General features: G+C 33.5%; 9 protein-coding genes and 1 pseudogene across 11 annotated transcripts; 5 read left to right on the top strand and 5 right to left on the bottom strand.

Moving 5' to 3' along the window:
- Positions 1 to 2,468: 2,468 nt before the first annotated feature.
- LOC102628715 (DEAD-box ATP-dependent RNA helicase 13) lies at positions 2,469 to 12,911 on the bottom strand. 2 transcript variants are annotated; one of them, XM_052433699.1, is made up of 16 exons: positions 12,208 to 12,911; positions 11,625 to 11,897; positions 10,982 to 11,166; positions 10,703 to 10,897; positions 9,883 to 10,059; positions 9,407 to 9,792; positions 8,488 to 8,668; positions 5,807 to 5,929; positions 5,609 to 5,725; positions 5,217 to 5,321; positions 4,557 to 4,697; positions 4,344 to 4,409; positions 3,435 to 3,593; positions 2,921 to 3,002; positions 2,747 to 2,799; positions 2,469 to 2,662 (listed from the first exon to the last, which is right to left on the bottom strand). In XM_052433699.1, the coding sequence occupies exons 1-15, from the start codon at positions 12,389 to 12,391 to the stop codon at positions 2,747 to 2,749; spliced, it is 2,427 nt and encodes an 808-aa protein (XP_052289659.1). In that variant the 5' UTR covers positions 12,392 to 12,911; the 3' UTR covers positions 2,469 to 2,662. The 2 variants fall into 2 exon arrangements, with proteins under 2 accessions (XP_052289659.1, XP_052289658.1); XM_052433698.1 differs by having other exon boundaries at positions 2,469 to 2,667.
- Positions 12,912 to 19,854: 6,943 nt separating this feature from the next.
- Positions 19,855 to 20,191, bottom strand: LOC102609276 (dehydrin HIRD11-like; annotated as a pseudogene).
- A 636-nt stretch (positions 20,192 to 20,827) lies between these two features.
- On the bottom strand, positions 20,828 to 21,154 carry LOC127899940 (uncharacterized). Its single transcript, XM_052434090.1, has one exon. The coding sequence runs from the start codon at positions 21,152 to 21,154 to the stop codon at positions 20,828 to 20,830; it is 327 nt and encodes a 108-aa protein (XP_052290050.1).
- Positions 21,155 to 22,921: 1,767 nt separating this feature from the next.
- Positions 22,922 to 24,935, top strand: LOC102608593 (putative disease resistance RPP13-like protein 1). The gene has a single exon (XM_006493954.4). The coding sequence runs from the start codon at positions 22,945 to 22,947 to the stop codon at positions 23,773 to 23,775; it is 831 nt and encodes a 276-aa protein (XP_006494017.2). The 5' UTR covers positions 22,922 to 22,944; the 3' UTR covers positions 23,776 to 24,935.
- A 7,579-nt stretch (positions 24,936 to 32,514) lies between these two features.
- On the top strand, positions 32,515 to 37,110 carry LOC102609589 (phytosulfokine receptor 2). Its single transcript, XM_006464720.4, has 3 exons — positions 32,515 to 33,337; positions 33,495 to 33,589; positions 33,724 to 37,110. Exons 2-3 carry the CDS (start codon positions 33,580 to 33,582, stop codon positions 36,870 to 36,872), a joined length of 3,159 nt encoding a protein of 1,052 aa, XP_006464783.2. The 5' UTR covers positions 32,515 to 33,337; positions 33,495 to 33,579; the 3' UTR covers positions 36,873 to 37,110.
- Positions 37,111 to 42,717: 5,607 nt separating this feature from the next.
- On the top strand, positions 42,718 to 44,871 carry LOC102629704 (uncharacterized). Its single transcript, XM_025102813.2, has 2 exons — positions 42,718 to 42,903; positions 43,416 to 44,871. Exons 1-2 carry the CDS (start codon positions 42,763 to 42,765, stop codon positions 43,839 to 43,841), a joined length of 567 nt encoding a protein of 188 aa, XP_024958581.2. The 5' UTR covers positions 42,718 to 42,762; the 3' UTR covers positions 43,842 to 44,871.
- A 5,182-nt stretch (positions 44,872 to 50,053) lies between these two features.
- On the top strand, positions 50,054 to 51,519 carry LOC102609891 (squamosa promoter-binding-like protein 13). The gene is made up of 2 exons (XM_006464721.4): positions 50,054 to 50,643; positions 50,954 to 51,519. Exons 1-2 carry the CDS (start codon positions 50,390 to 50,392, stop codon positions 51,090 to 51,092), a joined length of 393 nt encoding a protein of 130 aa, XP_006464784.1. The 5' UTR covers positions 50,054 to 50,389; the 3' UTR covers positions 51,093 to 51,519.
- A 146-nt stretch (positions 51,520 to 51,665) lies between these two features.
- LOC102610197 (probable protein phosphatase 2C 39) lies at positions 51,666 to 54,444 on the bottom strand. Of its 2 annotated transcripts, none has more exons than XM_006464723.4 (4): positions 54,232 to 54,444; positions 53,164 to 53,406; positions 52,470 to 52,746; positions 51,666 to 52,228 (listed from the first exon to the last, which is right to left on the bottom strand). In XM_006464723.4, exons 2-4 carry the CDS (start codon positions 53,356 to 53,358, stop codon positions 51,936 to 51,938), a joined length of 765 nt encoding a protein of 254 aa, XP_006464786.1. In that variant the 5' UTR covers positions 53,359 to 53,406; positions 54,232 to 54,444; the 3' UTR covers positions 51,666 to 51,935. The 2 variants fall into 2 exon arrangements, with proteins under 2 accessions (XP_006464786.1, XP_006464785.1); XM_006464722.4 differs by having other exon boundaries at positions 54,203 to 54,443.
- Positions 54,445 to 60,275: 5,831 nt separating this feature from the next.
- Positions 60,276 to 61,620, top strand: LOC102610719 (hypothetical protein). Its single transcript, XM_006464724.4, has one exon. The coding sequence runs from the start codon at positions 60,327 to 60,329 to the stop codon at positions 61,029 to 61,031; it is 705 nt and encodes a 234-aa protein (XP_006464787.1). The 5' UTR covers positions 60,276 to 60,326; the 3' UTR covers positions 61,032 to 61,620.
- Positions 61,621 to 62,955: 1,335 nt separating this feature from the next.
- On the bottom strand, positions 62,956 to 64,378 carry LOC102611022 (protein RICE SALT SENSITIVE 3-like). Its single transcript, XM_052433065.1, has 3 exons — positions 64,136 to 64,378; positions 63,963 to 64,019; positions 62,956 to 63,873 (listed from the first exon to the last, which is right to left on the bottom strand). Exon 3 carries the CDS (start codon positions 63,841 to 63,843, stop codon positions 63,169 to 63,171), a length of 675 nt encoding a protein of 224 aa, XP_052289025.1. The 5' UTR covers positions 63,844 to 63,873; positions 63,963 to 64,019; positions 64,136 to 64,378; the 3' UTR covers positions 62,956 to 63,168.
- Between the last annotated feature and the right edge of the window lie 6,745 nt (positions 64,379 to 71,123).

The following is a 71,123-nucleotide window of genomic DNA, read 5'->3' on the forward strand; positions in this document are numbered from 1 at the left end:
TTCTTAAATGCATTAAAAATTTTAATTCTAGTGGACTAATATCGAGTAAAGTAATAAATAAGCTAATAGCATACGGCATTAGGTAATCAAGAGCCAGTAGTATTAGTGAAATCCAACAAGCTAAACTAAAATAAAAGAAACTCCATTGTCAAATTAAAGAAATTTTATTACATTCATTCATGATTCATTCTTGTTAGCCTTAATCCGCATTTAAATTAAGCCATGATTTAGAAATAATCATTAAATTAATAACCCTAATTTAATTTTACATAATTAATTCATTGACCTCAAAAGTCCAAACTCTGACCGCATTATTAAATTAACAATTTTATCTCATCAATCATAAGAAAAAAAATCCAAAAAAATTCATTATGTAAAAAGAATCCTGCAACATGTCTGAAGTCAAAAGAATTTTGTTACCTGCACAATCAAAGGTTTAGCAAATAATTTTTTTTTTTATAATTGTACATTATTTTATCATTTCTTAGTTGGCATAGTCATTAGAAAGATCAAAACTTCGTGTCACTTCCTAAGAAAGAAAAAGTTTATTATATTTTCAAATTGACTAATAATTGAGGGTTCCATCATTATTATTTAAAAACATTTTTTTTTTCTTTTATAGAAAAATGAACCGTGTAATAAATGAAAATTTTATAGTATTAAGTATTAACCAAACAATTATTGTATGTATGGGATGGAATGATGATAATATATAATATCAATAATGGGGCGAAGTCAAAAGAACAACTTTACATTGTCAAGCAACCCACAGCATTACATTTCAACCTGAGCAAACATTATTAAAAAGAAAAAAAGGGGGACAAAAATATTGTAAGAAAATGGAAAGAAATGAATAAAAAGACTCTACTATTAAATATTCTAAAAATTTAAATAAATAACAAGTCAATGGATTAAAAATTGATTTAAGTAATTAAGAAAATAAGGTGCAGTCCCTGCATGCATGCAGGAGGCTAACCAGTGGGTTGTCTAATAAATTTTATGAAGTTGGTGCAGGAGTATAAGAAAAATGATATTCAGCCACCAACAAAACATTACCCCCATTTTCTGTCCTGGTGGTGTCTTGTTGGTGTTTGAATATCGGTGTTCAAAGTATAATAGTCAAATTAATTTTCTGTTCACATAACTTTTAACACTCTAATATGATCAAGGGATTTAATGACAAAAAGAAAATTAAGAAGATTTAATTGATTGGTTGCATATACTAATATATTAATGAAAAGACTGTAAAATATAATAAGATTATAAAAATTAATAGGTAATTAAAATGCTAACTATACCTTGTTATAAATGTAGATGTGATAGAAGATTATTAAAAGATAAAACATCTAAAAAAATCCAAATTCGTCGATTAAATATTTGAGCCCCAAACTAAATATTAAATATGATTTATCTTCCCTTTTTCACATGTGTGGAAAATGAGTGAATCAAATTAGTCCCTAAAAAATTGTACATAAAATGTTGGACAAATTATTCTTAATTATCATATATGATTAAGTTTTTTTTTTTTTAAAAAAAAATTATGTATCAAAAACAAATATTCTTGGCGAATTAAATTCAATAAAATATGATTGTGTATGATTTTCAATTCAATCTAATTAGAAAAATTTAGAAAATTTTAATAAATAATCTATAACATATTCCTGAAAAACTTGTAAAATCATGATAAATAACAACAGTTGTCAGATAATATTATCGACATCTTTTAAATAAAATTGTTCCATTATTGATTTGCATGTGCAAAGAAGAACACTACCCATCACACTTGCTTTATTTTCTTATATACGTTTTGAAATTATTCAAAAATTAAAATTTTTCTAAACAAAATTTCATTTCAATTCCAAGTTATTAAAACTCATAAATAAGTCAATCTGACTTTATTGGCATTGGTTTACTTGTAGGATTTTCTCAATAAATTTAATTTTATTAAATCTAAAGTCAAAACGACCATGCTCTTCGATAGTCGTAATCTCCTTGCTTTATCTACCTACATTCCAATTTCAAAGCTTTAAATTTTTTAACGTCCCAACAATTAAAAAAAGAAAAAAAGCAAATTTATAATTTTTTTTAACAATTCATGAAAAATCTTTGAATCGTTTTTTAAATAAATCACTAGATCTTTGCGTAGAATTTTCCATTTTCTATAATTTTATTATTGTTTAACAAAGATATTCATTGTGAAACTTCTCTTAAGTTTGCTAGAAGATTTCGTTAAATTCCTCTTCTTCTTAAAATTCAATAAAATTTGTCAGAAACCTCTCAAAGTCTCACGCAGACCAAAACTAAACTAATCGAATTCATTTAAATACGACATCAACATCAATAGAATTACAAAATGGTCCTTCAAATATGTAGTTGGTTTTTATTTTATTCATTTAATTTTTCTTAACTTAATATGTGCTTTGTCAACAAATGAGAAGAAGCAAATAAGAATTCCAAAACCTCAAAACTCTAGAAGAAAGGTGTAACAGAATCAAAATTAAATGGGTAATGAATGATTACGAAATTCATTACATCCTCTAATTTCAACTAATTTAATTTAAGAAGTTGATTTCACACGATCAATGAGGCTTTTAAAAAAAAAAATAGTGACTCGTATGCAAACATTATCAACATTATTCTACAGTTCTACAGTCCATTCGATCTATTCTGCAGTGTATGAAAATTTTGTATTAATTAATAAAATCCAACCATCCAAATGGAACTTCAGCCATAAATCGAACCATACCTATTCAGTTCCTTTCATTTTCTTCCTCTGCTTTCTACGCTGATCACGAAGACCTGGAAGTGAGAATGGGACAGTTACAAACGTGTTAACTCGTTCTGAGGGGGTAATAAGAGTGGGAAATTTGACCACAGAAATTCCCAGATATAAAACAAATAGAAAATGGTTAAAGATTACATTTTTTCTCTTCTTTTCTTTTTCTCCGCAAACTGTCCAGATTTCTTCGTTTTTCTGCCATCTCCTTCCCATCCATGTGCACCTGAGCATGTGACCAAACAAACAGTTAAAGATAGAACTTTAATTTTGAGAAATTGGATTACAAACTTACATAGATTCTTATTTTTCTTCATTCAGAAATACATATTTCAGCCGAGAGAAACAAAGGAGAAAATAATATTAAAGACATAACATATGGAGATGAATCTCGTAAAGTTATCCATCGCGCACAATCCTAGTAATCTTTTTGGGATTTCCAGTGTGTTATCGCTGGGCCATAGCTGAATTCTTACTAAATGACCCAGAGTGTGGACGCACACACTTAAACATGTAGTGAAAAAGAAATGAATCTACATATTAAGGTGGACTTCTAATTAACCAATAATGGATTGTGCAGGGTAAAGATGCCTAATCTGGCTCCCCTCACCCCCAAGAAGAGGGATGAAAGATACAGAAAAAGGGATAAATTTTGTACCTCATGACCAGCATTTCGGAGTGCCTGGAGTGGTTCCACACAATCTTGACCAATAACCACCAATTTCCTTCTTTTATTTTCTATTGCACTCTTGCTGTCAGGCAGCTTTTCTTTAGCTATTTCTTCCAACTGACGCTGCAGGAGAGGTGATACACCAGCCTGAAGAATGAAAATTGATATGGAATATTAAACATTTAAACTCACTGCATTCCCAAATCTTAGACCCGAATAAGAGGAAGAGACAAGTAATTTAAAACACTAAGGTAATCACAAATCTCCTGCATTCAATATCATGAGAAACGAGATATGAGAGCCTACTACATACAGGTGGTCCTACAGCTACATGATCAATTTTTCAAGAGCTCTGAGAAGCTAACTTGAAGAGGACAAGTAACCTTTTTATATTTTCAGTTTTTGTTTTTGCTTTCCTATTACCCACAAATCCCTCGGGCCTCAACCTTCTGGTCAAATCAAATCAATTTCATCGATTAATCAATGCCAAGATGAATAATACTTAACAAATGTAACGTGCTATCTGAGTAGCTTCTGTATGTGAATATTTGTAAGTGCAGCCGGCAGGATGGTCTCCGTTACATGATTCAGATTACTTGATCAGTCATTTTGAACTCATGATCTCACCTTTCAACTTAAAAATTTTAGGCTCTTATTTCATAATTAGAAATTTAGAATACTCATATTGAAACAGATACAATCAAAGCCACAAGCATTTTCTGAATGCTCTCAGGCATCCACTCATCAGACATCAGTCTTGCTCTTACTCTACAGCCAGATCAGTCAAAAGACAGAAATCAGTATCCTATTTAAAGCATTAAAATTGTTTAATAGGAAGAATCACACTTTTTTTAAAGGAAGAGTATCAAAGTTAAGTTAAGAAAAGAAAGTAGTTACCCCTGCCAAATAATGACGTGAAAATGTTTTTGGCTGCAATGGACGTGAAAGCATTGCATTGAGCTCCTGCGGAAATAAATTTCAGACAGGAAATCAAGAAAGATTATTTAACAAAATGAACTGACAGAACATTCACTCGACAGTCTACATAAGCATGTCCACAGTGAAAAGCAATTAGGGCTCGTAGCAAGTTAATGCGTAGCAAGAGATAACCTGTTGTAATTTCTTCAATTGCATGGAGGTTGCTTTCTTTTGCTTACGATTTTTTACTACTTCCTCCTCACTGTCATAGTTGTCCACAACTAATTCTACTGCTTCTGCATTTCGTTCAAACCAGGTTTTCTTTGCTTTTTCCTATAAGAGCAATTACAAATTCAGGAAAGAAGCAAATGCATCATGTCAAGAAATCAATCTACAATTTTCTGCAATGATTGTAAATGAAAAAATGGGTAGACAAATACAAATTTAATACAGAACTACAGGACATCCACATACTTGCATTGGAAAATGACAGTAAGAATTTATTAATGCAAAAAAGGAAAAAAATGTAAACAGACAATGAAAATTCTGAAAAGAAAAGGACATTGTGAAAAGCATGAAGAGAAAAACACAGTGAACTGTTAATAATTGACCACGAAAATTTGGAATTCAATGCCATACAGCATGTTGTGAACTTAAAAAGCATACAACCAAAGATAGAAATTCTCAAATGGAAATTCTAAAAAGAAAAGGACCTTATGAAAAGCATGAAGAGAAAAACACAATGAATGGTTAATAATTATTAGAAGACCATAAAAATTTGGAGTTCCACGGCCACACAACATCTTATGCAAAGATAGAAACTACATCTTCAGGCATGTTAAAGGGATGCACCTGAGAATCTTTTCGCATTATTTTATCAATTTGACGTGCAAGAGACATTCGTTTCATGACCTCTGGCATGTATGAGTTCTCAAGGGGAAATCGCTGGAAACTTTCCTGTACATTAAGCAGAAGCAGAAATAATGTGCATGAGTTAATAAGTTAAGGCCAAATAGATGTAAGAATTACAGATTAAGATAAAGGGAAAAAAAAAAAGGAAAAAGATATAAAAATTAAGGACATGCAGTTTATAGTTTTACTGTTAATTTGATTAAGACTTTAGAATTTAGTTCCCCGATAAATCAGCATTCTTACTCTCGATATAATAAAATTAATAGAGCAGACAATATGTCAACCGTACGATTGATTTCAGAGCACCAAAGACTTCCTTCTGAGAGCAGTACCTTAGAAAATGATTTGCACAAAGTGACAAATTTGGATGTATCATTTGGTGATATTATAGCAATACTGCACCCATCAGCAGAAGCTCTAGCAGTTCGTCCACTTCTATGAACATACACCTAGCCAATACAATATATATGACATGGTTAAATATAAAAAGATTATAACAAAATATTGATGGAAAGAATCACAAGTTCTACTTCTGCTGAATGTGGAAGCTGATAGTGAACAACAGTTCGAACACCAGGAATATCAAGGCCTCTTGCTGCAACATCAGTAGCAACAAGTATACCATGTTCATTCGCACGGAAACGATCAATTGCCTGCAGTAAATAGAGAAAGACATTAAAGAAGAAAAAGGAAACTACAGAACACCAATAAGAAATCACAATATGATCAAGCAGTAAAGCGATAATGACATTTATGTTCAGCTTCATTCCCTAAAATATGATTTGAAAAATGAAAACTATAAAAGATTCATGATCATAACAAAAAGCTAAAAATGTTGAATATTTTAGTGTTAAGGATACTGGGAAGCATACACAAAAATTCGTAGCGATTTCTTCAAAAAAAAGCACCAGCACATAACAAGAATCATCTAATCTTCATTCATTGTATGTGCGCGACCAAAATGTAACACTTTGTGTTGCTATGAAGCTTTCATATGAATCAAATATTGTAGAAAAGGATCAATCTAATAAAAATTTGTCTGGTTTCCTCTTTCTCATTTTCTTGATAGGCGGCTGCCTATGTCACTTCCTTTAATGTGAAGCACACTGCATTTGGTATTGATTTTGATGTTGTTTTTGAATATATAAATGATTAGTTTTTTGTGAAAATGAAAACATTTTTGGTAGCTTGTCTTGAAGTTAAAATCTGAAAATGAAAAACAGTAAAACATGTATGGTAGTTTGTCTTGAAAATTGAAAACAACAAAAATGTGTCCGGTATAATATCTTTGAAAATTGTTTTTCAACAGTTATATTACATGTACAATGTTTTATAATTGTCTTTTATTATTTTAGATTTTTTAACAAAATTAAATAAGCAGAATACCATAAATAGTAAATATTAATATAATTACAACTTTTATTTAATAGATGCTTAATATTTTGCATTTTATACAATGATAAATTTTTATTTAAATAAAATAAAACCCTTTAATCTATTAAATATCTATAATTGTCTTCAATATTTGAAAAAAATAAATGAAAAAACATAAACGTATTTATAGTGTACAATTTATATGCATACCAACTGCTAATATGTTTATAGTAATATGTACATTATCAGTTACTGTCTGTATTTTGTGGGATCACTGATTTTTTTATTTGCAAACGATGACATTTGCAGACACAAGTAACGAAACATGCGCCTCGTACATTAAATGTATTTAGGGACAGAAAACAAAGTGGAGAATGCATAAACGTATTTGCATTCTCCACTTTCTTAACTTTTGGTCAAGGAAAGTTGATGAAATGGGAATAATTGATTCTCTATGGATTTTTATTATTGTTAAGAAATGGCTCAACCAAATGCATTTTCCTTTTTTAATTTTTGTAAAATGTAATGGTACATTTAGTACCATTTTTGGTTGAGCACTTCACATTTTACAAAAATAAAAAAAAGGAAGAAAAATGTGTTTGACAGGGCAATATTCTAGCAATAGTGGGAGTCTGTGGATTTTCATTCTCCAGCTTTTCATAAGAAAAGTGGAGAAAACAAACATTAGAATCAATGGATTCCCATTCCCCAACTTTTCATAACAAAACTACAGAAAGCAAATATTGAGTTCTCCACTTTTGTTTACCGCCCTTGCATGCATTTAATGCATAAGGACCACATATTTATAACTTTTGTCAGCAAATGTCAACATTTTCTATTCAAAAGTCTGTGGGGCAGCAAAATGTATAATACAAACAGTATATGATTTATGTTAATATAAACAAGTTAACAACCAATGCATATAAATACTATTATGCTTATGCATTAATCTTATAAAATTAAAAAAATTGAAAATAATTATAGATATTTAATAAATTATAATATTTATCTTACTTAAATAAAATTTTGTAAAATATAAAGGCAGGAAGGACTACTCATAGTGGTGTGGTATCTGGGAACTCCTCCTTTGAAAAGGGAACCCTAGTCTTTGGGAGTCATTTTACGGGTAAGCTGGATGGCCCAACGCCACTGACGATGGTGTGGTTGTTATGGAAAAGGAAACTCTCCTTGGTTCGTTTTTTCAACTCACGAATAAGGCTGTTGCATATTTCAGTACATAGAATTTAATCTTTTCCTCTATCCCCTTTTGGTCTTTTCCTTATCCATGTTATCATCTGGCTAAACAACTATCAAATAAAAGTCGTACCTATATTTATATTTATTATTACATTTTGCTATTTTTATAGTATTTTACTTGTTTATTTAATTTTATATAAAGCATCTTAAATAATAAAAGTTAATTTTTATAAGTTGCACATGCAATATAACTACTGAAAATTATACCAAATGCATATTCAATGTTTTCCCTTCTCCAAACAAATTACCAAATATGCTTTCCTATTTTCATTTTTAGAAATTAGTTTCAAGACAAACCACCAAACATGTTTCCATTTACATTAAAACTAATCATATCTATATTTTAAAACAAAATAAAAAACACTGTTTCCAAAACAATACCAAATACGCCTTACTAACTTTTGTCATTATGTAACAGGATCATGTCTCAAAGAAATAGAGATATTAATTCCATGTTATAGACGCCTCAGAAATGTCAAACCAATAGGTAGAAAAATACTGAGGAAAACTAAAACTTTTGAACCTCAGTACACAAAAGCATCCAACAGTGTAAAGAACAAGACATTAGCACATTAAATACCTTCAAACGAGCTCGCTGTTGCATCTGAGCATGAAGTGTCCAAACATCTATGCCAAGAATTTTCAGGAGGGAAGAAATATGGCGCAAAGCTGCAATGGACGTACAGAAAACAATTGTACGGCCTTGTCCATGAACACTCAAAATGTAATACAAGTAGGCATCTTTATCTTCTTCCTTGCATCTGCAGCCATTCATAGAGTAAGGGCCATTAAAGTTGAGGAGGCATTACACAATTGCATACAAAGAGGAAAGAGATAATGAAGAAATTTGAAATGACTGTCTATTTACTTTTAACGATGAAGCTTATAGACCTTGTTAACTGTCATCCATTCATTAAAATGAAGAACCAAAAGGGCATACATTTGATATGAAGGAAAATGACAAAGGCACACAACCATGAGCTACGGCTTATTTTAGTTCTTAAGAATATAACCCAAAAATTTAATATGAGGTCATAACTCAAGCAACCAAAGGTGAATTGTTCCTAATTGCAACACTTTTCTCCATGTATAAAGGCCATATTAATCAAGATGGCATAATGATAAAGTAGTCATCTTTTCATTTGGTTTGATTGTACAGGTGTTAGACATATAATCACGGTTGAGCCTGTGGTTTGCAAACCTTAAAATGATGTACCCTAATCGATGCAGGACCCAGAAAAGTGATGTAGCCACTGTTTAGCACACTGACAAACTTTTTCATTGTATGTGATACTGCTAGTCTTAAATGGAATCAGTGTTTTATGAGGCTATGATAGGAGTTCTCTAGGTAAAAGCAGCTTCCATGAAAGACAAATGAAAATAACATATTTGGTAGAGTTCTCTCTCGCCTATATTTTTACTGTGTCCAATTGGGAAGGCAAACATGCATTTTGTAAGAAAAGAGTTTCCAAAGCCAAGCACTAGCTAAAAATACTTACTCAATAAATGACTCCTCCAGCTTATTTGCCAAGACACACATATTCGTCAAATCAACAATAGCGACGTTAGCTCTCATCCCTGCTCGCTCAGAAAGAGTTTCTATAGAATTTAATCCATTAACCGATTGCTTCGATTTTAGCGAACCATGCTTTAGCTTCTTACGAAAATCAGCTGATAAGGCTATAGTTGCAGAAAATACAAGTGTTTGTCTTTTCTTTCTCTGCAAGCTGGAAACTGTTACACAATTTTGTGTTTGTTCAGACTGCCCCTTATTAGAGCCATTGGTCATAGGAAGCATGTCAATTATTGACTGCAACTCTCGAAAATGTCCATTTTCAATCATTCGATCAGCCTCATCCAGCACAAAGAACGACAGTGTATGTAACTGAAAAAGAAAACAAAACAAATTGGTCGAGGAACAGAGAGGTGACACGTGACAGGATGTAGTTTATCTACAATACTTATCCACACTAACCTCAACAAGATGTTTTTCTCCTCCTGACATAAGTTCCCACAACCTCCCGGGAGTTCCAACAACCACCTCAGGCCTTGCTTTTAAAAGTCTTTCCTGCTTCTCTGTTGACATTCCACCAACAATAGGAACCACCCTAACATTGATACCCTTAGCAACTCCCTTTAAGTGATCAGTGACCTAGAAGATAAAACACCAACGTATGGAGAAATGAATTAACAATTCTAAAGAGGTATCACTTACATCAAGATTTCAAATTCATAGATAGGACCTGCCAATTTTGTTCAAATTAACCAGCACATGTAAACTGAACAGTGTTATTTAGCGACTAGAACTTCCAAACTTTTCCAGTCATTTCTCTCTTCCTACTCACTGCTGAAAAAAAGAGACTTAGAAGCTTCTGTTAAGATTTTAGATCAGCCGGCCTCACTTCGATAAAAATGTTACCTGGTAAATGTAGAAACTCAAGCCTAAATTTCCTTATTACCTGTGCCTTTTAAGTTTTAACTCTCAAGTTGTTTTAAAATAAATACTCCTACTCTTTCACCACTACCAGCGGACCTAAACACTTGCCAACAGCCAACAACGATAAGTTGATAATCATTGACAACCATGTTGGCCTCTAAGCATTGTGCTTAGTGATCACCCAGCACACCACCACTGGCGATTGGTAAACTATGTGCAAAGAATGCAGCAAACACTGCTGAAAACCGTCCATGTTCCAAGCAAACATCAGCAAAATTTGCTTACTGCCAATGGTTGCCAAGCCTTCACCAGACATAGCTATATGAATAGAAAAGTTTTTACGCGCAACTATCAGTACCTGAAGTGCAAGTTCCCTCGTAGGGGTAATGATAAGAGCTCTCAAATGCCCTTTTGGAGCATATTTTTCTGCTTCCTCCCCTTTGTCTTCCAGCATCTTTGCAGCTTTTTCTCGTTCTTCTAATAGACGTTGCATAATGGGCAAACCAAAAGCAAGCGTTTTACCAGACCCTGTCTCAGCCGCACCAATTACATCCTGTAATGTAACAAAATAGTATGATTGTCAAACCACCCCATCGATCAATCAAACATAGTTACTTATAAAGGAACTTCTAACAACCTTCCCTTGATGAGCTGCAGCAGGAATACATGCTTTCTGAATTGGGGTTGGTTCCTTGAACTGAAGCCTGTAAATTGATTTCATAAGCAGAGGATGAAGCCTTAATTCATTCCATGCATCAAATTCTGTTGAAATTTCAGCTTCATTGACTAACTCTTCTTCAGCATCATCTGGACCATTGCTAACTACAACCACAGTCCCACAATTTGTATGAAACATCTTTTAGTCTCACATAAATTTTCAGATGCACATTGACAAGTTCAAATAACATACAGTACCCACTTACTGAGATAACTGAAATGATGAAGTGGAAGAAGTAGAGGACAAACAATTCATTCAACTATAAAGGAATAAAAGAAGAGCGGTTGACCCTACAACTGGCAAACTTGAACCTTTCAAAAATTATATGCTCTCTCTCCAATGAATTGAGAAATTCACATAGTGTACAAATATGTTACAATAATACATTCAGGAATAAATATATAACTGAGTTGAAGATTTACTACACACAAAAAATTAGACAGAAAATCTGCAACAAGCTCAATAATAAAAATCCATCAAAATGCTCTTAACACCAAGCCAGAATAAAAACATATTAGCTTAAAACAATAACAAATAAATCTAAGATACACAAACCACTAACCAGCAACAGATTCCTCAACTGTCTTAATTTTCTTTCCCTTCTTTTTCTTCTTCTTTTTCTTTCCTGTCTCATTCTTCAAATTCTTCTCTTCCTGCTTTTGCACTCCACTTCCATCTTCATCCCCATCCCCATCCCCATCACCAGAATCCTCCTCATTGGCACTACTACGTTTCCTTTTCTTCGAATTCAGCTTCTTCCCAGGCTTTCCCTTCTCGGGTTTTGGAATTTGCAAATTATAACTGGCTTCATCAATCTCTTCAAGTGAAAGAAAACCTGCATTCAAGATAATAAACAAAAACCATAAACTATGAGCAAAGCTTAAACCCCATAAACCCCCATGCTACAATTGACTGCCAATAAAAAGCTCAGAGAAAAACACAACTTTGAACACAATATTTGTGCTCAAATTAACTAAAAATTGACCTCATTTCATTGATACTACTACATTAATTATTTCTCTAAACTTTGAAACACATACACCATGGGGGAAAAAAACTAAACCTTAAATTTAAACGCGTGGGCAACAACTAAACTAAAGAACAATGATAAATTAAGAAAAAAGAAGGGGAAAGTGTTAATTGACCTCCGTCGAGTTCATTGGAGCCAACGAGGAAGGCAAAAGGGTCGTTGTCTTCGGCTGAGAAAGAGTGGTTCCATTTGAGAGAGTCGAGCTTTTCGGCTTCTCCGCCCTTTCGGGTTCGTTTTCTCCTGTTGGGCTTTGTCTTCTTCGAATGTTCGGAGGTTAGCAGCGGTGAACTGGCGGCCATGGCCAAAGCAAGTGAGTTGGTTGTCAGTGAAGGTGCTGCTAATTCGCACAAAGTATATTATTTTCTAGGACCTGTCTACGCTACAAACTCTGCTAGTAACAGACTGTGAGTTGACAAGATGATATATGGGTGCGCGGCACGTGGACGGCGGATGGAATGGGAGATTATATATGGAACCTGCCATTTCGGTTTTCTTCCGGTTACAAAATGAAATTCTCCCGGTTGCTGACCGGTAACCCGTCACTGAATTTGGAGCATGGGCGCTGGTGTTTTGAAATTGAAAGTCCAAATATTTGCCGCTTGATAGTGGAAAAATGTGGGTGGGTCTAGGATTGCAGCGTTTCGAAATTTCATTTGCAGTCTGATATAGCAAGCGAGGCGACGTTGCATCTCCTACAAATTTTCTGACTTTGGATCCACGGTGTGTGGTCCAGTTTCAGCAATCGAGGCTGCATCGGAGGCAGGCTCATCGATCCTCACATCCGATCGCCGGTGCTTCGTCGCCGATATCGAGGTCCAGTTAGGTGCTTGTTGGATTCGTATGAGAAAGGTTAAATGCTGGTGTTAATTTCTCCAACCACGTGGCCTTTTGTTAGCTCTCACATCCGGTTGCACGCTAACCATTAAAGCCGGTTTCCCTATGGGATTTATTTCCCCTTATTTTCGTGACCGCTCGCCAACCCTCCATCTCTCTCTCCACATCCAACGATTGAGATCACAGGTCTCATTACTAAAAGAGTCTGTAACGTAAACAGGTCCTATTTTCTATTTTTTCATTAACAATATTAAAAGGGATCTCACTACTTTACATTTAATGCAGGTATAATCTCTCACATGAATAGTGAGTGGATCCCATTCCTATACTGTTTATGAGTGAGAGATTTACCATATTAATTGTAAAGTAGTGTTTACCTATTAAAAGACTTAACAAAATATTAAAAAATATTATTTTACCCTTAAACATTAAATCATTGTTTATTAATTGTTATTTTGAATACTTTTAAAATGTTTTGTTATTTTAAATGGAAGAAAACAAACTATAAATTTTAGTTTGGAAAAATCTCTTATGTTTCATGCAATAGTTCATTTTAACCCTTATTTTTTAAACAATAACCTAAAACATCTTTTTATTAACTCAACGTTAGTTAAATGCTGTTTATTAGTAATTCATTGAGGGTAAAAAAAAATCATTAAAGAGAAAATTAGAAAAAATAAATAAAAGTTGACATATATATAAAAATAATTTTTATCTAATCACACTAAACAAGAAAATACTTAAAAAAATAAAAACTTCTATTTCAAGGAATTGTTTTGCGCTTCTCCCTATTTTGGCAGCATGAAAGCTCTATAAACCCCAAATTTAAGTTAAAAAATTAATCATAATTTCCATGCTTGTATTCGTATACTCTCTAATTGCACTATGAGCTGACTTAGGGAGACAATAATAGTCAAAGAAGAGTGGTGGTAAAGCTCAAGATAAAAATTGATTGAAGATTAAGAAAATATTCAGTACATGCAAGCAAATAAAAATTGATTGTATTTTTGAGTTTTTATTCCAATAATTTAAAGATATTGTGTTAATTACAGTTTGGTACTTATGACAATTATTTAGTGACTATATCAAATTATTTCATCGTTGATTTCATTTAAAACAAATTAATAAATTTTGTATATTTTGTAGTATTATTTAATTGTGTAAAAACTTTATTTTAATAAAGTTTGTATCACATTTAATGAAAAATCTTATTTCTCCCTCAATGAATGAATTATTTTAGGACATTAAACTAACAGTGAGTTAGTGAAATGATGTTTTGGATTATTATTTAAAAATTAGGGATGAAATGAATTATTGTATAAAACTCTAGGGACGAAAATGATTTTGTCCTTTTCAGTTCTACCATATCTGATTTTGTGTTATTATTTTTAATTGATGGCAATAAATTATAATATTCAAAAAATTTCGTAATTGATTTTATAATTATTTTGATTGTGTTTTGGATAATTATGACTATTTCTATTGGTGATTATTATTATTGAGAGATCTGTTATTGTTGTCAGAATTATTCAGGATAGATTATGTGAGCATAAATTCTCGATTTATGACATACAAAGCTAAAAATTAGCTTAAGTCCTAATTTTGGTGGTTTTATTTATTTAAATTAGTAAGTTTGATGAGTCTATATTGTTAATTTTGTAGCATTCTTAATAAAGTGCAAAACAATCATTTTTATCATTTAGCTGAATTAATTTTTTTTTTAGGTTCAAGGCAAAATAATCATTTTTTAATATTTTATTAAGTCCTTGAACAGTTTTGATAAAAAAAGTGGAAAAGTGGTGTACTTTGTAAACTTCATATGTACTTTATGGATAACTACAAAAATTTTTGATGCATTTTTAATAAAGTGCAAAACACTGTAAACTGGGTTTGGCATTTATTTTTATTTTTCTTCTTAACACAAAATATGATTAAATTAAAAAGAAATTCTAAATGATTATTGGGTGGCGATACTTGCATCCTCAATTGTGCAAACTCACCCCATTTCAAAAAATAATTATAAAAAATTTGAATTATTTTTAATAATTTGACAAAAGAAAAAAATTAAACAGTTAACCAATTAAATCTCCATTAATTGTTTAAATTTATGGCACAAAAATATGTGTTCAAATAATTTAATCATTTATGGAATAATGGTGGAATAGTCAAATTAAAATTATGTTATAACAACATATATGATTGACAATAGTCAAGAGACTTGTGTAAAGAAAATGATTTGATTGATTAAAATTTTAAATTTTTCTCTTTTTCAAATTTAAAATAATAATATGAATGTTTTTAAAATCTATTTAAAAATAAGATTAATTTACACAAATTTATAGGCAAAAATATCCCAGCCAAAATTTGTTTACAAAAATAAAACATGTCTCATTTGTTATCACTGTAACATTTATTTGTACTTGTGGATGTTCATCACATATATAAAATATTATGAGTAATGTTATGTTTACTCAATTATTTTCTTTGAGAATTTTTCTTATTCAATTGAGATTGAAATTGTGTTAGGAATTATTATTTTTATTACATGAAACTATTGTTCAAGAGTACAACTCATATTATATGAGATTATAATTGATATTTACAAATTAAACTATTACTGGAACTAGTTTACATCAATTCTTATGAAGCACGCCCAAATTTTTATCCTCTCTAATATTCGAGTGACGTCTACTCTACTCACATTTTGAAAGGGAAAACATTGCATTCACTCAAATTGAGGAAGGAAATTTAAACCCCACAATGTAAATTATGAGGTCATGAGTTCTCACCACTAGGCTTAGCCTAGTGGCTTCTTAGGAATTGTTTTTTTTTTTCATTTTTTTTGAATTAGCATTATTGATAACAGTATAGGTTACATGCAAGTTACAACCAGAAGCAGTATTAGTGTTTTGGTTTGAAAGGGTTACATAATAGGGGAAAATGAAATATAAACTTTAGCGGGCAATTACATAAAAGTACAAAATCTGCAAGGGGCAATAATGAAGTTTTTTATAAACATAGTGATGGTGGGTCTATAACAAGAAAACTAAATAACCATATAGGGCTAATATGAAATTTAAATTAAAGTAAAAGGGAAGGGATAGTAAATATTTTTATTTTTTTTTAATATAGGATGTGGCTATTTGAACCCGTTAATTTTTTTATTAATTAAAAATTTATCATCTAAATAATTTTTGAAAAATTACTTAATTAATACTTTCCTCTCTTCCTCTTTTTAATTTCACAAATTATCATTAATTCACTTAAATATATTTTTTTAACTATAAACAATGGGTATCATTAACTAAGAGGAACAAAATCACCTTTTGAAAACTAACATCAATAAATTTTTATCAATTATAAAAGTTAATGAAAATCAAAAAATTAATTTTTACCAAACACAAAAGTCAATGAATACCAAGATAATGCATTTTTTTTAATGAATATAGAGATGAAATAGCCCTACTCTTTTTTATAATATATAACACCCCAGTTTAAAATATATCTAAATACCAAAATTACCCATTTATTTACAAATTTCTTCAATGTATACCTTTTATTCACACATAACATTTTTCCAAATTGAAAAAAGAAGCAACGCAAACGTTTTAAAAAGTTGAAACTGCAGATTTGTCAAAATAACATAAATTTATTATAATTATTTTGTGGAATGGATGAGTTGGAAAAAGTGTGGGCCCGCGTGAAATGCCAATTTTCTTTCCCAATTTTTAAGGGTTAATTCCGTCGTGCTCCCTGATGTTTCAATACTTTTTATCCCCCTCAAATGTTTCAACAATTATCATCTCACACCCAAATATCTTAATTTGACCGTTTATTCTAACAGTCAAAGGGTAAATTTGAAAATTTATACCCTAAATATTTTTTTGATAATGATAACTTAAATTAATTTAATAATTTAATTGATGAGATTATTATTTAATTATCTTTAATTAAAATTTTTTAATATAAATATCAATATCATATTAACATTTTATGTCATTTAATTCTTCTCCAATTTAAAATAAGGAGTATTTCTGACATTTAATTAAATTTTAAACAGTTCTTAAAAATAACAGTCAAAATAACGAAAATGAGGTGCAGTGAAAATTATCAAAATATTTAGGTGTGCAGTGAAAAATATCAAATCATTTAGGAATTGGGTGGAAATAATCCTTTTTTAAACAAAAAGTAATAAAAAAGCCAATAAAAAAAGCTACAAGGGCCGTCGTTTTAGACTATGCTGGAGTCCACATGATTCCTATAACAAGAAAAATTTTAATTTAATTGGTTTCCAAGAACCTGCTCCAATCAAGACAAGTTCTTTGTTTGCCTTGTGGGAAATTTTGCTTGCATAAATTAATCCATTTCATTCTTAATTTCCGCCCTGTGGAATTTTTCTTGTAGAAATATAAGACCTGCCACTTGTATTTTTTATACACGTAGGACCCTAGTGCATGAATTTCTTTGAAAGAGTTTAGGAAATTGACAGGGTATATTCCCAGAATTTACAATCGAAATATTCATCATTTCATTAACTGGTGTAACAATTATTATTATTGTTGTTGTTGTTGTTGTGGTCGTCGTTAAATGACAATTAATTGTATGCAGCGCAGCGCTACATTTCATGAATTTCATTATTCCCCAATTAATTCAACGCTGGACTGGGACTTATGAAATTCACTAATAAAATAAAATTGCAAAACTCACACGGCAAAAACATATCAGCTTCTAATTTACAGTTATAATTTTTACTCCACAATAGTTATAGTTTAAAAATTACAGCATCTCACTCCCAAACACACCTTGAATCCATTAATTTTCTCTCAAACGTCTTCTTTCTTATTAAAAACTAGAAAATAGAACAGCGTTTCACACGGCTTTGAAAAAAGAATTTAGTATTATCCTTTTTTTTTTTACTTTACACTTAATGAAATTGATAAAAAATATGAATTGATTTTTTAAAAGATGAAACAGCCTTATAAAAACAAAAAAAGCTATTAGCCAGCAATACAAATAAAGAAGCAACGCAAGATAAAGAATAAAATGAGAGAATATATTATAGAGTGATTTTATTCATTCTAATGGTGTCTGTATAAAACAAAAAAATGAGCTCTCCCTTTATAGTTACATAATCACTCCATGACATTAATGAAAAATTATGGATCATAATTCCTTGTGAGATAGTGGGAGTTATAGGGAAGCTAAAGGTTGCTAATGGGAGATAGTGATGAGATTAAGAGATTTATGTTATGAACATCTATATTTATTTTAATAAATTCATAACACTCCTCCTTGAATGTTCATTACAAAGAATGTGCCTCATTAAAATCTTTACATAATTGTTATTGTGTAATAACAATCAAATTAATTATGAGAAGATGAAAAACCAAATCTAAAAGAAAATTTCTCTATTTATTAGATAATAGAGAATATATAAAGATGAGAAATGGTGATGTCACATCACTTCCTCAAGTCACAGCTTTATATATATATATATATATAGATATATAGATATATAGATTTTATTATCTAAATAATTTTTTAAAAATTAATTAACTATTTCTTCTCTTCCTATTGTTAATTTCACAAATTCTCATCAATTCATTTATATTTTTTTTAACAACAAATAATTAGTATCACTAACTATGAGAAACAACACCACCATTTAAAAATGAACATCAACAAATTAATTTTTACCAAACACAAAATTTAACGAATATTAAGATAATAAATTTATTTTTAAAAAATAGATATGGAGAGGAATTTGACAGTTTTAATTTACATATCCCTACATTTTATATAATATATAACACCCCAATTGAAAATATATCTAAATGCCAAAATTACCCTTTCAATAACAAATTTCTTCAACATATACCTTTTATTCACACGTAATGTTTTTCCAAATTGAAAAAAGAAGCATCACGAAAGTTTTAAAAAGTTGAAATTGTGGATTTGTCTACATAATATAAACTTATTATAACGATCCGGTTATGTTGGAACCGCTCTTTTATGAAACACTCTTTTATAACCATGTGATTACAATTATAATAATTTTTTTTAAAATTTTTTATCACTTTACGTGTATAATAAAAATTCATGTTCCACTATAGATAAGTTTCAACGTAACTATAGCCATATTATAATTATTTTTTGTGGAACAAATGAGTTTAGAAAAAGTGTGGGCCCGTGGGAAATGTTGCCACCCTTGCGCAGTATTCTTTTTCATTTTAAAAAAATAAAAAGTAATACAAAGCAAACAAAAAAGAGAGCTCCCCGTCGTTTTAGACCATGCTGGAGAAAAAAACAATTTTAATCCATTGATTTCCAAGAACCCGCTGCAATCAAGACAATTTGTTTATGGCAGCGCTTAACTTACATTTGATGTAAGTAACATTCCGAGAAAATGAATCATTGGATTCCTCAATTTGCAGATCCAACGGCTGTGATGAAACATAACCTAAAATTAGGTTTAGGTACTGGTTGGGAATTCATTTTTAAAAATAAAAGAATGGCTACCTGCTAAAACGGTTGTCGAAAAAACCAAGCTAAGGGGTTATTCGGTAAAGATAATTTTAGATGGAAATGATGAGTGACGAAAATCCAGAAAATTCAAGACAGAAAATACAATAATTAGGTGTGTGCCCGAGCGATTGGCTTCCGTTGTAGGTAAACTGCGAGCAGAACAAAGAGCGGCCTTACCTAATCTTATCATATGATTGATAATTGAAATTTACATTGATAAAAAAGACGAATTACACACCGACTGGGTAAATTAAAAACAGTGTCTCGCAAAAGCAATAATTAAAACACAACACCACCTTGAGGAGACACCCCAAAAATAAAGCAGCAAGCTCATACCGTGACCACATACACACACCAAATTTTTATTATAGAATAAATCTAAGATGATGGATGATTATGCTGATGATGATGCGTCACACATCTCTCATTAAAGTTAATTAATTTAATCGCTGTCACTGCTGCTGCTGCTCTCGTGTCCGTCCTCGTGCTTCTTCTTCTCCTTCTTCTTTTTCTTCTCTTCACCGTGGGCGGCGGCGAGCACCGGGGATCTTCTGCTTGATCTTGTCCACCAAGCCCTCCTTGTGTTCGCCCTCCCTATGTTCCCCGCCGTGATACTGCTGCTGATGGTGAACATCAGTAGTGTGCTGGTCCCCACTATGGTGCTCTCCCTTGTGCTTGTCCTCCTTTTGCCCTCCTCCCACGTGAAGGGCTTCTCCGATCTCGTGAATAACTCCCGACATTTTCTCTTAAAAAAAAGTTGTTCCTTTCTTTTCAAAATTTTCAGTGATTACCACCTTACCTTCAACTGGCTGTAATGAGAAACGCATGGGATTGACTTTACCCTTGACCCATTTTGCAACTGGTTTCCACCCGGTTTCAACAAGTTTTTATTACTGCCCTAAATTAACACGTGTTGCGCTTACATCAATTAAATGGTCATGTCAGTTATGTTTCTTACATAAAATGTAACGTAAACTTACCCTTTGTTTATATAAGAGTGTCAAGTGCATTACGTACGCAAGTACAAAATAACTCTTTTTTTTTTCCCAAAAAGAGAGTCGTAAATTTTCAATAATAAGAATCTTTTCTCTGCAATGATAGCTATGTTGGTTGATGTCTAAGACACCGCGTCTTCCAGCAACTGTTTAATTTGAAACTTTGAGTTTTTTTTTTTTTTGAAACCACCGGAGAAAAGGTGGGGGTTAGGCGGGACATGAGCCAATACAGCCCAAGAGAAAATGTGATACAAAAAGTAATAAGAAAAAGTCTTATCGTCTGACATGAGGGATCGCTTGTGCGTCTGTGAGAAGAATACTCGATAAGCCTCTAGGCAGCTGATGAGAAAAGAAACACCGACTAGTCCGATAAGAGCAGGCCTAGTTGGCCAGAAAATCAGCTGCATAGGTAGCCTCTCGAAAGACATGTCTCATCTGAATGGGGGATGAAGATATTAGACGACACGCCCGACGCAGAGAATAAGCATAATCCCACCGAACATGACCCTGGGTGTGTGTCCATGACACCACCGTAGCCGAATCTGACTCAACATCGAGCACTGAGTGACCAAGCTGAATGGCTAACTCCAAACCCTCGCACACCGCCATGAGCTCAGCATATAAGATGGGCTTGTGGCCCAAGAAAGATCCAAAGGCAGCTAAAACCATGCATCGGTGATCCTGAAGAATGCCCCCGGAAGCAGCCATCCTACGATTGCCCTTAGACTAACCGTCCATAGTCAGCCTGACCACCCCAGGAGGCGGCCTCGTCCAAGCAACTAATCGAATCGACCTCCTAGGGGTAACCATAACTCGCAATCCCTCCATAATCTGGGAATCCAAGACTCCCCTCAGTTGGGAAGGCATGAAGCCAAAAGCAGAACTAGCAAGTCTGAGATTAGAGCCGACCAGAAACTACAGTCTCTCCTCCCAACTAGCCAACGCTCGTGAGGCCCAGCCGTGCAACGAATCGTACAGAGGCGTCGCCATAGAAGAGAGGCAAGATAGAGAAACTGGATAATGCCCGGGTGCGTTGATCTACAATACTTAGACTTCATGAAGGAAGCCCACAGCGAACTCTGTTGACGAAATCGCCACCAAAGTTTGATCTCAAAGGCCTATACCATATTATCAAAGGACGATGCCGAGGCTGCCCTCATCTACTAGAAAACAAACCATCAGCCATCTACACCAGTGAATCCGGCACCTCCCCTCAGAATCACCCCATAATTTGAAACTTTGAGTTAGGTGAGGAACAATAATAATATTTAAAATGAGTCTTAATACATTTTTTAAGATGTTGACTAAGAGTTAAAAAAGAAATTTGCTGAAAAATAAGCTTTAAAGTGAACTAGAAAATTAAAAAAATATGTATTTTCACTCTATATTAAACGTGTAAGGAATAAGAACTAAGAAACTATATAAATACAATAATACAATAACTTTAGGGATTTGGAAACTTTTTAACCTAAAATTTTAAGGTTATAAGTAAGGGTCCAACAATAATATTGAAAATAAGGCTTAACAATAGTAATATCAAGGTGTAAGTGTACCTTATTCTACTCAATATAACATCTTATCATTTAGCTATATCTTAATAAAACGAGTAAAATAAACACATTCATGAATATTAATGGATGGAAATATCCGGTCCGCGAATAGAAATGCAGATGGATTTTAATTGCATATCATTATTAAAAAAAATTGGACAAAATAATTATGCATTTTATTGATAAAAATATTAGTACGGCATGTGAAGTTGCTTAGAATGCTGTATGACACTGACTTGATCCTTTCTGTTCAGCCTTTAAATCTTTAATTTAACTTTATAAATTATTGGTCAGATTGTCTAGTGATGCCATTTTGCAAAGGGTAATAATAGAGATTCAATATTTGAGTTTTATTCTAATTGATGTGTTATTTATTAATTATATGAGTGACATATAATAGTAAGAATCAAATTAGTACTCAAATATTAGAATCTTGAATTTTTTTTGTAAAATTACTAATATTTATTTAAAATATTTTTAATTGGTAATAGAATTGTCCTTAAAATTATATGGGTTAAGGTTAATTAGAAAAATAATGAAAAAATAAGTCAAAATTATACATATGATTATATGAACATTAAATGAAAGATTAATTAAAAAATCGATAATATTATGTGTACTACAGTAAGCGCTATAAATGTTATACCATCACTACAAAATTAAAAAAATTATTTTAAGACAAAAGAAGATTTCTACGAGACGATTTTTTTTTTGTTTTGTTTTATCTATTATAAATACTGTACTAATGGAGGTGCATACATCAATATTCATACAAAACCGTATCAAATCCATTTTTCTGGTAACCTTTCTTTTGCAAATATTGAAGTCTCGGTCTCCCTGGCTTATTGCTTTTATTCTTTCTTTTGTGTGATAACCCCTCTGAATTCTTCTGATTTTCTTTCTCTTTTTTTACTTACAAAAGTATCCCCCCCAAAAAAAAGCGAAGCCATGCCTGTGGCGGAGCTCTTTCTTTCTGCCTTTCTTCAGGTCTTGTTCGAAAGATTAATGTCCCCTGAGTTGCTGAAGTTAGCCGGCCAAGAGGGTGTCCGTTCAAAGCTGAAAAAGTGGGAGGAAACACTCAAGACAATTGAGGCAGTGCTGATCGATGCAGAGGAGAAGCAGCTCACCGACAGGGCTGTGAAGCTGTGGCTGGATGACCTCCGAGACTTGGCTTACGATGCAGAGGGCATACTCGATGAGTTTGCTACTGAAGCCGGGCTTAGATTGTTGAAGAAACGTGAAGCCAGCCCTAGCAGGGTTCGCAGCCTCATCCAAGGTGTTTCCTCTGGTGCAAGTAGTGTTATGTCCGGTATTAGCATGAGGCCTAAGATTAAAGAAATCAGTAGCCGGCTTGAAGAACTCTGTAAAAGGAGAGCTGTTCTTGGATTGGAAAAGATTGCTGGAGGGTCAACGCATAGTGCTGCATTAAGGCAAAGACCACCCACCACTTGCTTAACTAGCGAACCAGCTGTTTATGGGAGAGATGAAGACAAGGACAGGATGCTTGATATGGTGTTAAAGAATGATCCGAGTGATGCTGCCAACTTTCGAGTAATACCCCTTGTGGGTATGGGAGGCATCAGGAAAACAGCACTTTCTCAGGAGGTCTACAACGACAAGTTAACGGAAGCTTTCGAACCCAAAGCTTGGGTTTGTGTTTCTGATGACTTCGATGTTCTCAGGATCTCCAAGGCTATTCTGGAGTCGATCACCCTCTCCTCTTGTGGTCTGACGGATTTGAATTCAGTGCAGCTTAAGCTAAAGGAAGCTGTGTTTTAGAAGAAGTTTTTGATTGTCTTGGATGATGTTTGGGACAAGAAGTATGAATTGTGGCAAGCTCTTAAGTCTCCCTTCATGGCTGGAGCACCCGGCAGCAGGATAATTGTGACTACTCGCAGCATGGTTGTCGCCTTAACAATGGGATCTGGTAAAAATTATGAGCTGAAGCTTCTGTCTGATGATGACTGCTGGTCGGTGTTCGTAAATCATGCATTTGAGGGCAGAGATGCTGGCACGCACGGAAACTTCGAGTCAACTCGTCAAAGGGTTGTTGAGAAACGCAAAGGTTTACCTCTGGCAGCTAGGGCTCTTGGTGGTCTTCTTCGATCTAAGCAGAGAATTGATGAGTGGAGAGCTATATTGGACAGTAAAATATGAGACTTACAGGATGAAACTGAGATTCCTTCTGTTTTGAAGTTAAGCTATCACCATCTGCCTTCGCATTTAAAAAGATGTTTTGCCTATTGTGCAATTTTGCCGAAGGATTATGAATTCGAAGAGGAGGATCCGTTCTTTTATGGATAGCAGAAGGTCTAATTCAACAATGTGAAGACAGTAAACAACTAGAAGATTCGGGCAGTGAGTATTTTCATGATCTCTTGTCAAGATCCTTGTTCCAAAAATCAAGTAACGGCGGATCTATATTTGTGATGCATGACCTTGTGCATGATTTGGCTCTATGGGCTTCTGGTGAGACTTGCTTTAGATTGGACGATTAATTTTCGGTGGATAGACAGTCAAGTGTATTTGGAAAGGTTCGTCATTCCTCGTACGTCCGCAGTGGTGATTGTGATGGGATGGGTAAATTTAAAGTTCTCGACAAAGTTGAGAATCTGAGGACATTCTTGCCAATATTCATGGAAGATTTTCGTTTTTTTTCTCCTAGCTACGTAAGTTCCATGGTCTTATCTGATTTGCTACCGAAGTGTAAAAAGTTGAGGGTGTTATCTTTGGGAGGATACTATATAACTAAGGTTCCTATATCAATTGCAATCAAGGCAAGATAAAATAAGCAGCCTCTTTACCTTTCTGAAAATATGAAAATCTGCATCTACATTCATTCTTTGACGATGCTGACACAAGCATGAGCTGCCAGACAGATACCCTGCCATTGAAGACTCAAATGTGACATGGCAGACCAGGATGTGTGCAGTGCGTGGCTGCCGTATGACATTGCAATGAGTTATATAGATTCAGTACATAAGAAAAAAATCTGATAACTTAGTCCCAACAAATAATGGAAAATTATTTTTCAAAAATCTTGCCAGTAAAATGTTATTAATCCTTTAATTTCTAGGATAACATGTAACATACAATTGATTGTTTATCTTCATTATGGAGATAGGACTTACAGAGAAGTAAGAAGACACTGCAACCATCTTGATTATCCTCTTGGTAATAAGACCAGATGATAGTTTGTGATCTTAGCTAGTTTTATGCTGACTACTGCTGCATTCAACTGCAAAATCTGCACATTGGCATCCCATAATTACTGTTGAAATAATGCATATCAGATTAATGCAGCTTTCCTTCATTGCCTAATTTCATGCATAATAGAACATACACTTGAATTCTAAGACGAGTATTTTCTGTGAAACTGAAAACAACTTAAATGAATCCATAACAATCTGAATAACAGTTCTGGGGATAGAAGTTGACATACGTGACACGATAAATGGTTGGCGTGGAAGATAGGAGTTCCGGTTTTGGGAAATCTGAAATTATAATCCAAGTAAGAGAAGTAGGCAATATCATTCCCTTCTCTTCATCGGGAATGGACGCTGCATCTGAGCAACCATTAATGCAGAGAGCTGTAGGAGAAGTGAACTCGCGAAAGCCCCCACTTAATGAGTGGCTTACAAATATTATCACCAGAAATTCCAAGGTATCTTAGGTTGGTGGATAAACCCCTCTTCTGGGAAGAATTGAATGCCCAGACATTGCCACCGGAGTAAATCTTGAACAGAGTTGAACATGCCAACTCGTAGGCCTTTGAGCTTAGCACAGTTTTGGACTGAAAATTCCATGATGGTGCCGAGAAGCAAATCCTCCGAGAAAGAAACAAGATTTTGACAGTCTTATATATTAATGCAATGAAGATGGCTAAGATTGTGTAAGCCTTTGGGTATGAATTACATGCAAGTTACAACCAGAAGAGCAATATTAGGATTTTGGTTTGAGATGGTTACTTAACGAAGGAAATATAAACTTTAGCGAGCAATTACATAAAGGCTGGTGATATTTCCACCCCATAAATTTTATTAACCTACCCTAATTTTAAAAAATTATTACAACAAGTGTACATTATTTTTTGAAATTTTAAATTAAAAAGAAATTTAAAAATTTAACATTTTTTGTCCCCAATGTAGATTGGTGTCTAAGACACCATGTCTTCGAGCAATTGTTTAATTTGAAACTTTAAGTTAGGTAAGGAGCCATAATAATATTTAAAATAAGTTTTAATAAATTTTTTAGGATGTTGACTAAGAAGTAAGAAAGAAAATTACTGGAAAATAAGAGTTTTAAAGTGAATCAGAAAATTAAAAAATATATATATGTATTTTCACTCCATATTAAATGTGTAAGGAATTAGCACTAAGAAACTATACAAATATAATTAATAAATTTAGGGATATAGAAACTTTTTGACCTAAATACTATTTGCTTGAGGAAAAATAAAAGCTTCTCTTACACAAACACACACACATAATTCTTTTAGTTTCCATTGAAATGATTGTTAATATGTCTTTTTTTGCATTCTCAAAATTTTCAACTCTAGCAGGTGTTGCTGCCCAGTAATGAACATTATCTCTAATTTTTTTAAACTCATTTTTATGTCACAGATAAAGCATACCTTACTATCAAATTCAATATATGAGCACAACAACGCATATGAAAGAATTTGCCACCCATAATCATTGAACTAGTAGAAAATTTCCCTAACAACAAGTCAATCATGGAATCATTTGGAGCACAATTATCAACAATTATAGTGGACAACTTTCTATCTACATTCCAATTATCAAACAATCAAACAACTCATTGTACATTACCTCACCACTATGTGGAGCTAGCACATATATAAACCTAACATGTGAAAAAATAATTAAAATATTAAACAGTACATTAATTTATGCTTAAAAAAAAGTTTTAATGAATATTACCTCATAATACGACTTCACAACACTCATGAGCTATCAATGTAATGTGCTGTAATAGTCATGTACCCTTGTTTGGTTATTGACAATCCACATATCTGTAATAACTACAATTCTACTCTCACAAGCTTCTAAAATACTCATTGCCTTCTTTTTTTCAACATCATAAAGCTTCAAAATTTCAGCTTTTATGGTATTTCTATTAATAGTCTCAATAGAAGGTTGGAGTAGTTTCAACAAGTCATAAAACCCAACATATTCAACAATGATAAAGGAAGCTCATGTAGTATAATCATTACAACAAGCTTTATTGTTGCCATATCCCACTTTGATTTAGAACTGCAATTACTAAGAGTAGTGGTTTCATCAACTTTAGAAGAAAAATATAGGTGCATTTGCTGCACATTTTTTAATGACCTTCTAGGACAACGTTTCACATGATTCATCAAGTGATTAGTACCTTTCAAATATTGTTCTTGCATTACTAACCCACAGTAATTGGAAATCACCTAAACTTCCTCACCCAACTTAACTTTTTTGAAATGATTCCAAGCATAAGAGATTACTCTGTCGCCGCCACTTCGTTTTTGTGAAGTGATAGGAGTAGTATTACCCCTACGGCCATGGCCACAGCTTCTCCTTCGAACTGTTGCTATTGAATTGGTTCTAATTTAACAATTGTATCATCATTATTTTCTTCTTCTCTCCTAACCCTCACACACACACACACACACTTTCATCACTCTTTTTAGAGACATCCAGATCAATTCTTTGTTCATTTTCCATCATGATTTTGTCGCCCTACAAAAATTATGTCAAGACATAATTAGTTCTATAATTAACAACTAATCCAGCAACTTCTTCCAATTTATATGTTATTCTTAACCGTAAAAATTATACATATTTTGAAGATACCATTTATGTTCTATTAACAACAACAATCCAAAATAATTCAAAATTAAATAAACTATAAATAATAAAATTGAAGCATAACAGAGTATGGATATTAAAAATCACAGAGTATACATATTAAAATCACATAGTATAGATATTAAAATTGTAAAGAGAGCATAACAGCACATAAATTACAAAAGGAGTATAAATAATAAAATCAAAGCATAAAAAAGCATAAATTGCAAAGAGAAAAGGTGACTCACAAGTATTCACAACCCCAGCTTATGAATATGATGATGAACACAAAACACAACCACAATCGAGGCAGATTTCAACCCGTTTTGCTGGTCGCGACAAAGAAGGCTGGTGATGCTAACGAGATTAACACAACTGCAGCGGAAAGGTGGTGATAGTCGAGGTGATGACGACAGTGACTAATCTGATTTGAAGAAGAGAATTAAAAGAGAATTTGAAGAAAGAGTGAGAGACTAAAAGAGGAAACAGTAGATTGTTGCCACTAGTGTTATGCTAGGGCTCCTTTTATTTTTTTTATTTATATTGAATAATTTCTAAAAAATAAATATTAAAATAAAAAATATCCAGATCTAAGTTCCAGATTTGTAGGTTCACTTGAACCTGAATCCAGACTAAGAAGTATTCGGGTTCTCAAAATTTCATTCGAATTTAAGATGAAAATTGATTTGGTGCAGGTTGAAACCAGATTAGATTTTCTGGGTTCAGTTTGGGCCCGAGTTTGATTGTCATCCCTAGGTTGGGTTGGAAAGAGTTTGTGAAAATCCAGCCCAACCTATTATTGAATAAGTTGAGATAAAATCAGCCTAATCTAATTAAATAAACATGTTTAACCTAATTCCACCCAAAACTTAAAGCATGAGGTTGGGTTAAATGTCAAATCAAAATAAAAAAATTAAATAAAAAATATGAAACTTGAAATGAAGATTATTGAAATCAAATATAAATTTGCTATAACATGAAAATTATATTCATTGTCTAGAGTTCGATAAAGAAAGGTCAAAAACCAACTTCCTTAAAATTAAGAAAATTTCAATAATGAGCTTCTAAACTTTATTTTTGACTTCCTACATCTCTTTCTCGAATTCCAAATTCAAACCTTTTAGATAATTAGCTAGCATAATGTCCACTAACATTAATATATCGTTGTCATCATTATTGTTGTAATTGTATAGGTTGGGTTGAGTTCATCATAATTAAACCAACCCAACCCAATTATTATTGGGTTAAAAAAATTAATCCAATTAACCCACAATAATTTATTCAATCCATTAGAATTAAATTAAATTTGATTTGATTGAATTGGGTCCACTAGATTGGATTGAGTTTGTCAACCCCTACTATAAGTGTTGTGAAATTTACATTTTATAAATATTATTGGACCTTGTTGTGCCACGGATAAGCCCACGATAAAGTTCATTTTGGACATTTGTTTAAGTATCGGCGTGTTTTCTGAAGGCCTAATGACTGCAGATCCATGTTGGATATGGCCTTTTACGAAGGTGGCGTTGAGACTTTATAAATAAGTTCGCAACATTGGCCCCTACATATTTTATTTCTTTTCATTATAGTCCAGCTTTAGTGTTATCTTATTTATGCTTAGGCATCCCCAACTTTTATTGTAGACCCTTAGTTTCTCAACTCAAGCTTTGCCCTGCTCGCTCTCTCTCTCTCTCTCTCTTTCTCTCTACTTACTTTCCCAAATTTAATAAATTTTCTTATAACACTTGCCCATTTTTCCTGTTTGGATTGCTTCTCAAAATATAAAAAATTCACCTGTGATTTATTTAATTTCTCAATACCACAAATGCAAGTTCTAGTTTAAAGAGTTATTTGTTTGTACGATACTAATATTTAGGCTACGAATACAGTATTTTATAGGTACCATGCCTCATAACTTGTGCACATTAAATGATTAAATTTTATTGACCTTTTTTTTTTCTGACTATCTAATAATGCCCAAGATTCGGAGTACAGTATTCTTGAATGCCACAGTCGGACCCTAATATCTAACCGAAACCTTGGTAGTTTCACAAAATATCAGTGAAATCGATATAAATTTTGTCATCCATTACCAATGACCATGATCACAAACATGCTAAAGTGGACTATATTTTGATCCCCTTTTCCAGCTTTTGAGCAATGTCAACGATTGAAAAAGCAGAAAAGCCCATGAAATTAGACATGGCCATCATTGCTGTGCTTAATTGCGTGGGTAATGTCATCAATCGATGGGACGAAATTTCTTGGCTTTTTGTAAGTCTTGCTTAACAAGACTAATCATGAGTGCTCACATTTTACTAAAAAGTCTCAAATAAAGAAAAGTGCCATCATGAACTGCTAAAATTGCATAATGCACTGCCGGCATTATTAACTTTTAGATAATTTACTATTGTCTTCTAAACTATCACCTAGTAAGTAAAAAATTTTTTGGACAGATATTTAATTAGTATAGTATCATGTAGAATTAGGTCATATCAAATTATTAAAAAAATAATAATAGAAATCAATAAATCACATCATTTAACGATACTTAGGTTGAAAAAAAATCACACCCATAATGTTACTAATAATTCAACTAAAGTAAAATCACTAGTAATTTAACTAATATGGTGGACAAGACTTCGGTTGTAATGCCAAAATTTATTTTATTCGACCAATTCTTACAAAGGACTTGTCTGGAAACCAATTTTTTGACCTGTTTTCAACTTCCAATTGGTCTCTTAGTATCCTCATTATGACCTTAAATCAAATCAACCAATTTCTTAGGACATTTCAATTTTCAAGTGTGTTTTCATCTCTCCCAATCCTTATGACTTGAAAATCAAATCATTCACTTTTCACGTTTACTGTGTTAAAGCGTATCTTTTTTTTTTTAAGATATGATTCTTACCTAAACGCTTTAATTTTTCAATTAAGTAATTTAATAAAAGAGAACTATTAAGATTTATCTCTTTTTTCGTGTAACTTTTTCGCGGTTTTGCTACTAAAATTAGACCGTCAAAATATTTGGTAAAGACTTATAACTTGACTAAAGTAAGAAAATTGATTATTTCTACGAAATTATACATATATTGACACCTGAAGACTCCATTCCGCATGAGTTACGAATTAAAAACCGCGAACTACCACAATACCAAATAAAGCTTAAAAATTAATATCATATTGCATCATAGTTCACACATGCTAGCAAGGAAAATTTTAATGTCTGCTTCACCACCTCCCATCGTTCTCCATCTTTTTCTAGAGACAAATAATCTTTTCAAGAATTCCAATGAAAGAAATTCAATCTCGAATAAAAAAATGTGCATTTTTCTCCGAAGAATTTTGCTGGCCACCATATACTATTTGTGTACATTCCTCATTAAAAGTCCAAGTTTGGTGGGGGTTGGTATTAATATTTCAAATCCCTACACCAAACACAATCGTTTTATTAATTTGTTCGTTTCTGTCAATTATTGAGAGCTTCATAGGTTTTGGAGTCAGATTAATTTCAATGATTTTTAGTTCCGAACTTTCTGTTCTTAAAATCAAAATTTTTAAAATTGTTTATTTATTTTCAATTAAATTAAAGGAAAGGAGACTCCAATCTCCATAGTGACATTTTTTTATAAACAAAAAAAGATATTTCCCCCTTTTTTTCTAATTAACAAGGAACGTTCAACCTTATTTTCATTCCGAGTAAGATAAATTTTATATATATTTAATAATTTATTTAAAAGAAAACGTTATAAAACTGTTTATTATTTTTTTTTTTCAAAAAAGATGAAGAATAAAAAAAGGTGGGTTTGGTGAGTTCACATGAACTAATAATACATTCTCTTAATCTACGCCATTTGGCATTTGCCCGTGACGTCCGCCTACCGCCGCTCACTCCCACCGGTTATAGCCGGTCATCCCTTTGCCCTTTCATGTTCATCGTTTTTCGCAATTTCACTTGCTATCCAAGCGCGTGCTTCCACCGCCAGCCACGATATACTACTATATTTTCTGCTGCTCCTTGCATTTGGTGTCTCCATGTAAGCATGAAGGTTACACACATTTTGTTAATGGTTTTTCATAAATTGAATTGAGAGATTTAGTAGCATGAGACATTTATACAATTTTTAGTCTTTTTTTTTTTAGGATTTCACATATACTTAATCTACTCCCACCCCGTTCACAAATGAAAATTAAATAATTTCTCTTTCAAAAATTAATATGAAATGAAATCGATCCCTTCAAAGAAGAATCTAACACACTCTGCAAAGCAATATGCTAATATGTGAGTTTAAATATTTATTTTTGTTTACGAAGTAATAAATAAAAAAATAAAAACATCCATGAAAGAAAAATTAAAAAAATTAAATAGTACTTTAGCCACAAAAAAAGTACTTTGGATAGCTTAAAGCCTTAAAGAGAAAAAAGAAATAATCATAATATTGAGCTAAATACAACAGTTTTTTTTATGTATTAAATTATTTAGTATTCAAAAATTATATTAGACATAAGAGTAATTAATTTACAATAATATATCCTGAAAAGCTTCTGTGTGTGAACACGCGCATCTTGAAAACGCGGGACAAGAATCCAAATTTATTCCAACATAATGAAATAAACAATGTAATAGTTTTTCAAAGAAACAGACAAATGTAGGTATTGACGTTCAGAGATAGCTTATTAATGGTCACACACTCACACTTGCTTATTAACTGTTAAAATTTGTCCAAAAAAGTCAGCTCAAGGTTCAAACACTGAGCTCAAGCCTTAAGTCACTGCTCAGAGCTCAGTGTCTTTGTCCAATAAATAAACAAATAAAATATAGATTCTATCGAGACTGAGAAAGAGAAAGAACTTTCCTTTTTCTGTACTGCACTTGGCACTTTGCTTCCCTCACTATTTTTCTTTATTTGAGTTGTCCCTCCTGACTATTTTCGATTTGAACTGTATCTTCTTCCTTTCCCTTTGCTCTAGATTCTCTATCTCATGTATTTCTTTTCGGCTTTGGGTTTGAAAATAAGAAAGAGAGACGTCCAGTTTTGAAATTTGAGAAAGAACCCATTTGTGGAAAAAAAAAAAAAAAGTGTTTACCGCTCATGTTGGCTTCACCGGAGACTCTTACTTCATGTACAAGTGATGGGGCATTTTGGTTTTTGGGTTTAGACCACTAAAGTTTCTTCCTTTATTAGCTATCTTTTTCTTCTTCTGCTTCTTCTTCACGGCTTCACCTTGCATGTGTGCACCCACCACATTCAAATCTCTAGTGTTTAGTTTTTTGGATTTGGGATCTTGCTAATTGTTGATTCATTTGGGAAAAAAATAAAATGATTCTTTTTTGCCCCCCTTTTCTTGAGGTTGTTTTGGGATGTGTGGTACATGGATTGGTTTTATTTTAGGTCTCTTGGTTTTGGTCAAGGGTTTTAATGCCTAGTGGGGACTTGAGATATCCTTTGGCGGCTTTACCGGTTGTGGCGATTGACATTCTCTCTTCTTTTATGGTAAGTGTTATTGCTGTACTTGCAAGTTGTTGCTAGTTGGTTCTTTACTACTTTTGGCATTCAATTTTCTTCATTTGCAAGTTTTCTTTCTATATCGGGTGCTTTTATCAACATATTAAGATTAAACTAGTTCTTTATTTTGGGGATTTGGTTTCAGGTGGGAATTGCTGATCTCAATTTGAAGTCTTTATATTGATGCTTCATCTTCAAGTTGCAAGTTGAGCGCTGTTCGTTCTATTGGGATGTGGGAATGTAAGTTAAAGGTTCTTTATTTGGACTTCTTCTCGTATGTTAAAAGTTGTGTGCTCTCAACAGTATCAGAGTGAAATAACTCTATGGTTGTATTACTATTAGCCTTGTTTTAAATTGGGGTTCTTTGGTTTCAGCAATGGTGGTGCTGGGATTTGTTCCAATGACTTGCCTCAAATGGCTGTTCTTAGCTTTCTTTGTTTGTTCATGTTTGGGTCTCCAAACCCCTTTTCAGTCTTGTGATCCAAGTGATTTGTTGGCTCTAAAAGAATTTGCTGGAAACCTCACAAATGGGTCTATCATCACATCATGGTCTAATGAATCCATGTGCTGTCAATGGGATGGTGTTGTCTGTGGACATGGGAGCACTGGATCAAATGCTGGGAGAGTGACCATGTTGATTCTGCCCCGAAAAGGTCTGAAAGGGATTATTCCACGTTCTTTAGGCCATTTGAATCAGCTGAAATTGCTTGACCTTTCTTGCAATCATCTAGAAGGGGTAGTGCCTGTTGAGCTCTCAAATTTGAAGCAGCTGGAAGTTCTTGATTTGAGCCATAACATGCTATCAGGACCAGTTTCGGGAATGCTTGCTGGTTTGAACCTGATCCAGTCATTGAATGTGTCTAGCAATTCCTTCAATGGAAGCTTATTCGAACTTGGGGAGTTTTCAAATCTTGCTGTTTTCAACATAAGCAATAATTCATTCACTGGCAAGCTTAATTCTCGAATCTGGAGTGCCTCAAAAGAGATTCAGATTCTTGATCTGTCAATGAATCATTTCATGGGCAGTCTTCAAGGCTTGGATCACAGCCCCTCTCTCAAACAGTTACATGTGGATAACAATTTGCTTGGAGGTGACCTTCCGGATTCTTTGTATTCAATGTCATCATTGCAGCATGTCTCACTTTCTGTGAACAACTTCTCGGGCCAGTTAAGTGAGAAAATCAGTAATCTTACCAGTCTCAGACACTTGATTATTTTTGGAAATCAGTTTTCAGGTAAACTTCCTAACGTATTGGGGAACCTGACACAACTAGAGTTCTTTGTTGCACACTCAAATTCGTTTTCTGGACCACTGCCTTTGAGTTTGTCTCTATGCTCAAAGCTCCATGTACTTGATCTTCGAAACAATTCTTTAACTGGCCCTATTGATCTCAATTTCTCTGGATTGTCTAGTCTCTGTACCCTTGATCTTGCTACCAACCATTTTTCTGGGCCTCTTCCAAATTCCCTATCCGATTGCCATGATTTGAAAATTTTGAGTCTGGCTAAGAATGAATTAAGTGGCCAAGTTCCTGAGAGCTTTGGAAAGCTAACATCTCTTTTGTTTCTCTCACTGTCAAACAATAGCTTTAACCACCTATCCGGCACACTATCTGTTCTGCAGCAGTGCAAAAATCTCACCACTCTTATCCTTACAAAGAATTTTGTTGGTGAGGAAATTCCAGAAAATGTGGGTGGTTTTGAGAGCTTGATGGTTTTAGCACTTGGAAATTGTGGTCTTAAGGGCCACATCCCAGTTTGGTTGTTGAGGTGCAAGAAATTACAAGTTCTCGATTTGTCATGGAATCACTTTGATGGTAATATTCCTCCTTGGATTGGTCAGATGGAGAATTTGTTCTATTTGGACTTCTCAAATAACACTCTTACGGGAGAAATTCCAAAAAGCTTAACGGAACTGAAGAGCCTTATTTCTTCAAATTGCACTTCGTCCAACCCCACCGCTTCTGCTGGCATTCCATTATATGTAAAGCACAACCGGAGCACTAATGGTCTGCCATACAACCAGGCTTCAAGTTTCCCCCCATCAGTATTTTTGAGCAATAATAGGATAAATGGAACAATCCCACCTGAAATTGGACAACTGAAGCATCTCCATGTGTTAGATTTGAGCAGGAACAACATTACTGGAACCATCCCTAGTTCCATTTCGGAGATAAGGAACTTGGAAGTTTTAGACTTGTCGTCCAATGATCTACATGGGTCAATCCCAGGATCATTTGAGAAACTCACATTCCTGTCAAAGTTTAGCGTGGCAAATAATCACTTGCAGGGAACAATTCCAACCGGAGGACAGTTTTATAGCTTTCCTAATTCAAGCTTTGAGGGTAACCCTGGTCTTTGTGGGGAAATAGATTCGCCTTGTGATTCTATGCATGCTAAGCTGAAGCCTGTTATTCCATCTGGTTCAAACAGTAAGTTTGGTCCAGGCAGCATCATTGCCATAACATTCAGTATCGGTGTTGGAATTGCATTACTATTAGCAGTTACGCTGCTTAAGATGTCAAGGAGAGATAGTGGGTGCCCAATTGATGATCTTGATGAGGATATGGGCCGGCCACAGAGATTATCTGAAGCACTTGCTTCATCGAAATTGGTGCTTTTCCAGAACTCTGACTGCAAGGATCTCACTGTTTCAGACTTGTTAAAATCTACAAACAATTTCAACCAAGCAAACATAATTGGTTGTGGTGGATTTGGCCTGGTGTACAAAGCGACTCTTACCAATGGCACAAAAGCTGCAGTGAAAAGGCTTTCTGGGGATTGCGGTCAGATGGAGCGTGAATTCCAAGCAGAAGTGGAAGCCCTCTCAAGAGCTCAGCATAAAAACCTTGTTTCTCTTCAAGGTTATTGTCGGCATGGTAATGACAGATTATTAATTTACTCTTACATGGAGAATGGAAGCTTGGACTATTGGCTTCATGAGAGTGTTGATAAGGATTCGGTACTTAAATGGGATGTGAGACTTAAGATAGCTCAAGGCGCTGCTCGTGGATTAGCTTACTTGCATAAGGTTTGCGAGCCACATATAGTTCATAGAGATGTAAAATCCAGCAACATACTTCTGGATGAAAAATTTGAAGCTCATTTGGCTGATTTTGGTCTCTCCAGGCTGCTTCGTCCTTATGATACTCATGTCACAACAGATTTGGTCGGCACCTTAGGCTACATTCCTCCTGAATACAGTCAGACACTAACAGCAACATGCAGGGGTGACGTTTACAGTTTTGGCGTCGTTCTTCTTGAGCTTCTTACTGGTAGAAGGCCTGTTGAAGTATGCAAAGGAAAAAATTGTAGGGATTTAGTATCATGGGTATTCCAGATGAAGTCCGAAAAAAGGGAGGTTGAAATTATAGATGCATCAATATGGCACAAGGATCGTGAGAAGCAGCTCTTAGAAATGCTTGAGATTGCCTGTAAATGCATAGACCAGGATCCAAGACGGAGACCCTTCATCGAAGAAGTTGTTACATGGCTAGATGGTATCGGAATTGATGCTGCTTAGGAAAGAAATTCGATACTGTGTTTTCTTTTGTAACTTGTAAGTCTCTTTTCTTGTTTGGGGAGTTATAGTGGTATACCTGTAAAGCAACAGTTGTTCAAAGGTTGGGGTGAAAGCTTGAGCAAGTGACCTGGTTTCTCATAAAACAATTCGTCACTGCTCTGTACTGACAGATAAATGTTGTATACACAGGCTGTTTTTGCTATTTATAATAAGCAATTTGAATGTCTAGAATTTTTTATTTTCCCATCTTAGCTCGTCCTGCAATTAGAATGAATGTTTTCACTGTATGGATTTATGTGTTAAATTTGAGAGATTGCCAGTACTCTATTGAAAATAATATAGAGAAAAGAATATTGGGCTTTTACCGTTTGTGAAAAAGGACATAAAATCTCTTAACATTTTTAAAAAGTCATATAATCCTATTTTTTATTAATAAATTTTTTTTAATAATAAATTTATTTTTAATTTATAATTGCAATTATGTCCTTATAATAAATAAATCAGTATATTAACCTATGACATGTCATTAATGATGCGTATAATGAAATCAATAATTTTTTATTTAAAATTAAAAATTAAGATGTAATTAATTTTTACCCAAGTTATTCACTCTAGATTATTAATATATTTTTTCCAAAAATAAGATGATAAAAAAATGATGAATAATAAATAAAATTAAAATTAAACTTATTTTCTTCTTGAATAAATTAGGCAAAATGCGATATTAAATAAACTTATATATGGATGAAAGGTAGATTGGGCAAACACGAAGTAAGAATTGGGGGCTCATTGCCTTAATTCAATATATTTATTTATTTATTATAGAGACATAATAGTAATTAAAAATTAAAAATAAATTTACTATAAAATAAATAGAATTTACTAAAAAAAAATAGGGTTATGTGTCTTTTTTGAAATGTTAAGGAGCTTTATGTCCCTTTTTACAAACATTAGGGGCTTGTTGTCATTTTCCCAATAATATATGCCACTTATCTTCTTACGGTTTCCATAATAGTCAATAATTTCCTTACAAAAAATGTTTACAGTATTATCTTTGTTTTTAAATCTACTTTTGTTTAAATTAGTTATAAATTAAATCAATCATATCAATGGAAATTAGAATTAAAAAAATTTAATACTAAAAATAAGAAAATATATGTTTTAATGTGAATAAAAAATTAATAATAATATATTTTTCTTATACTTTTTGTTATTTTTAAATTTATATATATTCTCAAGATAAATTATTAATAAATGACCCATTTATCCTTTTTTCCCTTTAAATTTTTAATGCCAAGGAAACTTTTAAATATTATGAAAACTCTAAGAAATAAGTGATATATATATATTTCAGTAAAGGAAAAATTAACAATCTCCCGTTAAATTTTACCAAGGATGTACGTTTGCTTGTTTGCATCTTAATAATATTGAATACAAATGAAAAATACTTATTAATGGCTTCCTTGAGAGAAAAGAACGTAAAATTCCACATATTCAATTACAAATGTTTTATGAATAACTAGGCATTAGTAAGTTAAATTGATAAGATTTTTCGAGAAATGTTCTGCATTAAATGTGAATGATTTTTAATGATTAAAGGATGAATGTAATGTGAATTATAACTTTTTTAAGTTTTTTGAATTCACACACGGCTCCTCTTAAAGATGAAATGAAAAGGAAAGGTGAATGTTTTAAAATCAAATATAGAAATTTGGCTGGCACTGAATTACGTTGAGTGTAACTTACGTCTCTCACAGCAACAGTATCCGGTCCCATCAATAATACTGTTATTGTGAGAGGGCCGTAAGTTACGCTCAACGTAACTTAGGGCCTCTCTAAAAATTTTCTTCCTTCCTACCAAAGCTAGGTACTTAGGACTAGTTTGCCTTTTAGTCGAATAATGGGCAACATTGAAGAAAGTTTTGCATTAAAAGGATGCTTTTGCATGTAATATTTTATATTAATTTCCTTTCTATTAGGTTTGTTTTTGGTATCCTGTCAATCAAGCGAGGACATTGATTATTTGCCTTTTGACTTCATTGATATTAATTTGATCTAAACCCATCAACTTTGAAAGCAAATACAATTGCATAAAAAAAGTCCACTTATCATTTTCCAAACGTGCATGACTGATTGAGAAGCAAACAAATAATAATGCCAGAAGCAAAATCAACAGCTATACCTAACAAGCTTGAAATCTTGAGGTAATGAAACCTAAGTCGTTGAAAATTTAGTCCATGGAAATAGAATATATCATTTTCTTACTATTTGAAAGCTGTTGTTTAGGGGTTGGCACCGCTTTGGAAATTTTTTATTCGGTTGGGTTTGGGAATTTTAAAAAACCAATTTGAATATTTCTATTCGGTTTAGTTTCGTTATTAATTAATTCATTTTTTATTTATAAAATATCGAACCCAAACTAAAAAAATCAAACTAAATTGAAAAAAATTAAACCGAACCGATTAGATTCAGACAATCCCTAAACACTACGTGGCATTTTTAATTTAAAAATTATTTTTTCAATTTTTCGGTTCAGTTTTGAAATTTGAAATTTTAAACCAAAAATCGAACTGAAACATTCAATTTTATACCAAATCAAAATATTCAATTTTTTACAAGAAAAAAAAACCAAACTAAACTGTCAAAAAATCGAATCGGACCAAAATTTTTAGGTTCAATTCGAACTAATACATTCAATTTTATACTAAATCGAAATATCCAATTTTTTTACAAGAACAAAAAACCGAACTAAACTGCCAAAAAGTCAAATTGGACCAAAATTTTTGGGTTCGGTTCAGTTCTGCCCACCCCTATTGTTGTTACCTAAAAATCGTCATTAGATTCAAAGATCCGAGTCTAAACTATAAGGTATATATTTATAGTTGACCTAAGTTATTAGACAAAGACATCTATTTTAGGTTGCAGTTTAGAAGGCACATATATTTATAAGTAAAGCGTAATGTAACCTGGGCCAAGCCCACTTAAAGGGTGCTTGGCCCATAAGAGAATGCATTATAAAATAGGCTAGTAAAGAAGTTTTAATTTCATTAAGCCTTTTTTTTTTTTTCTTAACCACGAGATATCTTGGAGAGGGCTCCAACTGTAGGAGACACCTTTAAAATCGTACCACAACCCAGATTAGAAATCCTCGCTTGAACCGGGAGGCACAAGTCCTCCCAACAAAGGCGACTTCTCTGCGACTCAAATTGAGGAGCAAACCCAATCAAACCACTTAAGGGGACTATATTGCCAGTGGAGCCAACACTTTATTGATTAAAGACATTAAGCCTTTTAGAAATTCTAATTTCATCTTACGGTTAATTTAATCTCATAAACTGTGTTACTTGGTGGATAAATAAAGAAACTCAAATTTTTAAATAGTCATGATCTTATCTAAAGAGGAAAGCCTTATCTCGTAATAAGATCATGATCAAATTCTCTTTTGCTCAAGGATTTCTGCCAGCTTGTAGGATTGTAAATAGAGCTTATAAATGGAGCCCTTATTCACCATTAAAAAGGTAAGAACCGTAGCATCCTATTCTCCGTGATTTCCTGCAATTCTCAACTATAAACAGCAACCTTACAACCTGTAATTACCATTAATCAAGGAGAAAATCTCTTCTTTTTTTTTTTTATTGAAACCGCCATAGACACTCTATCTTAAGTCACAAACAAACAAGGCCAAAACAACACCTATTATCGTCCCTTTACCACTATAAAGTCTTCTCTGATCAAAAGTAAGCCTCTATTCTTAATAAAGTCCATTGAAACATGTAAGTGTAACATCTTTAATTATCTAGTACAATTACGATTGTATTAGGGTAAGTCAGTCATCAAAACTTTCTAAAATCATTGTGCGCAGTACCAAGAACACATCCAAAACCTCACAATCACTCCTTTTCATTCACCCAAACCCTCGAATACCATCATTAAATCAAGATCGCAATTAGGATTTTATTAATTTACAACCATATTTTATAGCTGTATTAATATTAGAACATCAATACCAGGTTCTCCATTATTCACTTTTCATAATTTGCTCTCGCACCACCACTTATAATGGATGCTCTTTTTTCTGGAAGATTAATTATCAACAGCTGCTCAAGCCAAGCCAATGTTAAAGAGTCAAATTTACAACAGGAGTAAATTTGAGCCACACCAATACTTGAATACGCTCTTGGATCTTAATCGCCGGATCAGATGGATCATAGACTAAGCCCGAAGTTCAATTCAGCTCGATCATATCCTGCTAAAGGTGACCTTCTGGGGAGTTTGATTGGGATTTTGACAATAGTTTCCAATTACAAAGAAGTTATAACCCTCGCACCCACAGCATTGGAGAACGTGATAGTTTGAAGGAACTCATGAATCAGATAAAGATTTCCTTAAAGGGTGTGTTTGGAAGACAGCATTACACGGCATTATAAAACTGTTCTTCACTAAACTAATGCTATCCTTTGTTTGGTGAGAACTGAGAAATCGCAATGCATTAAGGGACCGTGCTAATGTGGCGGTTGCCGCATTAGCTTGTCTTTTTTTTTTTCCACTTTTTTTTTTTACTTTTACTTTATAATAATAATAATAATAGTAATAAAATAATAATATTAATTTTTATTTTACATTATATTAATAAATTTATGATTTATTATTCAATAATATTATATTATATTTTAATTTAATTTATAATATTATATTATTTTTTGTTTTTACATTATAATTTATTAACAAATATATAATTAATATGACTAATAATAAATACTTGAATTGTACATAAAATATAACATAATATTACATTATTTAATTATATTATGATAGTTAACATATAAAAATTAATTATTTTTAAATAATTTAATATAACAAATAATAAATATTTAAATACGAATAAATTTTAATATATTAATTTAAAATTAATAATAATATAAAATATTATTACATATGCTACAAAACTCTTACTTGGATTATTTAGCACAATTTATTTTGTTAGTAAATAAGTTATAACAACTATGTCACTTTATTATTTCGTGATTATTTTGTGGTGTGCATAGATTTTCATTCTATCATCCTAAGATGACTTTTAAACTAATCGTATAGTTTTTAACTATTTATTTTTGTTGTTATATTATTTAGAGATTATTTGATTAAATTATTTGCTTCGATATTTAACAAGTTATATATTTAGAAAATACTAAAAATAAATGCTATGCTTCTAAAAATTAAAAGATATAAGCTTCGATCTTAATGAAGAATTATGATTTTTTTAACATTTACACTAACAAAATTTTTAAATTCCTAAAATTTAAAACTTTTATGTTTAGTATTTTTTTAAGTACTAATAAATATTAAATTAATCACAAAAAATTAATATAGTACAGTGCAACACCAAACATAATATAAATTTATAATATAATATAGCACCAAATATTATATAATATTATTATAATACATTATTAATGTAATATAATATAATAAAATATAGTATACCATACTCACTTAAAAAACGCAGGTAGATTCAGTAAAGGGACGAACGTGCTCCGGTAAAAGTTGTGACAACCGAAAAAAAATTAAACTTTTCGGTATACGTTTCAATAACAAGCCCACCACCATCGATGATCCGAAAAAAAACAAGTGGGACATAAAATTAGAGCCCAGTGGACCGTGCAAATAAAATTAATCATCTAAGCATAAAAAAATAAAATAAAATAAAATTATTAAACAACATGTGTTGAGAAACTACAATAGTTAGTGAAATTAGAGCTGTGACACATGTCAAAATTCGATCCACGTGTCCGTCAATAAACACGACATTCCCATCGTATTCGAGGACAAGCATAGAATAAATGGAGACAAGGAAGAACCAACGAGCAAAAGCAAGCACACAGAGGTTAAGAAAATGGCAGCACTATTTTGGGGAAAAAGGATTACCATTAACATCTCCAAGACCTCATCAAAAGACTTTCCTAATCACTACTTCCACTCCGCGAGCAGAATCTCTAGATCTCGGTGGCTTTCCTCTGCTTATGAGCATGCTCATGTATATTATTCATATGCCCTTATCTTTATTGCTTTTACTATTTCTTGCTTTTACTACTTTTAGAGGGCATCTACATTGATATTTTCTCCATTTATTTATTAGATTCTTAAAGTGAAGTAAGGGAAAAAAAAAAAAATTCTTAATAGATTTAGATGTGCATGCCTTCTTTTTCTTTATTTATTTATTTTTTGTTTTTAATAATCTAGAGGTCGAATTGAGTTTTGTTACACTTATACGCTAGTTTCTTGATTGCTAAATTTAGCTTAATTTCTATTAGGCATATTATAATTTTTGCAAGTTGAGTTTATAAGAGATCAATTAGTCTCGGAAGTGATAAAAAAATTATTAATTGTTGATCTGTTGCTTGTTCTTAATTGGTTCAATTCGTAAAATCTCTTGTGCCTATATCAGCAGTTCGAATTTAATTTCGTTTTGTTGGTACTTAACATTCAATAAGTATGTATGTATACTCAGTTGAGGTATTAGTGTTCATCAATGATCTTAAAATGCAGGGTAGCAATGCAGTGGCAGAATCGACGGACCATAAAGCCGGGACCGAGGCCTCGAGGGATGGCCTATACGAGGCAAAGCAAGAAGCATTAGACGAGGACGAGGGCAGACCGAGTGGGGTGACAGGATTTGTAGCTGATAAGGTGAAAGATGGAGCAAGAAAGGCAGTGGATACAGCGGAGAATGTTGGGGACACGGCGAAGCAGATAATGGATGGTGCCTGGAAAGCAGCTAAGGAGACTACTGAGAAGATCAAGGACAATGTGATTTGTGGTGATGATGGTGATCGTGATCATGATCACATTGACAGAGATCCTTCAGTATTTGATGCTAAAAAGACTTCTGATCCTATTGATACACAAGAGTATAGAAGTATTGAAGATCAGAGGAACAAAGCAGTATTGAAAAAAAAAAAAAAATTGCAGTGAGTGAACAATTAAAAATAATCAAGTTATCAAAGAACGGGAATTCTATACCAACAGAATTGAAACAACAGCAAAAATTAATAAAACAGCTGCTGGAAATCGTGGAAACAACAACAAATAAACGGAAGAAAAAAAATTAAACGGGAAAATCCGAGGTCTTAAAACAGATTTATCACTTATAACGGTGTTTTTAGGTTTGTTGGTATTTGTTTTTTAGGATACAACGGAAATAAATTAAATAAATTATTTGTCAAGCACGTACAAATAATTCCGGTTAACAATAACAGTGTAGATTCTCGATCAAAACAGAACGTTTGAGGAAGAAAAAGAAATTTTAAGTGCTATGTGTGTTTTGTTGCATCTAAAATAGAAGAGAAAGATTGTATTTTTATATACATGAGGGTACATAACTATTGTATAAAATTAATTTTTTGAATTCAATATATGATTTAATTTTAGTTTCTGTAACATTTCATTGAATTGAAAATTTCAAATCTGTAACAGCCTGTTGAATTCAAAAATTTCAATTGTGTAACAGTTTACTATTTATTCATAAATCAAAAATTACTTTTGATTTTAATTGTGAAAACTCTTAGAAAATTTAAAAGGAAATAAAAAATGTGGCCATACGGGTCTAGGTGATTTGGGGCCGACATTCGTGTAAGTAGGATGAGCGGGTTCAACCAAATCGATCTCGAATTTGCGCCTCGTGCACGCACGTGTGGAGAGAGCCTCTATCCCTACAATTCTTGCTCATGTATGGATAAATATCTATATATAAACACAGATTCCTTAACTTATTTTTCCCTTCTGCGAAAAGTTTTATTTCCTTTCAATTTTTCAACTTCAGGGGTGCACTTTGAGAGTCAATTTCTCATTCTCCCAAACATCATTTTAAGTAAATAAAGATATCATTTTAAAGTTTTCACAGAGTAAAATCTGAACCTCTCAATATTTTCACTTTTGTTAAGTGAATCCCACTCAAAATGTGCCCTCAAAATAACATACTAATATGCTATTTTTTCAACGAGCAGATGGGTATGATAAGGCATCTGATTGATGACAAGCAATTTGAAAGCGCTTTTAATTAGTGGCTCCGAAATGCTTTTGTCTTTTGGGCTATGCATGAATAATGTGACATGCATGGCCTCTTTTAGGTATGAATATTATTATTTTTAAATAATTCGATTAATTGAACACAAGACACTGCTTCCGTAGAGTGAACAAACAAATACAGTTGAATGCTTGCTAACAAATTCTTACACTCATAATAAATAAATAAATTCTTCTTACACTTACGAAGAAAATTAATAAATAAATTCTCCGAACACTCATCTCATATAATATTCAACTTCAACAAAACCATTAAACTTAGAAAAATAACTAAATAATAATAATAATAATAATAACAACAACAACAAATTAGAGCTTAAAATTTTGGAATAATTATAATTTTAAAGATCTTATCTCTATTTGGTTTTTTTATTAGTAACTGATACCAGCTGAATGCATGAGATTATGAAGTTCTTCTTCACTTGTAGTTTTGACGTAGCAAGGTAGTGGAAGCGGATAGATAAATACTAGATGGGGTAGTGGAAGCGGGTAATAAATGATAGATATCGTTTTATTAGTGGGTTAAACCAATGCAATTAGGATATGTTCTAATCGAAATAATTTAATAAGATTTTGATAATTAGGTTGTATTCTAATTGAAACAATTTAATGAGATTTGGATAACTAGTAATATTCTAATTGAAATGAGATTTTAATAGCTAGGTTTGTCGGATTCAAAAGAGTAAGATTGAAAAATGCACCAAGAAAAATAAATCGCAATGCAGAATAAAGCCAAGGAAAATATTTTAAGAAAATGAAGAAAGGCCAATTGGCGGCATTGCCAATTCTTACGTGATTTAACTGCATTGTAAAATTGATCTATTCAAGTATCGGATGCGGGATTCCGAGACGTTTTATTATTTAAAAAAAAAATTACCAGTAGATCGATAAATTTTACCAATTGAAGTAACCAATAGTGGTCACACAAGGGTTTATCATGATATAAAGGGAAAGGAGAAAAATTTGGAGTTAACAAATGAAGGTATCAATGAGGTTTCTAACACATGGTGCTTTAGAAACTGAAGAACGAAGAAGGAATTTTGGACCAAAATCCAACTCAATAGTGAGAGTGATGGGCACTTGAATCATTCCATAAATTGGTGTGACATCCATTATGTTTGTTTCTGCATGTATATCAAAAGAGCGACGCGGAAGAGTGGGAGGTGAAAGAAAAGAAAGATAGACTGATGGTGGTCCTATATTTTGCAGAATCATAGTGACTGTTTTGTTGCTAGAAGGAAGTGCTTTTTGGGGAAGTTTTACTACCATCGTAGCTGATCAACAAAGCCAATAACATCATTCAGGGCGGCACCGTATCCCACGTACAAGAATCATTAACATTAAAATCATACGTGCACAAAATCAGGATAGTCTTCCATAACATAACACAACATAATATCACTACAAACAATGAGTCAATTTATTTAAAACCATTCTTCAACTTTTAATTATTTATAAGCTTCCGTAAATCACATTTAAATAATTAATAATTATTTCAAAGTAATTGACTTAAAACAATTTAATTAAAGTTTTTGTTTTTAAGACAACTTATAAAACAAGTTTTTAATAAATTAAGTTTTGTTATAAATAATTTCAAAGAATGATTTTACTTAACAAAATATTGTAATAGACTAAAACAAATCAATTTTATGTACTTTTCATTCAACATAATACATAACTCAAATTAAAAGTAATTTAATAGTGAAATGCATATATCATGCATGAATTTACTTACCTCGATCCTTAACAATAAAAAGATGGTAACTTCAACCATGAGCTCACTGTCATCCTAAACATCAAGACACATTGTTATCAATATTATTACTCATTATAACCTTAATATAAATCCAACATAATCAAGTCTAGTAATAAGTACTAAACTATCAAAGCTAGTCTCAACCCATGGGCGAACCCAACTAAGACCCAAGAGGGGCTTTATGGCCATTAATTTTTCTTTTAAATGTACCTCAAATCCCTTATAAAAGAGTTAAATAAAAAAAATTTAGACACATTTTTCATATAACAAAAGACTTATAGTTTAATGTTAAAAGTGTTATTTGATGGTTTTAAAGTCTTGGTTCAAATCCCAATAACCACATTATTTTTTAAAAATATTTTGTAGAAACTACTTAGAAAAATGATACTTTCACGCATTTAAAATAAATAATTTATTACTATTATAATTTAGAATTTAAAAGAAAGTAATGGAATTTGAGTTTATGAGACTTAAAATATATTCAAGTGAACATAAAAAAAAAACCCTAAATTAAATATAATTTTTTGAACTAAACCCCCCCAATTTAAGTTTCTGGGTGGCCACTGTCTCAACCTGACCATCATATACAAGTTAATTTTTACCAAGCTAATTATATTTCAGAAAATTGTAAAAAATTAAAAAAAAAACCATAAAATCTGAAGTTGGTGAGCTTGTTATGACTGAATTCGGTGATTCCTCATTCACATGTGTCGAATTTATAAAGATTTAAAAAATGAATAATCATAAATATATTGCAAAAAGAATTTTACATGCAAATATTCACACTATCCAGCAGTGATAAAAACAAAGGTAGCTGTATTAGAAAATTCATAAAATATTTAATAAAACTCATAAATTAGACCACTTGATTTTACAACAATAAAAACGTCAAGAAATAATGTATCAAATTTCTAGAAGTTTTGAAGATGTAAAACCATTTTAAACGAATTTATATTGAGAGACTAGCAAACTTGTCTAGAAACTTTCAGGTTTGTGTTTTGCAACTTAAAAATTCATAACTTAATGTTAACTGAATGAAAATTAGTCTAATAAACTTGAAATCATAGAGGGCTCATAATATTATACGAATATAATTTTTATAAGTCATTCTAAAGCCTTTTAACAGCCTAAAATAATTTTACCATCAACCATTGCAATTATGGAAAGCAATCTCCAGGATTGCAGCAGCTCAACATAAACCAAAAATTATGAAATTAAAAATAAAGTGACATAATGAGGATAAAAAAAAATCAACATAATTTTCAAAGATCATTTGGATAGTCAGAAAAATCGGCAAATTCAAACACGCTGCTGAAAATCGAAATTTTCCAGCACCACTGTTCCAAATTTGAAAATTAACAACAAATTGGTTATTTGGAATCTCTTTGTACAAAATATATCATTGAAAACCTTAGAATGTCCACTTTAATTTTATGGAAACTTTTGTACAAAAATCAAATAAAAATAATGGAAAAAAACAATAATCAAAACACACTGCTCGTAACTCATAATAAAGAGAACAATGCATGCATTCATTATCAAACACATAAGATCATATTAGAGAGCACGCATTAAAGAAGGATTAATACCTCAAAATTTCTTTCAAACGTGCATAAAAGAAAACCCTAGAATTTTTTTGCTTTTATACGTTTGTTTAATTAAAGAGTTTTAAATCATAGGGAAATAAGAAGGGTTTAAGTTTTATAAAAACACATGCTTTTATAATATATATTATATCATAAAGATAGATAATTCCTTATAATTTATTTAAAATAAAAATAAAAAGAATTATACCTTATCTCAAATAATCTAATTAAAATAAATTCACACAAACAAAGATAAAAAATTAAATAGATAAATATAATTAAATTCAAACCTAGCTATTAAAATGCGGACTTCAACACTAATGCTGTTGCATGAAAAATTAATGGAGTGTTTTATTGCCTCAATGGAATTTGAATAAGCGAGTTGTCAGGAAATCCTGTGTTTGAACCGCAAGACAGTTCTAGTTACTATTATCTTAAAAAATACGAAGCCATCTTAAGTACTTCCAAGAAAATATATGGACCCATAAGAAAGAAAATAAGCCAGGAAAATGTGGTGGCTGATTCAGCATTAGTTCTGGAAGCTTTCATTCAATTTCTACAACTACAAGTGACCCACGGAAACCCTCTTTAAGTAGAGTATCTAACCTCTTTTGCTCTTGTCTCTCTCTCCTTCCAAGATTTTGAGTTGTAGTTATCTACTCTAAACTTTGGTACAATTTTTCATTACAATAGCCACGTGAAACATTGTGTTGTGTCAATGTCAGTAATTCATTCTTTCCTGAGTATCTTTTGTTCCTTGACACTGTAAAAAATAACTTGAGCATAGTTCTTTAATCTGCTTTTGGTTTGATAAATAAACATTGGTGATTGAGTTTGATCCAAAAATTCATCGAAATCTCCTTAAAGGAAAGGCTTCTTGTTAAGATAAAAGGGCAATCTTAAAATTTATCCAAATGAAATGACATTTGATGGATACAATTGAAGGAATCAATACACACACAGGCATGAAAACATAAAGTTCATTTTCATCAAAGTAGCTGCTAAGTTCACATCTAGCAACGACAGAAGAAGATAAAGTGGGCATAAAGCATGAAGTAAAGACTCTTGATCTATAGAAAAGCATAGAGCACTCTTCTGTAGCACTACTTGTCCAGCTCTAGTAGAAGCAGAATTTTGCGAACCATTAGTGCTGTACAGGCCACTGAGGAATTCGATGTCTCTCTCAAAGCTCTACTGGCAATGAAAAAACACTTTTCCAAGCATTTAACTTCTCGAGAAAGTTTATTTATCATTCTCATTTACCCCAGTTTAGTGTTTATATGATTGTTGATGTGCAAAAAAATGGAGTACAGGTCAATAAATTCTATGAGAAAGTGTTAAAGATAATGCATCTATCTTTATGATTTTTGTTTCTTTCTTCAGGTAATGTTGTACCAAACCATTTGCTGTATCTGTCCTACTACCAACCGTAAAAGGACAGTTTCATAAAATGTTGATAAGAGAAATTTACAGTTTCTTTACAAGTCTCTCTCCGCAGCTGGCTAATGTTCTATACATTGGTTAAGTGCACTCAAAATAGTATAAATATCTAACTTGTACAAAATTCCAGAGTTTGCTTAGGTTCCTTGTATCATCCATTTACCAGATGTCTAAGACAAAATTTTATGTCCTGAAATTAAACAAAAATAATCAATCAATAAAATTTCTGAACTTCTTGATTTATTTATCATTTTCAGGAAAATGGACCACCTAGGGTGTTAATTATTGATGTGCCTAACTTGGCACTAATATCTGGTGAAAACTCAAACTTGAACCACCAACATCAAATATTAGGCTCAAGACTTCTGGCAATAGCATATCATAATAACAAACCCAATTAATAAATTTTTCTTTTGAAGCTTCTAATCATTTACAAAAAACAACAAAAGCAGGGTGTGGTCCTCCTCCAGTCTTTTCACCTTTTCCATTAACTCACTTCATTGCTCCTAGTTCCCCACTTTTGCTTCAACATTTTTCATCATCAAATTCACTCCCATCGTAAAAACACACCTGCTATATCAATGGATGCGGCAAGCCTTGAAGCACATCGCTAGCTAAAGGAAAAGACTGTCAAGGATTGCTTTCTTGAGGACGATATGGACAACGATATGGAAGAAGAAGAGGGTGGTGTTGATTGTTATGCAGACGATGAAAGAAAGAAGAAAGCGACCGGGAGAAGAGCAGCGCCTGCCGGGACTTCATCACCTTGTTGCATGGTGGAGAAGTGCGGAACTGATTTAACCGATGCAAGACGATACCACAGGCGCCACAAGGTCTGTGAAACTCATTCCAAGGCTCCTGTTGTGATTGTTGCTGGTCTCAGGCAAAGGTTTTGTCAGCAATGCAGCAGGTACCATTTTTACGGATTCTTTGCTATTGTGATCAGCTTCTGCTTGGATGTGTTGGTTAGAAATCTTAAATGTGCTTTGACCACTTCGAGAAGCTACATCTTCACCATTAACTGAACAAACTAGTGCTAAATGAATAAGTCTTAAGTGCTAACATAGCGGTACATGCTTCAGTGCTTCTTGATCCTTTATCAAACAGCCACCCTTGCCAAGAATAATGTTTTTAAAATCTCCCAAGGCTTTCTTGTCTAGTTCCAGATTCTAAAAATGTTTCAGTTTCTAGGTTGTAATGTCTCTTGCTTTGTATTTCAGGTTCCACGAGCTATATGAATTTGATGAAACGAAAAGGAGTTGCCGTAGGCGTTTGGCTGGACACAATGAGAGGCGTCGGAAGAGCACAGCTGAAACAACTGGTGAAGGATCAAGCTGCAGAGGGGTAGGTCCTCAGTAGGACGATCAGTTCAGACAAGCTGACGAAAATAATAGACTGTAGACACCTGTCCAAGTGAATAGACCTTACAAGCATTCCTAGATCAAATAAGACCGGAACTTTCTGCATTGCAGGATGCTCCCTCTCTTCTGTCATCCTTAGGCTCCTCCTCTCTTCTGTCATTCTAAGGTTCCTTTAGCGCCGGCATACGGTGGTTCCTAACAGCAGTATCTAGGCTATGCATGAAGTAGAATTATCTTTGATTCTCCCGGTGTGATGCACCCTTCGAATAAATTGTGGTAACAATAAATACTTTATACTTTTGGTGACTGGCCTTAAGAGTTTTTGTACTGCTATTCTAGATATGATGTTAAATGCTACCATCCGAACTTGTTGATTCCTGAGGAATCAATCGTTACGCAAATAAATTGTCCACTGCAAACTTCAATCTCACCTTCATTTTAATTCTAGACATACTGTTTGATGCGGAACTAGGGTTCAAGGTTTCTTAGTTCCTATAAACTATAAAGTTAACAAGGATCATAGCTACTTGCATCATTATCTGAGCAGAACATATCATATCAGAACAGATAATTGAGCGAATGCAAACAAATGACATTGTTTACAGTTAACATCTTTAAAGTATTAGCTACATTTATGCTTCAGGAACTGTATAAACAACAAGAAACAAGTCCGTAGCATGCTTCTTGCATCTAATAAACTCCTAATAAGAACACAAACAGGTTTTCTTATATGGCACAGCAGATCAGTATACCGATGAACGTTCACCAATATACCAAGGTGAATAACAAATAACTGAAGACAGTCCTCTGTGAAACAGGAGAGGGATCTCATCTACTACTATCAGTTAAACTTTACGACAACACAGGAAATGTCATCTGAGCTATTTCTAGCAAGTGCTTCTTCAGTAAGGTGCCTTGCAGCAGACCGAGCATCTTTTATATTCTTGATGGCATCTGCTGCATCTTGGTTCGACATAACTTTCCATAATCCATCACTTGCCAAGATAATAAACTCTGTATCATCATCGATCGTCTCCATCACCACATGTGGTTCTGAACTCAGATGCATTTTCAAGCTCTTGTCACCAAATGCCCTTGCCACCGCCAATTGTCCATCAACACGTGGAACATCCCCTGAATTCGTAAAAGAAAATTTGTCATGCTAATGATCAAACACCATGTCTACAAGTAAAAGAACCACAAATCCCCATTTAAGCAAATGTTCCCCCGGTAAACAGAACCAGCCATGATATACTGATTTCACAGTTATGCAATGGTAAGTCATCTCAAATTATAGAAAAGCCTTGAGGGAACACTCGTTATTACCCAGGTGGAAACAGAACAAAATTAGCTGATCTCTAGGTAAAACTGGTACCTGGAAAGTTTGACACAAAGCCTCCTCTGCCTTCAATATGCTCCCTTTCTGAGCTTGGCTCGTGATCAACTGACAATTGTTTTGCCACACCATTCTTGCATATGACTGCCCGAGAATCACCGACATTTGCTACTACCAGCTTCTCACAGTTGATTAATATTGCAGTGACTGCAGTTGAACCACCTTTACCCAAATCAACTGCTTTCTCCAAAATTGTAGTATCAGTAATACAGTAAGCTCTCCTGACTGCACTTTCTGGATCTTGCCAGAAGTTAGGCTGATTTCAGGAAAAGAGGGACAATAATTAAAGAAAGACATTCATGTATGTAATGTTTAGCTAGCAGAGCTTACAATTAGCTAGATCAATACACTAAAACTAGAACTAAGATATGCAAATGTCATCCAATCAAATGAATCAGAAATACATGATGAGACATTATTATAGAAAATTACCAATAAACGAGCATGAAAAGACACTACATTGGAGTAATGGATATTTTTTAATGCAAGTTCTACTATGAAATGAACTGATGTGGCAATTCTACACTCATTATAAACAACGGCTGCTTTGATCCCATTTCTCATCTTCGGAAGAGAGCTAAATACAGTTTAATACCCGGTTATAAGGCATGATACATCAGTCGAATCGCTACTCCAAAGTATTTGGAATAAGATTTTCGAAAGAATCAGTTACCTCATTTAAGATATTCTCGAACAAATGTGTCCGCAGAAAATCAGGAATTTCATGGCTTAAGTGACCATCAAATATGGCAAATAAACCCAATTCATTCTCATCAACTTGCTTAAACTGCGCAACGACATAATCTTCCATGGGATGACCCGCCTTTCCCTTTACTAAGTGGTAGCCATGAGTTACATGCTTTTTCATCTTACTCTTTCCTTTTCCAGAATCAGGAGATGAGCCCAATACTTTCTCCTGCAATCACAAAGAGCTCCATAGTTGAAAAAGACAAAGGGAAGAAAAGTGTTGACACTATAAAATATTAACCATCCACTACTTTGTTTTTGAAGTAAGACAAGGTAACGGTGGTTGATACATACAACTTGTTCCTTCTTAAATCAATAATAAAGATGAAATTAAAAAACTTATTCAACAATACAACCATGTTAGTGCATAATCTATCCACCTTATAAATTAAAAAAAGTCCCTACATCACAGCCCCATTGGTTTAGCCTTGGATTGGAAGCAAGAGATCAAGGGTTCTACTCCTCTCACACACATTTCTGAGGGGATTCCTTAATTTGGACAAACTGGGGTGGGAAGCCACGGATGGAATTGGCCTTGATGCATCGCGAGTGCATCCCCTCGACTAGGATAAAAGTGTGGCCTAAAATAAGTTGTCTGAAAGGATAAACTAAGTAATCAAGATAACCGCCACCTTACACAGACAGAACTTTTCCATTTTCCTCAATCCTCCTCTTCATTGCTAAGCATGAACCTGAATCCATCTTAATATTTAATTCAATTTTGTATACTAGCGGTCAAATTCTGAAACTCTGACTTCTCCAGCTCTCAGCTGAACCAAATTTTAACATTAAGGGCATTCTTAAAAAAAATGAATCTTTTGCATCCAGAAGGTTAAATTACAAGAACCCAGTTGCTACCCATACAGTCAAAAACATGAAAAACAATGGTGCCATGTCAATCTCAACTTCATGCGACAAGTGGGTACCTATGATAATAAGAATTGTAATGAAAGATAAAAAGATACCTTCATCTTATTGAAGATTTCTCTCTTACCGATCATGGCTTTTGCTGCTTCTGTATTTCTTAATACGAGTGTGTAATTGAAATAATGGGGATAAACACAGACACAGTGGCGAAGGAGGGAGCGAAGAAGATGAGGATCCTTTAACGGTTGACACGACGACTTTTGCCGCGTTCTTCGCTGTACAATGACGCGTTAGCGTTTATTTTATTTATTTATTTATTATCATTTAACTCCAAATGGAAATCAATTAAATGAAAGGGAAATCTCATCTCTCCTACAAAACGGGTTTGGCACGCCGCACGACGCTGAACGGTTGAAGTCATGGTCGTGGCTATAAATAGAAAGCACAGTAAACGAAGAAATGATTACCAAGAAAAAATTACGGTTAAATATTTGATTAGTCTCTACTTTGAATAAAATATTTCTTATAATTTTTATATTTTAAAAAATATTTTGAGATATCCTTATTATTAAATATGTGATATTTTCATCTTTATTTTCTTTATTTTTATAATAATACTTTCGTAACAATATTTTTAACGACATTAATAAAAAGAGAACAAATATTAATTTATTAAAGTAATATTAAAATTAAAATTAATGTAAATTTTTTATTATTATTTCTACTTTTAAGGTTAATTTGATAACTTAAATTATTTTATCAATAAATTTTAACAGTTGCATGGTACAAAAAATATTAATTATTTTATACTGATATTTATTTGTTGATATACTAATAAATAAATATTGGTTCATTTGCTAGAATTAACTTTTTGAAATATATACTAATTAATGTCAAGTAAATTGTTACAAGGATATTATCATAAAAGTAAAGAAAAAATAAGGGTAAGTATATAACATATTTATTTGTAAGGGTGTTTTGAGGTTTATTTTTAAATATAAAGATTAAACAGTTACTTAAATCAAAATATAGATACTAAATAAATATTTACCTAAAAATTGCATCTCATTTCAATTCTATTTAGGATAATTTCGAATTATCTCCTCATGAATTAACTATCTTCAAATCATACTCTTTATTTTTGAAAATTTTAATTTATTCCTATTTTATTAAGAAGACTGAAAAAATTTCACCAACCCACCGTCTATTTTTCTTGCCATTTGAAAAAAAAATAGAAATCTTTAGATTTTCAAAAGTAAAGAAGATAATTTAAAAATAGTCGATCCACTCTATTACATACATACAAAAAATATTAGGATTTTAAATATCTTTAATTCTAGTCTCAACCGCTGGAAAACTTATAAAATTATATTTTAATATTTAAAACAAAAGTTGGATTAATTAAAATTGGGTTCGTTATTATGGTTGGATAGATACAACAATAAATTATTTAACAAATAACAAAATATTTTAAAAAATAAACTTATAATATAGGATCAAGCTATGGTACCACAGTGGTACCGTACCACTGTTTTTGTCTTTTGTGCCAGCACAACTGTAAATTTTTATAGAACCCCTTTTACTCAATTTTATTTAATCTTTGCTATACAAATATTAAGATAATTTCTACTGCATCCATATGAACATTTTAGGTAGCACCTTAAACTATTTACTATTTACATATTTTTATTTTTTATTGCACATATATTATAATACCCCTCTCTTTATCACAATACCCACGAACCCGACCCGAATTTCATTTCCGTTTCCGGCCACTCCTCAGACTTTTCACTTCAGAGAAAATTGAAAAATTTAGGAAGAAACAACAGCAGAGTTGTTAATCTTCGACTTTTACAGTTTAAGGGGCTGATATACCAACTTGATATTAATTTAACTTTTCCCTTCAATTTCATAGCAAAAAGAAGGAGGCCTGGGGGTTTCAATTCAAAAACGTAATTTTTAAACCCTCTTAAGTTCAGTTTGCACTACAGAAAAAAAAAATACCATCTTTGAATGCAAAATTTCAGCTTAAACGAGGAAGTTAAATCTCAGTTCAAAGTATGTACAGACATTCGAATTTCAAATGTTTAAACAAGAGTGACACAGCCAGCTAAGCTATGCCTATGCTAGAAACAAAATTTAGACGAGCACTCCAAGTAAACCACAGATGAATAATGGAAAAAAACTATGAACGCCCATATAGCGGTACCAAAAATCCAATTCAATTACAATACCTACCTAGCACTCGGAACTCGACACGGGACCTCCACCTCAAACTCAACAGGAAGACCCAGAAAGTCGTTGAACCGATCGAAGGTGGCGTGAGTAATGTGCCGGACATTTGTGGGACACCCGATCTCCATGTTATGAACGGCGGAGATCACGTCTTCGCCTCTTTCAACACGACAAGACACCATCGATTTCCTCAATGCAGCCATAACAAACGCCACCAGCGAGAGCTGGTTCTGTTCCTCTTCAGTCGTTCTCGCTCCTTTTGTCGCCTTCCCATTCCCCCGTCCCCGCCAGCGCAGCCACCTCCCTTCGTCATCATCACAAGCCCCGTCATTTGGCTTTTCTTGTTACTACTAATCCACTGCATCAAATTCCTCTTTAAAATTGTATATCTTTAATGGCTTAGTTTCTGGTTATTATTATTTTCGCAAATTGTTATATCCTTCAACGATCACCTACTTAAAAATCCTTGTCGCAAAAAGAACCAGTTCGACCCGAACCCTCGAACTCGACCCGGATTCTGTTTTCTTTTCCGGCCACTATACCGGCGAAGGTTGGTACCGATAGGAAGCTCGTGCGACTCCGGTTATGTCCATGCCATCCTTATCGCAGGAAACCGTTCGGAACGCTGCCGATCGAAGCCATGAAAAGCAGCGGAATCACCGCTTCAATTCACCGCGATTTCACCGGTTTCCGGTGACAGAACCACTTGGGTTTTGTTCCCCACAATTCCCTCTGTCGTTTCCGACCAACCACAGCCACCGGGGGAGCCAATTTGCGGCCGTTGAAACATTCACAGCTTTGGGAGAAATTAACTTAATATTTGTGAAACAAAATTAAAATAAAAAAGAGTAAAATGAGTTCTATGGAAGTTTACACTAGTGCTGGCACTAAAGACAAAAGCAGTGATACGGTGCGACTGTGCTACCGTAGGTGAATCCTATAATGTATATATTAAATTTTATATTTTAAAGTCATTAATTATCATAAACTATTAATTCTTATTTTACTATTATAATTTTTTTTTTACTTATAACTTAAAAATTACAACACTTTGATGTCAAACAATACCTAACACTAATATATTGAGCATTACTCTATTTGCTAATGCAAAAAAATGTGAAATTGCCCTAAATTCTAAATTAAACTTAGCCCGTTTCTCAGCGTAAGCCTATCATATATTGGGCATTTTGCATGGATTGTGCAAACAAAACTGCTTGTTAATGACACGTGTGTGCAATATAAGAGCAAGTGAGCGACACGTGGTCAACGGCTGGAAATCCGTAGGCAAAACAAATTATTGTTAATTTTTTTTTTCGAGTGTACAAAATATTGATGATAATTAGAATTAGATCCTTTTTTATGGTATATACAATATGTAGTTTATTAACATTCCAGGTTAGGGATGGCAAAATTCGGGTACATATCCGGGTTTAGTCATTTTGGATCCGAATCCGGATGCCATTTTCTCCTCTCGAATCTGGATTTTAATCCGGTTTTTTCACCCGGATCCAGGTTCAACCCGAAAAACAACGGGTTTCCAGGTTCTGGGTTTTAAACCCGAATCAATGAATCAGTTTCTAAAATTCTAAAAATAAAAAATTAATACATTTCTAAGTGTAACAACAATTCATTAAAGCATAAACCATTTCGAATCTTTTAACTGTAACAACAATATTTCAAGCATAAATAAAATCAAATAACAAAGTACAATGAAATCAAAACGAAAGGATAGCAACCTAGATCGTTGTTTGGAGTTGCAAGAACCCGAGGCTGCGACGGTCGCGAACCCGAGAGTATGAGTTGCAACGGCGACGGTGGCAAACCCAAGCTTGTGACGGTGGCAAACCGCAAATCCGAGCTTGTGACGGTAGCGAACCACGAACCCTAGCTTGCGACGGTAAAAACTTGGATCGTTGTTTGGAGCTGCAAGTAGCCAAGGCTGCGACGGTCATGAATGGCGAAACCGAGAGTACGAACTGCGACGGACGACGGTGGCGAACCCAAGCTTCTGAGTTCTGTCGGTGGCGAATCGCGAAGGCTGCAAGAAGCTAAGTAACCCAAGCTTCTGAGTTCTGTCGGCTGCAATCGCGAAGGCTGCAACCTAGATAAAATTGGGGTTTTTTTTATGTTTGTATTTATATTAATCAATAAAATTAATTAAAAAACAATATTAAAATAAGATATCCAGGTCCGGGTTCCGAATATCCGGGTTCGCCTAAACCCGGAACCGGACCCGAATATATCCAAGTTATAAAAATTCATTCTGGATCCGGATTATTTTACACTCCGGTACGGATTCAACCCGGCCCGGATTATCCGGGTTCATCGGGTCCGAGTAAATCTGCCATCCCTATTCTCGGTAATATTATAAATCTAAAAGCCTTGCTTAAATAAATTTGTTATGGTGCTGAGAAACCTAAATATCTACTCATATCTATAAGAGCACTAATAAAAATAATCTGGTACCTTTAAGTTATTATTACTCAAATAATTTAAGGATTGTGAAAGATTAATTTTAGGTTAAGTTGTAAATTATAATTAATGTAAGTTAGCAGCCGCCGTGCAATCAAATATATTACTCTTGCAAGGTTCACTTGGATTTCATGCATGGAGCAATTGAGGAAGCAGTTGGCAATTGCATTGGCATTTAGTAGCAACACAAGCATGTACTCCCCTTTTGGGTTCCTGGAAATATATATTTGTTTTATCCCCCCACCCCAAAAAAAAAGAAAAAGAAATATGTATCTGTTTCCTCATATTGGGCTAAGTTTATGGGTTTGACCTCTTAATTTGGACCAAAATATAGCCCAGACAAAAAAATGAAAAATCATAGGACAATTCTTGGTCAAAAGTTGTCTCCCAGTCAACCAAAATCCACTCTTGAGAAACCAGAGAGACCTACCACATCTAAGAATTAGAGTATCAACAAAGGAAGAGTATTATTATTATTATTAATCCTACTTCCAAAATGACTTGCTTTGCTTGTGGGGACAAAAAGTTAGGCCTTGAATTGGCTGACTGGTGGTCCTTAGAACATGAATTGTTGAAATGGGCCCAAGAATGTCTTCCTCAGAAACCCAAACGGGAGACACAAGGATTATTCTAATATCTGATTTGTCCTCGTTTCTAGGAGCTATCAAAGTGTTTGATGAAATTAATTAATCTTTGGTAATTGATAGTTTTGATTCTTCTTTAGCGTGTTGATTGTCCCTAACGGAGCCTTTGCTTCCCACAACGCAAGAAAGCAGCTCTCTTTGAGTCTTTGTTGATCCCATCAAAGCATTCGGTCTTGTGAAATTGTGAAAGCCTATAAACAAAAAGGATAACAATCCAATTAACATGTTATTATTGATTAAGTTTATTAGCCCACCTCCCTCACTTCCTCTCTGTCTCTATCTCTCTTCATTGGTAGATTTCAAGGTATCTTTTGCTTTACATATCAAAAGAGTATATTTGGGAGGATGTGTCCTTCAAAGAAACAAAAGCAAGTGGACGAAAGATTAAAGGCTAAAAAATCTATTGAATTAAGAACAAAGAAAGTACCAGAGAAAGCATTTCCTTGAAGTTTCTTTTCTCACAACAAAAGGATAGAATAAGCAAATACCATATGATAATGGTAGGATTAATTGATCGTATCCCACTATTGAACTTAATAACACTATACATATTCTAAGAATTTTTGCTGACATGGCATCTTCATGAGGATGCTAAGCCACACTAAGCTACATCATTTAGCAACACTAACAATATAATTACAACCCAAAAACAATACCATGTGCTAATTGGAGGTTGAGTTGGCAAGTATATGACTACATATGATTTATACCACCGAGATTATCAAAATCACCCAACAAAAGGGCCCCAAAAAACTTGTTCATATCATTCATTATAAGCATTGTGTTGCATTGCATATATATACACAGATGCTAGTATGCAACCTCACTCATATACGCACCTCAATTAGCTCCCCGACAGAAATTAACCACCATGGAGGACAGCCGGAAAAAGTCTGGCTCTGGCGAGATGTTCTGTTTTTCTAGCACCCCAAATCAAGACCAAAATTCCGACTTTGAATTTGGTTGCTTGACGCCTGATTCTCCCTCTCAAGATCCATCGAGAAACTCACCAGCTGATCATCTTTTCTTCAATGGCAGGCTCTTGCCTCATTCTTTCCCGTGTCAACAACAACCTGCTACAGCCATTGTGATAGAAAACACCTCTCGTGCAACGAGTCGAACAAGCAGTATTAGCAGCAAAGATTCACTCATGTCATCAAGAAGCAACAGTACAAACAGCAGGAGCAGTAGTTGCAGCAGTGCAAGAACAAGTTCGAGTGACAATTCAGAGAGGAAATTGTTGTATTATAATAAGCTTGCACACAGAGCAACTGCAACAACAGCAAGTAAAATGGTTACTACACAACTGTATGGATCTTCTCAAAGGTGGCAGTATCTTACACCAGTTCCTGCAGCATTGAAACGCGACGTTTCGCAGAGGAAAAATGGTGGGGGTTCGGTGAAAGAAAATGATCAGAGATCAAAGAGACAAGGTGAGATGAAGAAGCTGAATTCTGAACGGCCAGCAGGAATTTGCAGAAGATTTTTCATGTCATTTTTGTTCGCATGCAGAGAGTGTCATGCCATGGAACCATCTACCAAAGATGATATCCTGCAAGCAAACGTTAAGTCATAGCCACCCATGTAACTGATTTTTGCACTGATTTTGAACATCATTTGTATGCATTTCGAGTAAATATATATATTAATTGAGTCAATTGAGTTTGTGAATGATTTTGTGATCATTAATTTGTTTTGAGAACATCATTGCCGGAATTATGAGTACTTGTAGGAGGTTGTGAAAATTGGTGTGTTGAGGCAGCTGATACTTGGGAGCAAAGGTTGAGGTTTATCTTTCTTTTTTCCACAGAAAGCAAAAACAATTAATGGAAAGATAAGATACTTATGAATTACAAGTACTGATTAATTTCTATTTTTGATTTCAAGAATAATTGTGCCTGAGAGAAATCTCAGATTAGAAGGGGGCTATACTTCTTTAATTCTGCCATAAAATAAATGTCAGCCACAATAGAGTGAGATGCTTAAGCAGTTAAGCTTCATGAGGCTCACGAAAACCCCCAGCTAAGCTGCAGCAAGTTTTGGGCCCAAGCTTTTGGGTCACACCCATTGCAGTTGAAGATCAAAGCTTAGTCATAACTGATGAAGAGGTTAGATCTTTAGTTTGATTATGTTTGGGTCTTCTTCTTTTCTTTTTTTCTCCCCTTTGTTTTGCAATCATAAACTTAAGGTCTGCAATCAAAAGTTTTGTTTTGAATTACTTTCAAAAGCTTAAAGCAAGGAGGATTTATCAAATTGGGATCAATTTATGAGGCAATGTTTACTCAGTCCTGAGTTGTTAACTTCCCAGGTGTTTATGTTTTGCATTTTACTAAATTACCAAAAAGCTTAGCAAAACAACTAGCACATAGGCAAGAAATAGCTAATGGAGGGACTGCCTCTTGTGATGCTTGCAAGTTGCAACCGGTGACTAAAGTAAAATCTTTTTTTAGAGCCAGAGGCGCGCGGGTTGGGGACTTTGATCAAGCCCCCAAGCCTCCCAATACCCTCAGGTTCAAACAAGAAATGATTATGAGCTGCAGGATTTCTATTACAACAAAAATCCTCATCAAATTGGACAGAATATCAGTATAGTGGGAACTGAAACCTATAACCATACCCCGAATATCTTCGACTACATATCTAAAAATAGTAGAGCCCGTGGAAACCTTCTAAGCACCCAAATTATCCGAAATCATATCATCAGCATCACCAGTTTGATCAACTGGACTCTCCACAGGAGAATCATCCTGATCTCTAGACTCAACAACAAGATAATACTCAACACTCAACCTGGACCTCCTAATCTTGTACCCTAACTCATCCAGGGCGAAAGTAAGAGGAGCAACATGACTTAAAGACCGATTATCAGTAGCAACAGAATTAGGCAGCAGCGCCGTATACCATTTATGTAACCCAATATAAAAGCTTGTAAAAACATGCCCATGGCATTTTTTTTTTAATAACAATCGGCACTGTGCAAATAACTTACGCAGTTTCAACCTCTGTTAGCCAAGGCCAAAAGATTTTTTTCTTTTAAAGAAAAAAAACAATAGCCTGTTCGGTCCTTAAAAAAATGATTAACTAATGTTTCCAAATTTAATATTGCTTCATTCTACATGCGGTTAAAAAATCTTTATATTATAATTCACGCGTATATTAAACAAAATACTATATTCTGCTGCCTACGAGCATATTCATGTCTTACTCAACAAGTGATGTTTTAGGCAAACTTTTGGTGTGGTCAAAAAATGGTTTGTAGCTTTGCTCTAGGCATAGAAAATGCCAGTCCACACTCCACACCACTGATGTTGAAATCGCCCTAGCTAGGATTTTGACTGATGGGTGAAGTGAAGTAAAAGCACTATTCATGAACCCTTGGGTTTCGTATTTGACTAGGGCTTTTAACCTAACACGACAACAGTGTTGTAGAAGAAGCATAGATATCACTCAATTCCTCTATTTCATATAGCAAAATCAAAAACTGGAGGGGCAAAAAGATGGGAGATAAAAATTTATGCTAAAACTTACGTTAGGATAAGCTACAACAAATAATTACTAAGTTTTGAGAGGGGAAAAAAAAGCAAAGATAAAAGGGAAAAAAACACAAACATTTAAAACTGAACTAGAAACAAACACAGGAATTCAGCAGGAAAGAAGCATAAAAGCTTTGCCTAGATACAATTTCTGACCCTCTAATACCAAGTTTTCTAAATTCATTCCAAGAAGGTTTCCATAACGTCGTTATACATCCCTGGCTCAGGATTCCTATACTCCACTGGTTGATGCTGATGGTGATCGACTGAAGTAGAGGAAGATGATGAAGTCATTCTTGCTGGCAAAGTAAAGCTTCTCTTAAACTTGTTTTTATCCTGATGACTGTCCAAGCTTAAGAACTCATTTGGGTTTGCACCGACATCAGAATTTGGATTCATATCTTTCCCTTCCAGAATGAGAGGGTGATGACTTTGATCGGATTTGTTTCCAAAGCTCTCGGGGTTAAACAAAAGCTTAGCATCATCAGGTCTTGCAGTAAGAGCATTGAAAAATGACAACCCATTTGGCCACTTGATGTCATTTTCATGTTCTCCCATCATATTGTCCATTCGTGGTGCTTCCAATGAATGAGGGAGAAGGAACATATGAGTCTCATCTTTGGTTTGTGGGAATCCAACTCTACCAGGATTTTGAAAATTGGGTGAAGCAAGCATTGAAGTAGTAGATGGCATTGGCCGTTGGCCCCAGTTGAAGAGGGGAGGAGGAGGCCGAGTTGGAATGGCAGATTGCTTTGAAGGAATTGTCGAAGATGAGGAATTGTTTCTCTTCGAAGAAAACAGCTGAGAGAGATAGAATCCAGATTGATAGCCTAGGGATTCAAATGTATGCCTCATTCTTAACACAAAATGGAGGTCTTCAGGTATCTGAGGAGGGACATCGTATTTCAATAAGATAAAATCATCCAAGCTGCTAGTTTATGCATGCACAGGGAAAATGGAAAACTAAAACTTACAATCTTGCAGGATCCCAACTGTAGGAGGCCATGACCGGCTTGAATTACAGCAATGGTCTGGTAAATGGAAATGGAGGAGCACAAAGTCTAAGTACAAGAAATGGAAAATTGAAAATTGAAAATAACCGAAGACTGACAACAGTGAAATTGACGGTGCTGGTGCTGGTGCTGACCTGAATGCCAGACTCAAATTGATCAGTCCATTCAGGAGGTAGCTGCAATTATTAACAAGTAGGAAAGGTTAGCATCAATTAATAATAAAAAAGAAAAAGAAAAAAAATGATGCCCCGATCTCATCAATAATGGAGCAATATAATACCAAATCCTACCTTTTTTCACCCAAAAATCTTCATGAAAATGATTTGAGAACAAAAGAAATAAAATTAAAATACAAAACAAAAAAAGGAAAGAAAGAAATAGTGGGCAAAGTTACATAAACATTATCTTGTAGCTCAATTTTTTCACTAATCAATACAATTTCACCTACAAAAGTAAAACACAAGTAAATCACTATTATTAAGTGTAAAACATCGATATTAAGGGAAGTAAACAATGCAAAACTAGTGCATAAATTGCACTCTAACATTTGTACAACACTCATCATGGACGTTGAGTCTCTAAGGGGGTGTATGTAACACCATAGGCGAATCCCACATCGGTGAGGCAAACCTCAGTGAGGACGCTGAGTCCCTATAAGGGGTGTATGTCATACCTTAGGTGAATGCCACATCGGCAAAGAACAAGAGAGATGTTGGGCTATACCTCAATTGGCAAGATGCGTTTTGGGGTGTATAGGCGCCCTTGGAACAAAATCATGCGGGTCTTATTAAGGCCCAAAGCGGACAATATCTCGTTAGGTCTGAGTTAGGTCATAACACTCTCACTCTTTCTTTTCTACTTTGGGGCTTTTTCCTCTATTTCTCCTCAACATACTTTACCCAAAAGTGGCAGATCACATGAGTCTAATAGTTTATTTTATTTCATTTTTTTGTTTGATTTTACCTCAACGTTCATATCAAATCTTTCCCATTTATGTCACTATAAAATAGACTCAGCTACTTTTGAACCAAAAAATGAGATATTAGAGATAAACTAACTAACTAGTAGATAATTTAATAAGAAATTAGGGTTTAAATGAAGATTTTAACCCAGATTACACAATATCTAACCCAAACATTGCCATTGATGTCAATTAGATTTGTTGAATTTTAATGGTTGATTCAACAAGGAGCTTAACCAACTAATTGATTGAAACCAAAATGAATTAAAGAAACAGAAAAATACCAATCAGAATTAAGAATACAAAACTAGAACCAAAATGCAAGCTTTCAAATTGTAAGGAAAAATATAAATGCTTTAATTACTCAAAACTGACTACACAAAAATCATATCTCTAGAGGACATATCAAAGAATCTTTAAAACAAGAATCACACAATTATGTTAAGGAATGAAAGAGAAAATAATGATCTACCAGGCACTGCATGCTAGCTTTTTTATTGTAGAAATTTTTTAGAACCTGCATAACGACCTTAACAATCTCTAGGCCACGTCAGCATAAATTTGCAAAGTGACCCTACATTGAAGTCAATCTACACTTTAGCGACTCTTTCTCAATTGCACTTAGGTCCAAAAACTAGAATTCATGCCTTCACACTTCTCTACCTTGAAGATCTGATTCAGTTTGACTCTTAACAATAAAATTTCCACAAAAAACCTTGAAGCACATAACTTACTAACTAAAACCACTTCAATACCAATCAATTTCACATAAAACTTGAATTTGTCTATTGTAATCACCTTTGTCAGCATGTTAGCAGGATTGACATCTTTGTGGGTTTGACCCTTTTGCAACCTCGTCTTTGATAAAATGCTGCTTCATATCAATATACTTGGTCCTTTCATGATAGACCTAATTTTTAATGAGCTGAATTGCACTCTAATTATCACAAAAGATCTTAACTGTCATTTATTTCAACCAAAGTTCATTCAACAACCCTCTCAGCCACATTGACTCTTTTACAGCCTTCTCTGTTATTGCAACAAATTCAGATTCAGTAGATGATAAAGCCACTATGTACTGCCAAATTGCTTTCTAGCTTACAAGGCAACTATCCAGAATGAATGAATATTTAAAAATAGACTTTCTCCTATCAAGTACCCTTCAAAATCAGAGTCCACATAACCCTTGATTTCACTAACTTCTTACTTGGATTTTTCATTTAGCATGCCATGATTAGAAGTACTTATCGAGTACCTCATAATCGACTTTACAGTGTCTTACCAGGATTGCTCATAAATATGCTAACTACACTTACTTCATAAACTATGTTTGCTCTAGTGCATACCATAACATACACCAGGCTTGCAAAAAATTGTGAATATGGTATTTAAACCATTTAAAGCCTCTCAACTTTTGATTTTGGAGACATTTCATCGGAAAGCTTAAACTGAGCTCCCAAAAGTGTCAAAAATGGTTTTGAATTCAACATCCCAAACATATTTAACAATTTATCGACATATCTATCTTGACTTAGAAATAAAGTCCCAACAACTCTATCTATGTATATATCTATATCAAGAATTCTCTTGGCATTGCCAAGGTTTTTAATCTTAAAGTCTCCCTTGAGTAGATTCTTAAGCCTTTTAATATCATGAGAATTCTTACTAGCAATGAGCATATCATCAACATACAACAGAAGATACACAATTTCACCTAAGTTTATGTTTCCATAATAGACACAACTATCATACTTGCTCCTACAACAGCTTTTAGAGGCCATAAACTGATCAAATCTCTTGCACTACTATATAATTTCAAATACCATTGCCTTGGAGATTGCCTGAGGCCATACAAGCCCTTTTTCAACAAACACACCTTGTTCTCTGATCCTCTCTCAATGAACCCTTCTGGCTATGCCATGAAAATTTCTTTATCAAGACTGCCATGTAAGAAAGCAGTTTTAACATCCATCTGCTCCAGTTCCAGGTCATAATATACAGAGAAGGCCAACAATAGCCTAATAGAGCTGTATTTGACTATAGGTGAGAACACTTTATTGAAGTCAACTCATTCTCTTTGTGTAAATCCCTTTGCCACAAGTCTGGCCTTGTGCCTTGGTGGTTCTTTCTCTGAAGCTCCAGCCTTCAATTTGAAAATCCACTTACTACCAACAAGTTTTTTGTTATGAGGTTTTTCAACTAAGATCCATGTGTTATTCTTCTTTAGCGAGGTTATTTCATCCTGCATTGCAGCATACCACTTCAGCTTATCACCACAGCACATAGCTTCTCTAAAACTCAAAGGCTCTCCATCATTTACTTCATCAGCAACTGTCAGTGCATAGGAAATAAGGTCAGCTATGCCATATTTTCTTAGCATTTTAATAGTTCTTCTCTCCCTATCCCTATCAAGTTGGTATTTTTCTAATTCTGATGGTTTCCTCTCTTATTTGAATTATTCTGATGACTCCTCAGAAGTCTTATAACTATCAGAGTGCTCCACCTTCTGTCCAGCATTTTTTGCTTTCTTTGATTCTGTAGCTTCAATCTCAGTTTCTACCTTTGGTTAAAGCATTAACTCTTCATCAAAAGTAACATCCATGCTGATAAGTATTCTAGATGGTTTGCCATCGAGGGTCCATATTTTGTATTCCTTGGTGCCCTCTGGATATCCCAAAAAATACCCTTTGTAGCCCTTGGTTTAAACTTACTTCTATATGAGCATATGTTGGGCACCTAAAAATCCTCAGATTACTCAAGTCTGGTGGCTTCCCTGACCAAATCTCATGTGGTGTCTTAAAGCCTAGGGTTGTGGATGGACTTCTGTTTACCAATTAGGCAACTATTGTGACTGGCTCAGCCCAAAAACTTTTAGATAAACTTGCATTCAGCAGCATACATCTAACCATCTCTATTAAGGTTCTGTTCATTCTCTCTGCTAGCCCATTTTGCTGTGGAGTATATGTAACAGTTTATGCGTTGCTATGCCTTTTGATTTGCAGAAATCTTCAAACTCTCTACTGCAATATTTAAGCCCATTACTGTCCTTAGCCTCTTTACTTTCTTATCAGTTTGATTCTCCATCAGAGTTATCCACTCTTTAAACTTCTCTAATGCTTCATTTTTGTGTTTTAACACATAAATCCATACCTTCCTTAAGAAGTAATCTATAAAGGACACAAAGTACCTAACTCCACCTAAATATGGAACTTGTGATGACCCCCAAAGATATGAGTGAATGTAATCTAAGGTCTGCTTGGTTTCTTTCTTCCCCATACTGAATTTCAGTCTTGTAGCCTTCCCAAATACACATTTCTCAGAAAATTTTAAGGAAGAAATTTTGTCATTACCAAACAAGCCCTGATTGCTTAACTCCCTGAGACCTCTTTCACTGATATGAGCTAGTCTCATGTGCCAGAGCTTAGTTTTATCTCTACTCACACTTGCTAAGATTCCATGCATAGGTGAGGATTCAACAAGTATATACAGCCCATTTTTCTTAACCCCCTTATAACAATTTCACCTTTATCTATAACCTGTTCTTCTTCATTTTTAGCCTTAATTGTACACCCTGATTGATCAACCATTCCTAGGGACATTAGATTTCTTTTGAGTTCAGGAACATATCTCACATGGTACAAGTCTCTAGTGACACCATCAAACATTTTTAAGCTAATGGTTCATATTTCAGGTACCTTGCAAGCCAGATTATTCGCTAACAGTACCTTCCCACCATTCACATTTTCAAAGGTCTTACAGAAACTTTTATTTGGACACATATGGAAGGAACAACCAGAATATAATATCCACTCACCAGTTGGGTGCCTCTCTGCAGCCACCAGGACATCTGCTTCATCATAGTCACCTTCATCCTCAGAGGCTACAACATCCTTCCCATTTGACTTCTTTTGCAATTCCTCTAGGTTTTTTTTTCTCAAAACAATCCTTGATGTAGTGTTCCTCCTTTTAGTAGAAGTAACACTTCCCCTTCTTCTTCTTTTTTCTCAGCTTTATCTTTCTGATTATTGTTCTTCTTTTGCTTGTTGTTTTTCTTTTCTGGCTTTCCTTTGGCAACTAAGCCTTCTGCATTGCTTTGATCTTTCACTTCTATCATTTTCTTTAAATCCTTGGATTCCAAAGCATTTTTGACATCTTTCAACGTGAGAGATTGTCTTCTATAGAGGAGAGTATCTATAAAGTGTTCATACGATTCTGGAAGGGAACTGAATAATATGAGTGCCCTGTCTTCATCTTCAAGAATTATGTTGACATTTTCAAGATCAAGAATGATTTTATTAAACTCATCCATATAGTCCTTCACGGCTACTCCATTTTTCATTGAGAATGTGTATAATCTCCTCTTCATATACAGCCTTTTTGCTAAAGATTTCTTCAGAAACATTTCTTTAAGTTTGGCCCATAAACCAGACGCAGTTCTTTCTTTCGACACCTCTCTCAAGACTTCATCGAAGAGATGCAAGATAATCGTGTTATGGGCCTTGTTGTTAATGGCTCTCTGGTCTCCACCGAGACTTGAAGAACCTTCTCCCTTTTCTTTCTTGGCCATAGGATCTTCTTCATCATCGAGGGCACTGTCAAACCCTTGCTGAATCAGAATTGCTCTCATTTTTAAACTCTAGAGATAGAAGTCATTATCTCCATTAAACTTTTCAAGATCAACTATAGTGCTCGCCATTTTAGAATTCGATCCCAACCAACACCAAGCTCTGATACCAGTTTGTTATGCAAAACATAGCAATATATCGGAAACACACTCAAGAAAGAATCAATCAAACACCTAAGCTTAAGAACCAATCAGTACAAGAAAAGCAAGAAGAAAGAATTCAAAAGAATCAAGAACTGTTAAACACAATAGAATAACGTGGTTCAGTTCCACAGAGGAACCTACATCCACGGTTGAAAAATACTAGCTAGGGCAGGAGCTTTTATTGACTATAATGGCTTATTACAAAGACAACTTCCCACTACAGATTAAAACCTCTATGAATTTAGCGTTTTCTCTCAGTAATGCTTAAGTAAAACTCTCTATGTAATGCAAGCTTTGAAATAGTTTATATTCACACGTGTGCCTTAAAAATAACAGAACTCAACCGATATGGATAGCTACTTATTCTTTAGGGCCACTAACTCCAGCTCATCAGCCGCTTCAGCAACATAATATAATTAACTCGGCTTCACATAAGTGACATAGCTTTTGAGTTTTAAAGGCTGATTCAATAAGGAACTTAACCAACTAATTGATTGAGAGCAAAATGAATCAAAGAAACAAGAAAAGGTCAATTAGAAACAAGAATACATAACAAGCACCACAACACAAGCTTCAAGATTAGAAGGAAAAATGCAAATGCTTTTATTACTTCAAAACCACATAATTCTGTTAAGAAATGAAAGAGAAAACGATGATCCATTAGGCACTGCAAGCCAGTCTTTTTATTTTGGAAATTTTCCAGAACTTGCATAACGACCTTAATGATTCTAGGCCACGTCATCACATATTTGCAAAATGACCCAAAACTAAAGTCAATATGCACTTTGGCTCCCACAGCTCTCTCGATTGGACTTAGGTCCAGAAACTAGAGTTTATGCCTCCACAAGATTATTTAGTTAAGAATGCATGTGTTTTCCAATTTAGATTTTAAAAGTTTTTTTTTATATGAAAAAAATAAACACTTTCAAACCCTAAACCCTATTTGTTTTATTGCATTATAGGAACTAATTAATATTTTTCTTAATAAATATTATATTAATAACAAATAACTATAATAACATAAATAAATACCCGATAAATTAATAACCCCTATTATATAATAAATTTTCACGGTCGGACTTGGACCAATCGGTTAAATTAATAATTTCAATAAAATAATGAAATAATTCTTTTCTAAAAAAATCTTATATAACTCTGTGGTCCTATTCAAATCATAAATTAATAATTTGTTGAAATTACAAATATAGTTGAATTTAATTACATAAAATATGACTCTATTGTAACTTATTTTTCTTAAAATTTAAATTTAGTTGGATCTCATCTCTTATTTTTCTTACTGAATGTATAGCTTAATTCATATTCAATATTTGTAAAATACATTGAATGTTTAGTTACTAAATGTATGCTGATTGAATTGTAAATAACTATGTTA

The sequence above is a fragment of the Citrus sinensis genome, chromosome 9 (assembly GCF_022201045.2).
Source record: "Citrus sinensis cultivar Valencia sweet orange chromosome 9, DVS_A1.0, whole genome shotgun sequence".
NCBI lineage: Eukaryota > Viridiplantae > Streptophyta > Magnoliopsida > Sapindales > Rutaceae > Citrus > Citrus sinensis.

What these genes read in the sequence shown, in the direction of transcription:
- LOC102611022 (XM_052433065.1), bottom strand. Translation starts at nt 63,843, where the DNA reads ATGAGGCATACATTTGAATCCCTAGGCTATCAATCTGGATTCTATCTC.
- LOC127899940 (XM_052434090.1), bottom strand. Translation starts at nt 21,154, where the DNA reads ATGGCTGCTTCCGGGGGCATTCTTCAGGATCACCGATGCATGGTTTTA.
- LOC102629704 (XM_025102813.2), top strand. Translation starts at nt 42,763, where the DNA reads ATGGCAGCACTATTTTGGGGAAAAAGGATTACCATTAACATCTCCAAG. An exon ending in CTGCTTATGAGCATGCTCAT is followed by an intron (nt 42,904 to 43,415) that starts GTATATTATTCA and finishes CTTAAAATGCAG; the next exon opens with GGTAGCAATGCAGTGGCAGA.
- LOC102609891 (XM_006464721.4), top strand. Translation starts at nt 50,390, where the DNA reads ATGGACAACGATATGGAAGAAGAAGAGGGTGGTGTTGATTGTTATGCA. An exon ending in TTTTGTCAGCAATGCAGCAG is followed by an intron (nt 50,644 to 50,953) that starts GTACCATTTTTA and finishes TTTGTATTTCAG; the next exon opens with GTTCCACGAGCTATATGAAT.
- LOC102610197 (XM_006464722.4), bottom strand. Translation starts at nt 54,238, where the DNA reads ATGATCGGTAAGAGAGAAATCTTCAATAAGATGAAG. An exon ending in TCGAGAATATCTTAAATGAG is followed by an intron (nt 52,747 to 53,163) that starts GTAACTGATTCT and finishes TCCTGAAATCAG; the next exon opens with CCTAACTTCTGGCAAGATCC. An exon ending in CTTTGTGTCAAACTTTCCAG is followed by an intron (nt 52,229 to 52,469) that starts GTACCAGTTTTA and finishes TTACGAATTCAG; the next exon opens with GGGATGTTCCACGTGTTGAT.
- LOC102608593 (XM_006493954.4), top strand. Translation starts at nt 22,945, where the DNA reads ATGCCTGTGGCGGAGCTCTTTCTTTCTGCCTTTCTTCAGGTCTTGTTC.
- LOC102628715 (XM_052433699.1), bottom strand. Translation starts at nt 12,391, where the DNA reads ATGGCCGCCAGTTCACCGCTGCTAACCTCCGAACATTCGAAGAAGACA. An exon ending in TAATGCGAAAAGATTCTCAG is followed by an intron (nt 4,698 to 5,216) that starts GTGCATCCCTTT and finishes TTGCTCTTATAG; the next exon opens with GAAAAAGCAAAGAAAACCTG. An exon ending in AAGAAAAGAAGAGAAAAAAT is followed by an intron (nt 2,800 to 2,920) that starts GTAATCTTTAAC and finishes TCTCACTTCCAG; the next exon opens with GTCTTCGTGATCAGCGTAGA.
- LOC102610719 (XM_006464724.4), top strand. Translation starts at nt 60,327, where the DNA reads ATGGAGGACAGCCGGAAAAAGTCTGGCTCTGGCGAGATGTTCTGTTTT.